The sequence below is a fragment of the Sorghum bicolor genome, chromosome 1 (genome assembly GCF_000003195.3).
Source record: "Sorghum bicolor cultivar BTx623 chromosome 1, Sorghum_bicolor_NCBIv3, whole genome shotgun sequence".
NCBI classification, from domain to species: domain Eukaryota; kingdom Viridiplantae; phylum Streptophyta; class Magnoliopsida; order Poales; family Poaceae; genus Sorghum; species Sorghum bicolor.
The window spans coordinates 64234665-64305720 of NC_012870.2; the positions used below are offsets into that span (position 1 = coordinate 64234665).

The window sequence follows — 71056 nt, forward strand, 5'->3', positions numbered from 1 at the left end:
ATGATCCCACACTCCTAATCATATGAGCTAAAATGTTACACATTCAATCATTGAGAGATATAAAGAAAAAGACATATACATAGATAGATTATCTTTCCATAAGGCTGAGCGATCTGATCTGACAAATGTTATAAGTGCTACACTCATGAACTTATCATCCATCAACTTTGTCTTGCTCACTATGCTTATGGTTAGAGAAGAACAAATACACTTTTGGTTCTGTTGGTGTTTTCCACCAACAGGGCCCATGCACTTGATCTCTGCCTTGTCTCTATGAGCAGGTACACTACGAGCACAAACACACTGAGCAAGATACTGCTAACACCTCACTTCGAACTGCTGGGCAAACGAAGAACATGGGTAACACCGTATTAAAAGGTGCAGACGTCAAGGTCCACACCTGAATCAAATGACGCACCTGAAGAATGAACACGGTGAGAAGTCTTGTCAAGAAGACTTAAAACATTGAACCCTCGCCGAAAGGTAAGATTGGTAGTTATCCATATTTATCCTTTCTGCATTCCCTTTTCCCTTTGATTATTTACTTGCCTTAAATAGATTATTAGTTAATCATGCTATCTTGAAAAGAAAATAAAAATGTTAAAAAAATACTAAGCCCCATGTGAGTATACGAGTGGCATAAAACCCATAAGTACCTTCACTGTGGTGGCATAAAAATAAAATAAATATTTCTTTTTTACTTTATAAAATAAAAATATAAAAAAGGGAGTAATATTTATTGAGGAAGCTCAACGTGATGAAGGCTAGATATTTATGCTAACACTTAATTAGTTCCACAAGCTTCGTTGTCTATTTGAGCTCCACAGAATTTAAGAATCAAGAAGACTAGCAGATGGAGGACATTCTAATCGCTGTCAGAACTGCTGACTTTCAAATACACCTCTGCCACCTGCTAGCTACATCAAGAGAAATTACGTCAAAATTCAGCTTGGGGGAGAGCACCCCTATTTATCTCGCTAAGTATTTCTACCTATCTTTATACTTATATTATATTAGAATATTAAAATACATAAACTATGAAAAAACAAATAAAGATTTTATGCTTATATATATATATATCTTTTCTTAGTTTGCTAAATAAATAAATAAATAAATAAATAAAGTTTGCTATGAATCTTAATAATAAAACTCTAGCATGGATATGATGAATAGTTGCTCTGCTAATTTGCAAATTTGAAGTTCTCTCTCAAGTTTAGACATAACTGTTATAATTTAAAGCTTGCTCTAGATCTAAACTTGTGGGATGAAAACTTGATCTGAAATCTAAGTTGTTAACGGATATGATATGGGAAGGTTGAGCTGCTGTTTATCTATTCCTAGAGATGCTAGAATTCTGGAGAATTTTATCTTTGAAAAATCTTTAAAATATTGCATGATGAGTTCCTGTATGATGAAAGTTTAAATTCCTACCACAGCCATATATACATACTTGCTAGACTTTGAGCCACACATTTATTTACTGCTTATGAGCATTGAGTGTGGTCAAGCTGTGTAGACCCTTAGGAGCTTGTCATGTGGTTAAATCAAGATTCACTTGCACGTTCACTCATATATGCTACTTCTACTCCGGAAGTACCATCCACATATATCCATCCATTTCCATCTCCAGTTTCACCCAAAATCATTCTACTCCTAATCCGGGAGAGAATAGCCAAAAACATTTTCCTATCCCTGTTATTCCCTGTGAAATAAATGCTCCAGTTATTTTGGTTACTACCACTTGCTACATTATTTCAGGAGATGAGTGCTCTGAAAAAAAAGAAAAGAGAAGAAAAGAAAAGAAAAAAAATAATAATAAACGAGGAAATAAAAAGGGGCAAGTGCCCGGAACCTCGATAGAAAGAAAAAGTGAGACGAGAGGTAAAAATGGACAAGTGTCCGACAGTAGAATTAGGGGTACAAGATACCCACCTGAGAGGAAAGAAAAAGAAGAGCATCTCATTCTCCTCATAAAGTTTCAAAAAACAAGGAAGGTATGTATCCCCTCATAAGAGCAAAAGTAGAATTAGACTTTCACCATTGTTATCACCATCATCACTATACACCATTCATTCGCCACACATGCACATCTTGATTTGGCTTATTGATTTGTTTCTTTGGATCCATGGTTTGACTATACAATAAATGTCTTATAAGTATGTATACTTTATCTCCCACCTATGAGCTCCAGATATTAAAGCCTTATTAGAGTAGGGTGAGAGAGAAGGCAATGTCACTATGCCTTATACCACAAATACCACATATTTTGAGAGAAGGCATATACCATCACTGCCTTGGTAAGGATCCAAAAATACCACAAAAGAGAGATATGAGAGAGTCATACAAAGGAATCTCTGAGTTTTATTTGAAAATCTGCAAAAACTCCAGAGCTATAGCTGATCAAGAATAAGAGACATGACACTTGACGGGACTGTTCTATCTTTTAACCACTCAAGATAGAAGTGACGGTTACAAGTCCCATGATGAAAGGTAAAGTAAGTAAGTTTTAGTTCTTGACAGTTTACTCTAACTCAGAGATGAGATCTTATTTAAAAGCATGTACCCTCAAAATTTTAAGATATTGCAACAACTTCTGATCCATTGCTGAGTCTATCCTTGCTCAGGGACGAACAAGAGGTAAGCTTGGGGGAGTTTGTTGACGGTCCTTAAGTATCAAATTTAATTATCAAATAAACAAAGAAAAGGATCCAAATACAACCAACATCTAAACTTAGGGTTTTATCTGACAGAATTCCACGAGTTTTGGTGTTTGTCTATTTCTACAGGGGGTTATCAGGAAATAAGAAAGAAAGGCCCACACGTCGGGTTTACATAGAGATATTAACGTGTCGTGCAATTTTCTACCATCTAGAAGACTCCAGAAGCCACGGGAACGAACGGGAGGCCGATTGGGCCCAGGACCTGGGCGCCCGCCCAAGTCCTTAGGGCGCCCGCCCTGCTACAGTGGCCAATCATGTTCAACCTCGCGGATTATGCTCCACCGACCTAAAGGATCAAGAATAACCGTTCAATCAATGTCGGTTTGATCCGACGGCCCAGGTTCACTTGAGGGGACTATAAAACCAGACCCACTGGCCCCTGGAGGAGGCAACACCCCTTGATCATTATTCATTATTCATAGACAGAGCAAAAGCTAGGGTTTAGAGATGAGAGCTCTCCTCTCTTCTCTAAACTAGAGTAGATCTAGATAGTAGCGAGATGGAGAGCGAAGGAGGATTAGAGGAGAGGTCGGCCTGTCGGTTCTTCCTCCGATTGTACTTCGCCATGATCAAGCTCTAATCAAGCTTGCTCATGGGATGACTCTGGTAATCTACTTCTAATTCATTATGCAATTACTAATCATGTATGTTCTGGTTCACAACTCTTTTGAGTACTTCTAATCTATAGGACCCTATAGGTTAGAGTTGTAGTATAGGTGTAAGCGTGGTGCTTAGACCTAGATTACTTGTGGATATCCCCTGACTAGCTGGATCGTGTGGTAGGCCGCGTAGGTGACAGTTACGTTGGTCCCCTGTAGTCCACCTCTCGTTAGCAGGACGGGTAGGGTTTATCGGCCTATGGATAAGCATCCTTTGTGGTGTACTCTTATCACGTGGTTCGTCCCAGACATAGACATACCCCTTTGAAGTAGAGAAACCATAGTTATCCTCTCTATTCTGCTACCATCGCCCATATACTAGAATTGCTCTATTCTCTATTCCCATATTATCACTCATTGTTATCTTACCTTTAATATTGTTCTTATTCGATTCTATCATCTTTCCTATTTACACCTATCTATCTATCTTGGTTAAGTTAGAGCGTAGTTGGTTCTCCCGTTTCCCTGTGGATACGATAAAACCTTTAACCGGGTAAAAGCTTAACGGTATCCGTGCGCTTGCGGATTATCTGTGTGCGTATAAATACCATAGTACACTCTAGTGCCATGCTGGGGATGACAACCTAGTATTCAAGTGGTGTTAGCAAGTGTCAACATTGTTCTTGTTTGAAATGGACAGTCATCTTCATCTTCATTATCTTGGTTGATTTGAGAATCAAGATCTTGACTGTCTCGATCACCACCTTGGTTGGGTCTTGAGCTTGTGGTGGATCTTGACTAGCTTGTTCCCTTGAGTCATGACCCCTTCTTGAAGTGGAAGTATCATCATGAGCATTGGTTGACCCATGATGCAAGTTTGGATCATGAGGAATTTGCATATTGTGCATCATCTTTTTATTCTTCAACGGGTTTCACTTCACCGGTAGCAAGCTTTTTGATCACTTGATGAGATGGTTCTTCTTCACCTAAAATTTCAGCATTGACTTGCTCCTTTTGAGAGCCGTCGCTTTCATCAAAAGTCACGTCTACCGCTATTTCAATTTGACCGGTGGTCTCATTGAAGACACGGTAGCCATGTTCGTTAGTACCATAACCAATTAAGAAACCTTCATCAATCTTTGGTGAAAACTTAGAGCTTTTGGATTTCTTATTGAGTATGAAACACTTGCATCCAAAAACTCTAAAGTAGTCCACCTTAGGCTTTGTACCGGTTAGAAGCTCGTAGGTGGTTTTCTTCCTCAACTTGTGGAGTTACAAGTGGTTGATAGCATGACATGACGTGTTGATGGCTTCCGCCCAATAGTCTTTTTCTGAAATCTTGTATTCATTCAACATTGCTATTATGGCTTCAATGAGTGTCCAGTTCTTCCTCTCCACAACACCATTTTGTTGTGGAGTGTATGGAACCGAGAACTCATGTTTGATGCCTTCTTCATCAAGGAAAGCTTCAATGTTGGTGTTTCTAAACTCTATCCCGTTGTCACTTCTCACTTTCTTGATCTTCACTTCAAACTTATTTTGAGCTCTTCTTGAAACCTTCTTGAAGATCCCTTGGGTTTCACCTTTATCTCTCAAAAGAAACACCCAAGTGAAGCGAGAAAAATCATCAACAATTACAAAACCATATTTGTTACCTCCAATACTTATATAAGCATTGGGTCCGAATAAGTCCATGTGAAGTAACTCAAGTGGTCTTTGATGTAGTCATGATGTTCTTAGTGGGATGCTTGTCTCCAACTTGCTTTCCCGCTTGACATGCACTGCAAATTCTATCTTTCTCAAAAGAAATATTTGTTAGTCCTAGGATGTATCCACCTCTTTGAAGATCGGCCAAGTTCCTCATCCCAACATGAGCTAGACAGCGATGCCATAACCAGCAATAGAGGAATCCGACCTTCTAGAGACTTCTACACCCTTATCCGTAAAGAGACAATTGTAATCCTTCTCACAAAGTTGTGAGATGGACAACAAATTGTATCCCAACGAATTCACAAGTAATACATTTGAAATTGAATTATCATTTGAGATAGCAATTTTACCCAAACCAAGGATATCTCCTTTACTATTGTCACCAAAAACAATCCTTTCACCTGCAACTTGATTTGATTTAAAGGATGTGAACATGTTCTTCTCTCCGGTCTTATGATTGGTGCATCCATTATCAAGCACCCATTTTGGTCCACCGGAGGAGTATTCCTACAACACAAGATTAAGCTTTTGTTTTAGGTCCCGAGATGGGACCTAGGGGTTAGAAATATAAGACTTGGGCACCCAAACACTCCTTAAGATTTGTCTCTTCTTAAGGGCACCCACATACTTCACAACAATCTTGCCATCCTTGTCCCAACAACACATGTAATCACAAATGTGATTGTGTGAAATAGGCACTTGTTGCTTGGGCACCTCCACTTGCTTCCTCTTGATGTTCTTGTTGTTTGTAAGAGGAATTGTAGGAGTAGCAATATTGTTCACCTTGTCAATAAGGTCAACAAGAGGCACACTCTTGTTGAACTTCACACAAGCCACCCCATTTATCATGTTTCTTCCATTGGCCTTACCATTATACCTATTGTAACCGAGGCCATCCTTGATTATGGGGTGCCTTGATGCCTTGAACACATTTGCTGGTTGCTTGTCCTTGCACTTGCAACCAATCTTGACAATTGTGTTTAATCTTTGGATCTCCTTGTCCTTCTTTGCTAGCTCAACAAGGTTAGTAACACAAGCATTTATATCAACATTTAAGCATCTTTCACAGCTTTTACTTGTTGAAGCTTTGGAATCCTTGAAAATGGTAGAGGTGCTAGTCCAAAGCTTGTCATAGTTTAGTTCAAGCTCATGATATTTTGTTGTCAAGCTTGTAAGGCTCTCTTGAGCCAAACTATGATCATTCTTTAGGCTAGCCAAAGAGTCATTAAGTGAAGAATGTCCCTTAGACAAATGATCATTAGCATCTTTGGCTAAAGACAATTCTACACTCAACTTATCAGCCCTCTCCTTTTCCTTGGAAAGACATGCTTCAAGTCCTTGGTTCTTCTCCCTTTCCTCTAGGAGCAATTCCCCTTGCGACTCAATGCATGACTCAAGCTTATCTTTAGCATATATTAGCTTTAGGATTTTAGTTGCAGCAGCTTTACCATATTTCTTAATGAGATTTGATGCATAGTTTTCATCATCTTCATCATCACTATCATATTTACTAGTGGTGTGAGTGGGAGAGTCAAATTGTACCTTATCTCCTCTTGCCATGAGACATGTAGGAGTGTCATGGTCATCGTCGGAGAGGTTGGCGAAGACTCTAGGTGATGAAGAAGTGTGGGTGAAGAGAGAGGTCGATGAAGCACTGTTGGTGAAGATGTTTGTTGAGGAAGATGCCTCTTGTATGGCGAGGGCAACCATACTCTTCTTCTTATTGTCATTGTCATCATCACTGTCACTGTCAGATTGCCATTCTTGACCTAGATGTGCTTCACCTCTCTTCTTATCCTTGTACTTCTTGTCACCTTGCTTGTTGTATCTTGACCTCTCCTCTTTGTTAGGACAATCGGCCACAAGATGGCCGATGTCACCACACTCATAGCAAAACCTCTTCTTGTATGGCTTGTTTCCTCCATATCTCCTCATACTATCTTTCTTCATTCTCAAGTAATTCTTGTAGTTTCCCACTAGCATAGCTTGCTCTTTATCAAGATCATCGTCATCATTATGCTTATGCTCACAACACTCTTTGTTGCAATGACTTGACTCACTTACATGTGATGTCGTGAGTGCAATGCTCTTTCTTTGATTGATTGTCTCCTTAGCTTCATCATCCAAGACTTCATGATGCATCAATTTTGCAAGCATCTCTTGAGGTGTGATCGTATGGTAATTGTCTTTCTCCATAATGACGGATGCAAGCATATTGTTCTTTTGTCTATACACCCTACATATCTTTCTTGCTGCAGAGTTGTCATCCCATGTTGTTGCTCCAAGTGCTCTAATTTGGTTGATCAAGGACATGAATCTATCAAACATGGCCTTTGTTGTTTCTCCCTCAATCATGCAAAAAATTTCAATCTTACTTTGTAAGAGTTCAATGTTTCCAACTCTTACACTTTTATCTCCTTCAAATGACACCTTCAAAGTGTCCCAAATTTGCTTTGCATTCACCATACCATTTACTTTGTTGTTGTCCTCCGGAGTGAGGCATTGCAAGATCAAGGTGGCTGCCATTGCATTTAGGTGAAAGTCTCTCTCATCTTTAAGTGTCCACTCATTTGGATCTTGCGGCGGATTTACTCCAATGTCCACCACTTCCCAACATCTTGCAGCTATGAGATGTAGCTTCATCCTATGAGCCCAATCGGTGTACCTTACACCATCAAATGTAGGTGGTTTTCCAGGATTGATCATCGGCAAGGTTGGATTCTTGCTTGAATCACCATAGTCAAAGCTAGCTTTGTTGTAGTTCCTTGATGTTTTGCTATTATCTTCATTTTCATCTTTGTTACCCAATTCATGATTCTTTTTGTCTAGGAGCTCTCTCATATTGTCAAGCTCTGCTTGCATCTTCTGCATTTGCTCTTGTTGCTGCAGCTGCAAGGATGCAGTGATCTGTGCTGTGATTTGATCAACAATTTGCTTTTGTGCTATTGGATCCATCTTGGCCAATGTTGCCCCTCACGCGGTGAAGCGTTTGTACGAGGAACCTGGCTCTGATACCAATTGAAAGGATCTAACTGGCCTAGAGGGGGGGGTGAATAGGCGTATCTTAAAAACCTGAAACTCAAAAACTCAACATGCGGAAGTTAAATGCCTGCCGGTACTACCGACAGTTTGGGCCGGTACTACTGGTGTAAGACGGCCAGTACTACCGACGCAACTGTTGGTACTACCGACGCCCTAAAAGAGCTACGAAATCCGAGTATATTGAGTTTTGATTTCAGATCTGAGAGTTACCCCACTCTCCTAGATGTAGTAGAGGGTGATGTTGAGGTTCCCCTTGGCTCGGTTCTTCTCCAAAACGTAGATCGGCCCTTGTTCACCTATGAAAGGGAGTAGAGAGGAAGAACACGAAGAACACAAGAACAAGGGTAGTCGATGCTACCTCCACAGCAAGACAAGATATTTTTCCCGAGGTTCGGCAATCCCCACAAAGGAGTTCCTACGTCCCCGTTGTTGAGGTGACCACGAAGGTCCGACCACTTAGGTCTCCTCCCTCAAGCAACCACACAGGTTAGCTCAAGATTTCCACTAAGAATCAAAGGGTTATACAAACACTTCGGGGTGCCCTCACAAATGAATCAACACGGGCAACCACGAAGAACGCCTGGCCGGCTAGGGTTCCAAGAACCCAAGAGTAACAAATGCAAACCAAACCGACAAGACGAAGAATCCAAGTGCTCAAGTCACAAATAGAAGCTCCCAACTCTCTAATCTCACTTCTCTAGCTCGAATCTCTCAAGGAGTGAAGTCTAGGAGCAAAGAGGGAGAGAGAGTGGGTGAGACAAAGCTTGGAGACTGATTTCTCAGATGTAGAGTTGAAGGAATGGGAGAGCTAACGGTCAGAAATGAGGGAAGAGCTATTTATACAAAGGTCCTGAACAACTGCCGGTACTACCGGGGCAACCACCGGTACCACCGGCTACCTCAGATCTAACGGTAAGAAGTCTCTATGATCTGCGAGAAATAAGCCTACCGGTACCACCGGGCTTTTGTCGGTACTACCGACCATTACCGGTACCACCGGTGGAAGGACGGTACCACCGGCAGTTCAAATCTCCGCAACCAAAGTCAGCGCAGATTTGGCCTGTCGGTACTACCGGCGTTTCACACCGGTACTACTGGTGCTGGCCGGTACCACCGGCCCGAGCTCGGTACTACCGGTAGTTCATTTTCTGGCAAAACTCAGGAGAAAGGCTGGCACTGCCGGTACCACCGGCCCTGAGGGTTGCTACTACCGGGTCACCCTGGCAGAGAAGAAATTTCCTAGTGCTTCGTGCGTGCAAGTGTGTCTCTCAAGCACAAAACCTAAGATGACCTGAGCACCCTTATCCTCATCTTACCAACTTGATTTGCATCCCTCTTGATAGTGCGGCGTTTCCTATAACTCAAACAAAGAATAAAAACTTTGTAGCCACTTGAGTCGAAACACCGTTCATCCATTAGAAATTTAGGGGTGCTATAATTCACCGAATGTTTTCGTTCAATTCCATCAATGGACTAACACCTGTAGATTATGCTCGATAAACATGTTAGTCCCTAATTTGGTTGTCATTAATTATCAAAACCCACATCGGGGGCGAATGCACTTACACTCCTTGCGTGCTTCGACGGAGTCACAAGCCACCAAGCCGTCTAGGAGGTGGCAACCTCCAAGAGTAACAAGCACCACCGGCTTGCAACACGAACACCTAGTGCCACTCGATGCAATCTCTCAATGCAACGCACTAGAATCACTCACTCGCTATTGATTCGCACTCTTGCAAGCACAAGTGAGTTAGAGGCCTTCCTAGCACTCCCCAAGCATGGACACTAAGTCCCAAGGGTGCTCAGCACTTGCCAAGGCCGGCCACAACTCCTATTTATAGCCCCAAGGGCTAAACTAGCTGTTACCCTTCACTGCGCAAAAGTCGACCACACCGGACGCGTCCGGTATTGACCAGACCAGCGTCCGGTGCTCCTGACCGTTAGAAAACTAGCCGTTGTCTCTGACACTGACAGGGCACCGAACTCTCACTTTTGAAATACCGGACGCGTCCGGTATGCACCGGACGCAAACTCAGAGAGCGTCGCAAAACTTGAGTCAACACCGGTCGCCACACCGGTCGCCACACCGGACGCACACACCAGACGGTCCGGTGTGCACCGGACTCACACCCAGAGAGCTCTGCAAGAGGAGTTTGCACCGGACGCCAACTCGGACGCGTCCTAGTTCACACCGGACGCGTCCGTTGTGCACCGGACGCAAACTCAGAGAGTTTCATTCAGAAACGAACTCACCGGACGAGGCACACCGGACTCTACGCGAAAACGGTTTCCGCGTCCGGTGCCTCAACTCGGACGCGTCCGACCTCATACCGGACGCGTCCGGCCTGAAAGCCTGCGCGAAAAGTTTCTCAACTTCTACCCTTGCTTCCATGTGCCAACACCAAAGTGTCTCCACACTTGTGCACGTGTGTTAGCATTTTCTCAAACATTTTTCCAAGGGAGTTAGCCTCTCAACTTGCCACGCCACTCGATCCTAACACGTATGCAAAGTTAGATCACTCAAGTGGCACTAGATGACCGATATGCAAACAAGTTTGCCCCTCTTGATAGTACGGCCATCTATCCTAAATCCGGTCATAAACTTCTCTACACACCTATGACCGGTAAAATGGAAATGCCCTAGGTTATACCTTTGCCTTGCGCTTTCCATTTCATCTTCTCCAATGTTGATGCAACACATGCACCAACCAATCACCGAATGATATAATCCACTTCATATCATCACATGACCGTATTGGTTCATCGATCTTGACCTCACTTGCTCTTCACCGTTGCCTCGGTCCATCGGCGCCAAGTCTTGCTCAAGCTTCACCGTCACACGCGGTCCCTCGCTTCAAAGCCTCCGACTTGCCCTTCACTCTTGCAACCGGTCCATCGAGCCAAGCCTCATCTTGATCTTCTCCACCTTGGTCACATGACTCCATGTCATGTCTCATATGCAATGAGCTCCTCCATCATCACATAATCACCTGTGGACTAATCTCCTGTGTATCTCACATAAACACTATTAGTCCACCTAAGTTGTCACTCAATTACCAAAACCAAACAAGGACCTTTCAATCTCCCCCTTTTTGGTAATTGATGACAACTCTACAAAGATATGGAAATTAAGCTTTTTCAAGCTAGCACTTCACACAAGTGTAAATTGCTAACTTGTTTTGGATTTTATGCTACTTATCCAATATTTAAGCTCTATGTCAAGATTTGGATAAGCACCATATAACCCTGCTAAGTGCTAAGGTGTATAGGATAAACCTTTGTAGTTCGATACCAAGTTCGATAGCATTTGAAGCATTCAATGTACACCATCCTTAGCACCATGAGTAGCTAGACAACAAGAACACTAGAAACCCCGTGAGATCAACATTATAAGCAAGGGTCTAGTCTTTACTTGAAGAACACAAGTCTAGCTACCAACCTATGCATGCTAGTTATCATATCATCAATCAAGTTCTATAACTAGCATACACCACAAAAGCATGCATATTGAATTTAAAACATATGCGATGCAAGCAAGCACATGAATATGCACATATCAAATGCAAACAATCAATGTTCATGAGCTTGCTCCCCCTACTTGTGTGCTTCTCTTTTGTCCAAGAATTTTGATCCATCATCTTCTCTTTAATGTTGCTCCCTTGTCCATGTCCATCTTTGATATTTCCCCTTTGAAACATATCTTTTGTTGTCCAACTTATCCCATGATCATATCTTTGTTCCAACTTCTCCCCCTTTGTCATCAATTTCCATAAAAGGTATGTGATACCAATTAAATCACTTCATACCAATTGAAAGAGTGTGAATCTCATTGTGACAAAGGATTGCATTGGGATAGATGGTTGAGGCTTGAATCTTGCATTTTTTGATGGACATCACCATATGTGTTGGAATGACATTACTTGAATTGCTCTTGAGATACCACATAGGATCTTTGACCTTGATACCATTTGGTGGGGCACTCCCCCTATGTCATAGCATGGGTCATTCACTTGTCAATCTTGTTGGTGAGGGAACTTTCTTTGCTTGATGATCACTTAAAGTTGAGGATCACTTGTGGAACCACCTTCTTGTATGATAGATACCATATGTATAAATGTGATATCACTTGAAATATCTTGTCCGATACCATATGGGATTCTTCTACCAATTAAGGTCTTCTAGTATGGAACCACTTGTTTGCTATCTTGAACATTTGCTATCATCATGAGTACCATTTGTTGGATACCAATTGAAGAAACATTTAAGTCTAGATATCCACTTGCATTGTTGTCTTGTTCTTGTACTCTAATCATCATGAGCTTATAAATGTTGACTTGAACTAAGTTGATTTGCTAAAGCTTCTAAGTCCGGTTTGAACCAATGACAAGCTTTTTCACACCTCACATTAAGGGTTATCTTGCCAATGTTGTACTTGTCACTTGTTAACAATCCAAAATAGATCAAGTACTTGGATTTACTAGATCATGAACAAACTCATATACATACCACTAGATCAACTAATCATTCAAGCAATAGTGGTAGGTTATGAATTTAAAACTTTTCATTTATCATGCTTGATCCTAATAAGCATGTACTATATGCACTAACCGCATACTAGTAAGGTATGAAATGATCATGCACATTACAATGATACCTTTGCTATCTTGGAGTAGAGGATAGTCAATAAGATTCCAATTTAGCTCCAAATAGCAATGTGAAGTCCAACTATAAGCTTGGTGAAGACCAATCATAGATACCAATTGATAGATCAAATCTTCACCCATATGAATTGAAAGCCACTTTATGATTAAGTGCACTATCTTGTTGTGGTTGACTTGCTTCTTCTTTTGATTATTGCTTGCATGAGAGAACTACTAAGAATATCACTTGAAATATCATGACTAGCTCTCTTTTGGGTTGTTGCTTGCTTTCTTGATCAATCCTTTTGATTGCTTCAACTAAGCATCTCAAATGTCCTTTAGATCACCACTTCCATTTTAGCCTTCCAAGCACCACACTTGGTTTACCCACTCCTCGGGCGGCACGCCCCTCACATAGGGAGAAGTGACCTCTCTCTAAAGAACCATTCTTGATACTTACTTGAATTACTTTGATTGATTGATTGAAGTGATGGACTTAATATGATGAGTAACCATGAATCCTTCTTTAAGTCCTTTTCTTTCTACATGTTTAAGTCCTTTTCTTTCTACTAAATGATCTCCAATAGTCACTAGAACTTAAACTTCATCTTCTTCTTGAGTTTGATCTTGATCTTCAATTTGAGTACTAAATGTGTACACCAAGTATATTCCACAATCAAATGACCTTGTACTCATTACTTGTCATGCTTCTAGATCAATTCAAAAACCAAACTTAGGTGCCTCAAACACTTATGATCATGTTTCCAACTTGAGGACCTTTCAATTGAAGTGACTTTAGATCAATCCAATAATTGTCACTTTTCTGGCAGATTCTGTACCCTTTAAAGAAATATCCATATCTCACAATGTACAGATCCAAATGCCACGAAATTTGGTGGAGATTTGACTCACTAAGTCATCTAGCATCTGTAAAAATTTAAGCTTCATCTGACTTCTAGATTGCTACCAGATTTCAATTCTTCCACCACTGCTACATGCTGAAAACTGCTGCACTATAGCTGATAAGATCCACTCCAAAACCGAAGTATCCCTTATCCGATTCTCATGAAATTTCTACAGCATATTCTATTATAAATGTGCAGCATGCACAGCAAATTTCAAGCCATTCCAAATAGATTTGATCACTTAAACTCAGACTTGATCTCAGCTAGCTCAGATTTTCAATATTTAGACAGATTTCAAGCAATTGAGCTATGCTTGTTCAATTTGAACCAAACTTGGAATCAACTTGATTGAATACTTTCATAAGACATATATCCATTCAATCCACTTACTAAAAGTCATCTCATGTACTTATCCAACTCAAATCAATCCAAACTTGATTACTAAGCATTTAATCCAATCAATCATCTTATAGCAAGCAACATTATTGCATATTTATCCAATTCAATCAACTCATATGCACCCAAACGAATGTGATCAACAAAGATATACCTTGGTTAGCTTATGATCATCCAATTTGCAAGCTTCATCTCATGTATTTGCAAACCATCAAATAATCTAGTAAATTACCACAACTTGAATGTGACACTTGTATGTTGTAGCACATTTGGACTTCACTATCTTGTCTTGGCATTGGGATGAGATAAGCACTAAGCTTCAATACTTGACTCAATCATATGATGAATAATATAAGATCAATTGAATCAAGTCTCCAATGCCGATGGTATCTACACACAATCATCCACTTTTTGATGGTACCCAAACTAGTTTGGGTCCTCTCAAGTTAGGTGCGACATACTTAGGCGATGCCTTAGTATGAATAGCGGGATGTTTTGCAATGGAAACCATAGAGGTACCATTACCATCCTTTCCAAGCATTTTACGGTTATCAATTGAAATAGGCTTAGAACTATTACCTAGGGGACATGAATGAGCCATGTGTCCCCTTTCTCGGCATAAGTAGCAACTTCTTTTTAATTGAGCCTTTTCTTCCTTGCTCATGTGTTGCTTCTCATTGCCTTGCCTCTTGAGAGTTGCTTGAGCCTTCTTCTCAAGCTTGGTAGGACACCTCGAGGCAAAGTGTCCATCATCCTTGCACTCAAAGCACTTGATGTGAGCATAAGCTTTCTTCTTGTCTTCATTCTTGCTCATCATCTTGGCATTTTGGATTTGCATTGGATGCCTTGCTCTTCCACCCCTTCTTGTCTTCTTCTTCTTCATAATCAAGTCATCACCATGGTGGTTGATCTTGACTTGAACTTGGGGCTTCTTTTCTTGCTCAACTTGTGGCTTTTGTTGAGGCTCTTCTTGTTGCTTCACCAATTGCTTGGTTGGGCACATTGAGGTGAGATGACCCCAAGTGCGACACTTGAAGCACTCAACATGCTTTAGCCTCTCTTCTTCTTTCATATTCTTGAGCTTCTCTTTGTTTGGGCAACCATTTGCAAGATGACCCACTTCATGGCACCGATAGCACATGAAATGAGAGAGCTTTTCTCTCTCTTGCTTTCTTTTGCCCTTTGTCATCTTCTTCTTGAAGCCAAGGCCACACTTGTCACCATAGATTCTTTGAGTCTTCAATATATGCTCAAAGGTGACTTTTGAATTATAGCACCTCTCTAGCTTGTTGCTCAATTTCTTCACTTCATTTTTGAGCTTATTGTTCTCCTTCAAAATGTTAGTCTCACAAGACATAGAAGTAGAACAAGTGTCTAATTGTGAAGAACATGGCATAGATAATAAGTCATCGCAAGAGGTGGATACATGCTTCTTGCCTACATCACAAGGGTTAGTAATAATATGTGATTGATCATTTGACCCAAGTGATGAGCACTCACTAGTTTTAATTTCTTCATTAGAAATCTTCTTAGTGAGAAAAGCATGATCTTTTACCAAGTTATCATGAGTAACACAAAGTTCCTCATGAACCAATTTTAGCTCCTCATGTGAACAAGTAGTAACATAAAGTAGATGCTTTTGTTGTTCACATGTGGTCTTTAGAAATGAGTTTTCATTTTTCAATTTATTTGTTTTCGCTAACTCATTTCTTAAAGCTTTTGAGAGTTTGCATACAAGCTCAAAATTTGGACTATCACAATCAATAATCACATCACCAATAGATACCTTAGTGTCACCATGTGACATGAAGCAATGTGGTGATGTAGTAGATGAGCTTGTGGAAGCATCACTCTCATAGCCATCATCTTCATCATCAAGTGTGCATGAGGTAGCATCATCATTTGCATCACTTGTGGCATCATCATCATCCTTATCAAGTGATCTTGTGGTAGCACCATCATCACCATCACTTGACCATGAGGTGGAGCAATCCTCCACAAACACCATGTTGTGGTCATGCTCAACAACCTCATGTATCTCCACCTTTGGTTCCTCCTTTTTGAACTTGCCATCATCCCATGTGGAGGAATCACCGAAGGTGTGTTTGATAGACTCCCACGTTTCATAAGCGGTTCCTTTGGAGTTTATCCTATCAAACAACTCAAAGCTCAAAGATTCTATTAGATAATCATAAGCTTCACAATCTAGTTCAAAGAGAACCTTTTGAGCTTTGGTGAGATTCTTATGGTCCAAGTTGTGTGTGAGACCATTAGTAACAATCCACCAAAACTTAGGTCCCTTTGCACGAAAATGATCAAGCATGTGATTTTTCCAAAGTGCAAAGTTTGTACCATCAAAAATGTGTGTCTCACAATCATCTATCCCACTAGACGCCATCCTCTAGGGTCGGTAAAGACCACAAATGAGAGACCTAGCTCGGATACCACTTGAAGGGTCGAGATGGCGGACTAGAGGGGGGGTGAATAGTCCTTTCTAAAACTTATCGCACCGGCTAACCGAAACAAATGCGGAATTAAAACTATCGGTCTAGCCAAGACTACACCCCTCTATCTAAGTTTTCTAGCACCTTGTAAAGATCCTAAACAAGCAAGCAAGGTGCCACCTTAGCAAGAGCTCACCTAAACAATTCTAGGAGCAAGGTCACACAAACCTATGCAACTAGTACTTTACAAACTGAATGTAAAGTACTAATGCCACCTCTCTATGCAACTAGTGCCACCTTGTTTGGTTTTGGTAATTGAGTGACAACTTAGGTGGACTAATAGTGTTTATGTGAGATACACAGGAGATTAGTTCACAGGTGATGATGTGATGATGGAGGAGCTCATTGCACATGAGACATGACATGGAGTCATATGACCAAGGTGGAGAAGATCAAGATGAGGCTTGGCTCGATGGACCGGTTGCAAGAGTGAAGGGCAAGTCGGAGGCTTTGAAGCGAGGGACCGCGTGTGACGGTGAAGCTTGAGCAAGACTTGGCGCCGATGGACCGAGGCAACGGTGAAGAGCAAGTGACGTCAAGATCGATGAACCAATACGGTCATGTGATGATATGAAGTGGATTATATCATTCGGTGATTGGTTGGTGCATGTGTTGCATCAACATTGGAGAAGATGAAATGGAAAGCGCAAGGCAAAGGTATAACCTAGGGCATTTCCATTTTACCGGTCATAGGTGTGTAGAGAAGTTTATGACCGGATTTAGGATAGATGGCCGTACTATCAAGAGGGGCAAACTTGTTTGCATATCGGTCATCTAGTGCCACTTGAGCGATCTAACTTTGCATACGTGTTAGGATCGAGTGGCGTGGCAAGTTGAGAGGCTAACTCCCTTGGAAAAATGTTTGAGAAAATGCTAACACACGTGCACAAGTGTGGAGACACTTTGGTGTTGGCACATGGAAGCAAGGGTAGAAGTTGAGAAACTTTTCGCGCAGGCTTTCAAGCCGGACGCGTCCGGTATGAGGTCGGACGCGTCCGAGTTGAGGCACCGGACGCGGAAACAGTTTTCGCGTAGAGTCTGGTGTGCTTCGTCCGGTGAGGTCGCTTTCTTGGTGAAACTCTCTGAGTTTGCGTCCGGTGCACACCGGACGCGTCCGGTGTGAACTAGGACACGTCCGAGTTAGCGTCCGGTGCAAACTCCTCTTGCAAAGCTCTCTCGGTGTGACACCGGACGCGTCCGGTATTTCAAAAGCTAGAGTCCGGTGCCCTGTCAGTGTCAGAGGCAACGACTAGTTTTCTAACGGTCAAGAGCACCGGACGCTGGTCTGGTCAATACCGGACGCGTCCGGTGTGAACTAGGACGCGTCCGGTGTGGTCGACTTTTGCGTAGTGAAGGGTAACGGCTAGTTTAGCCCTTGGGGCTATAAATAGAAGTGGTGGCCGGCCTTGGCTGGTGCTGAGCACCCTTGGGACTTAGTGTCCATGCTTGGGGAGTGCTAGGAAAGCCTCTAACTCACTTGTGCTTGCAAGAGTGCGAATCAATAGCGAGTGAGTGATTCTAGTGCGTTGCATTGAGAGATTGCATCGAGTGGCACTAGGTGTTCGTGTTGCAAGCCGGTGGTGCTTGTTACTCTCGGAGGTTGCCACCTCCTAGACGGCTTGGTGGCTTGTGACTCCGTCGAAGCACGCAAGGAGATTGTGCGGTGCTCCGGAGAAGAGATTGTGAGGGGTACGGGTACGGTGCTCACCCCGCGGAGATCGCGAAGAGCAACTTTAGTTGAGCGAGACGTGAAGAGCGACAAGTGGTCCGACCGGGTCAAGTGCTAGAGCTTGTGGTAAGCACTCCACGTGGGAGAGTGTGACTTGTGGGTCACCACTAGCAAGAGGACCGGCGGCAACCTTGGAGCTTGTCTCAACGGGGACGTAGCTTGGTGACAACCAAGTGAACCTCGGAAGAAAATCTTCGTGTCAACTTTGTTCTTCTCGTTGGTTTGCAAGTCCCTAACACAAGCTTGTTCTTACATTCATATACTTGTGCTTGTGTAGTTGCTCTTGTAATTAGTTAGCTTGTGTAGCTTGCTAGTTACCTTCTTGCTTGTGTGGCTAGAAGTAGTTCCCCTTGCGTGACTAATTTGGTTTGTGTAACCTTATTAGTCACATTGCTTAGTTTGTTTAGCTAAGTAAGTTGTGCTCTCTATTTTGGCATTAGTTGCCTTGTTTTTGAGCTTGCTAGTGAGCTTAGGCTTTGTGCGTTTTGCCTCACTAGTTTGTGTAGGAGCTCCCTCGGTTTGTAAAGTACTAGTTGCATAGGTTTGTGTGACCTTGCTTCTAGATTTGGTTAAGTGAGCTCTTGCTAAGGTAGCACCTTGTTCGCTTGTCTAGGATCTTTTACAAGGTGCTAGAGAATTTAGATAGAAGGGTGTAGTCTTGGCTAGACCGATAGTTTTAATTCCGCATTTGTTTCGGTTAGCCGGCGTGATAAGTTTTAGAAAGAACTATTCACCCCCCTCTAGTCCGCCATCTCGGCCCTTCACCCCCATAACCAAACAAGCCATAAAAGCGCATGTACGGCCTTGTTTAGTTTCCCAAAAACCAAAAACTTTTTATAATTCTCCGTCACATCTTGCAGCACATGCATGAAGCATTAAATATAGATAAAAACAAAAACTAATTCCATAATTTTTCTAAAAATTACGAGACAAAATTTTTAAGCTGAGTTACTCTATGATTAGACAATATTTGTCAAATAAAAATAAAAATGCTATAATGTGAAAATCCAAAAACTTTTTAGATCAAAACAAGACTCGGTTTCAAGAGAACAACTTATACATGAGGAAAAATGACACTGCTACTCTTATAAAAGGATTCAGTGAGTAAGACCTTGTTTAGGTCTTGTTTAGTTCCAAAATTTCTTGAGAAATAGGCACTATAGCACTTTTCGTTAGTATATGGTAAATATTGACCAATCATGGACTAATTAGGTTCAAAACATTTGTCTCGCAAATTACAGACAAACTGTGTAATTAGTTATTTTTTATATATATTTAATGCTTCACACATGCTACAAGATTCGTTGTGACGGGAAATGTTGTCCATTTTACAAAATAGGTGAGGAAGTAAACACTCGTTAGTTCCCACTTAAAAAAATCGTCATATCACATCAAATATTCAGACACATGTATGAAACATTAAATATAATTTAAAAATAACTAATTATACAGCTTGAATTTATTTTGCAAGATGAATGTTTTAAGTTTAGTTAGTCTATAATTAAATAGTAATTATTATAGTTACAAATGTGCTACAATATCTAAAAAATTTTCTTTTCTGAATTAAACAACACCTAAAATCATTAGCATAAGTAGTGCTGCACGATCGTTTTGGGGAGCTTCTAGAGTCTCCATGATCCTTTTTTCGTTTGTATTTATTCCTTGATAAATATTTATTTATTGCTACATGCACAAGATCTTTATATTATACATACTTTAATTTGGAATAAAATTTAAACTCTATGGGTGTGCTTGGTTCGTGTCCTCCACAAGCCTGGCTAGTAAAACTAAGCCAGGCTAGCCCAAGCCTGCTTGTAACAAGCCAGGATGGACTTGTTTAGTTGCATGTATCAACTAAGCCTGGCCAACAACTAGATGTGTTTGGTTGTCTGATTTGCACTGCATACAATTACCTCTTCTTTATTCTGGTGAGCTCACCTCCTCTTAGACATTTCATCGAACACCTGGTCTCCTTTGCTGCGACTGAGCTGGAGCTGAGCCTTGCTCGTCAGCGCGCACCTCGGCGAGGATGAGCCGCCCCCGCGGCGCTCCGTACGCGACCCGCCGCTCGCCCGCCATGGCAGACCACCACGTGACTTGCTCGCCACTAAGCTTCACGAGCGCTTGCTCCTCTGGGCCAACTCCATCGTAACTGAGCTTCGCGAGCGGCCGTACACCACCCGCTGCGCCACCAGTCACTGCCGCTGCCGCGCAGGGAAGACCTCGCCGAGCAGCGCCGTAGATCACCCACCCCCGCCTCCCCCAATTGCAGTCTACCCCGGCCGCCTAGCGAGAACCGTGGCGGCGGCTGGCGCAGGCGCGCCGCGCGCGGAGGCCACACCCCGCGTGGTGAAGGGGAGCGTGGCGAGGGGGCGAAGGTGGTAAGAGGAGACCCCCCCGCCGCGGCGGAGGAGCAGGTGCGGGCTGTGGTGGCGGACGGCGGCAACCGTAGCGGGTGGCGGCGCCATCGCCAAAGATTCCTTCGGCGGTTCGCGGTGAGGATAGGGGTAGTTGGAGCCGAGCACCAGGCCGCCTGGCCCCTGCACCACCCCCTGCAGCGGCACCACGATGCGCATCCCGCCGTCGACGCGCGGCCGCCGGTCGCGTGACGGCGACGTCGGCGCCGGCTTCCTCCTCCTCGTCTTCGTCGCCCGGGATGTCGCGGAGCCGTCGTCATCCCTCATGGCGCGGCGGCGTCGTGGTTAGGGGAGCTGGACGGGCACATCGCCACGGAAACATGGGAAGGAGAAGGAAGATGGCGGAGCTCGGCACCACGGGAGCACGCGGAAGGAGAAGGACAGTCACCGGTAGGTGCCGAGACGGTGACGGAACGACCAAGTGGAGCTGCCTCGGGCCTGGCTCCACTTGAACGGCCGAATCGGCTGTTCGACCCTAGCCAGGCCCTGAGCGTACGACTGGCTAGATTGGGCCTAGCCCCGGAGGCTGAACAAACAACCAAACAGACTAAATTTGGCCCCAACGAGCCATGGCCAGGGTTAGCCACCAACCAAACACACCCTATGTGCTTTCATTTTGGGACAAAGGGAGTATTTGCAAAAAAGTTTGTTTTGATAAGGTGATAGTCATGCCTCCTAGAACACTAGTCTTTTCTCTAAAAAGAATTAGTAACATATTATAAAAATAAATAAATAGTAATTAATGTTTTTTTATATTAATACAGAATAGGATGCATATTTTTAATATATATATATTAACTATTTTTAGTATATTGTTCCTAAAAGATAGAAAATAGTTTTATTAGGAAAAGTTCACCTCAATTGCTTTTATACTTTTTCATTGTATATTTGCATTGCCCCGTCGAAACCACTCAAGAGATAGAGAGCGCTTGGCATTGAACTTTACTCTTTTTTATTAAGAGGGTGTTTGAGACTGCTCTGCTCTACGTTTTATAGCCTCGCTTTACGTTTTTAGCTAAACGGTTTTAGTTTTATGCACTCAGTTCGAGAAAAATATGGAGTTATGAGAGCATCTAAAGAGGTACTTTACAAACTCCAGTTTTTTTGAGCTGCTCCATAGTGAAGTTTGTGCAGTAGAGTAGCTAGTAAGAACGACATGCTATATATAACAAGCGAAAGTTTAGAAATAATAAATTTATTATTTTAGCAGATTAGATAGCACACCTACTAGACTTTAATTTTTATTTTAAAAATATAAAATTATATAGATAATACTTGATCCAAATAGGGCCGAAGCTGTACCAAGGCCTTGTTTAGTTCTAAAAAATTTTGCAAAATTTTTTAGATTCCCCGTCACATCGAATCTTTAGACACATGCATAAAGTATTAAATATAGATAAAAATAAAAACTAATTACACAGTTTGGTCGAAATTGACGAGACGAATCTTTTAAGACTAGTTAGTCCATGATTAGAATACAAACGAAAAGCTACGGTGTCGATTTTGCAAAATATTTTGGAAGGCCCAAAATGGCCCAACGGTGCACCGGAGTCCCGGACCCCGGTCAACAGGCGAGACGGGTTGGGCGATGCGCCTTTCCGCGGTCGCCACCCCTCGTCCTCCGTCGCGGGCTGCCGGGCTCGTTCCGTGCCCGTTCTGCACTTCTGCTACCGCGACCCATTCTCCGAGGTTCGCTCCTCCCTCCTCCTTCACTCACTCTCCCAATGCGACCTGACTCCGAGATCTCTCCCCAGCCCTTCGCCTTCTCTGCTTCACCGCTTCGTGTGAGGACTCTATTCTGAAGTTCTGAATCCCCGCCCTCCTTTTTTTTCCCCTTTCACGCGCGGCTACCTGGATGTCAATCCAGGCTCAATGATAGCGCTAGCACTGAGATTGTTCAGTTTGGGGTACAAATAATTTAACATACTTAAAACCTGCTCAGGATTTGGTCAGGCTTGTTCAGTTGGCGAAATGAAAAATTTTCGGTCACTGTAGCATTTTCGTTTGTTTGTGACAAATATTGTCCAATTATATACTGGCTCAAAAGATTCATCTCGCGATTTACAGACAAACTGTGTAATTAGTTTTTGTTTTTTTTGACTATATTAATGCTTCATGTGCTGCAAGATTCAATGTTATGGAAAATTTTGAAAAGTTTTTAGTTTTTGGGTGAACTAAACAAGGCCTAATTTATTTTCTTGTGCTAGCGATAAACCAGAGTTAGTTGGGCTCCTTGTTGCGCTCAAAACAATCAGAGCAGAATTACATAATTCTCTGTGCTTGTGCAGGGAAGTTGAACTAAAGGCGAACAACAAATGTAGTATGTAAGGCCTCATGAACTGCCTATTATTCCATAGGCTGTGGAAGATACTGAGTGAATGACATTCGTAAACCCTGCTAGCTTAATGGATCAGTGTGGAGGGAGCTTTCCTTCGAGGAATGACGAGAATAGTGCCAATGCCCTGCGAGGCTGGTAGTATGGCACCATGTGCCCAGCTCCTCTGACCGTTGCGAAGACCAGCCCTTTATACCCAATGACGTAGCCAGCAACCTGCCGATTAATGGAAAAATAGGAGAAATGTTGTTATTTGTCCACAGCTATTGATAAATGGAACAATGCATTTATGATGTTTTCGTCATGCACACTCTTTTGCAGCAATTGCGTGCCAACTATAACCAGTTTATGTTAATTGCGTGCTTATAACCAATTTATCTTCAAACTTCCATTTTATGTTTTAAGAGTTCAGTAACCTGACTATCAAATTGCTTTGGGGACTAGGGATCATCACAAGATCAGCCAAGCAACATGATGAATCATTCTTTTGTTTTTGCTCTTTATAGGAAACACATACACAACTTGATCCAAAGGATTCCGTTGACATGAATGCTGATATTCAATCTTTTATCTGATAAATGCTGGGCTATGTACCTCATTGTCGATGCGCCATGGACGCCAAGATGCTTCTATAGGAAGCCCAAGATTGTCCAGCACATATTGTGTTGAAATGAACGAACACACTGCATCCATATCACCACTGGTACACAACGGCATAGTTTAATTCATGTTCTTATGATGTATCACACTGAGTTAGGTATTTTCACACACATAAATCTGAACATATGTACCTGTACAACCATATTCTGGTGCCACTTGAAATGAGTTTCTTTATTGATGGCAGCATTGTCTCCGGCGAATCTTTCCAATTCCAATTATCATATACATGCTGACTGCTTGAAGGAAACAGAAATTAATCATAAACATGTTGTACTGTTGACTTCCCCCCCGGTGCTAATTGCTAATCTAGCAAGAGGTTTACTTGAGGCTGAACAAATTCTCAACAATTAAAGTTTTATACATGAATGAGTATGCGACACGCGCTAGCGGCATATTCGCACTCGATAGAAACCATCAAGGATGAATCAGCATACATGCATTTCAGTGCATACTCAATCGTGTAGATATGCAGGGGTGCCTTTGGGTTAAATATCCAATGATTTCAAATAGTTGACTGCTGGTCGGTCAGAATATAGGTTTGAGAATACAAGGGTTTGTGTTGTAAGGGTTCTTGCGCCCTTTTCTTTCAATACAAAAACTACAAAGGTATGCAGCCCTCTGGCGTGTTTGAGAAAACAAAAGAATATAAGCTTGAGAATCATTTGACATTGTGCCCCTTTTAGTGTTGACTTACTAATACCTTTTTTAATACACCATTTTGTGTTAATGGAATAATTATCAGGAACTGTGGTTCACATACTCTTTGATGGTTGGCTAGAAGAGGCTGTTGATACCTTTTTAGAATCAATGCTATTGTGAAGTGAGTGATGGAAGATACATAAGTATTTTGTATATAAGAAATTGTTTGTCCATAAAACACCTACCTTTTCAGATTGCTTTAGGAAACCAACACCAGATTGCTAATAGGGTCACACAAGAGATATGGTCTGACAGTGCACATAAATTGGAGGGAAATATGATATTAAGATATTCAACTTACATACCTACAGTCCATCCATGGGTAGCCTAACCCTGTTGTGTTTGCATGGAGTGCCCTTTGGACCTCAGGACGATTTAGGTAAGAGGAGACATAGTGGTTTGTGCATGGATCACCAAACACTAACTGAAGTAGTAAACAAAAGTTTTAGTATACCAAAAATTCATATAGAAATGGAAGTTAAACCATCTGTCAATCTGTGATGTGAAATTTATGTCTGGTGTTATATACCGAGTCACTTGATTTGGAAGGGTTTGAGGCATCATGGCATATTGGTGCATAGATGTCATAGTCATCAACATTTCCTTTTTCCTGGATAGCTAAGTTCATGGCATTTAGACAGTCTTTAGTGTATGTGCCATTGAAGCTGCACTTATCCTTGATGGCTGTATAAGCTTTTCCAGAAATCATAGCATGCATCCAATAGTAGTCATATGATGCTCTTAGAGTCAAATTATCATCCAAGTCCGCATTTCCAATCTGTTGAACTTTACAGTGTTACCATTGATGAGAAAGTTACCAAATTGTAAGTTTCAAATCAATTAAGACTGAAAACTTACCGCAACACCTTTAAGCTTGACACTAGTTACATTGGTCGCTCTATTCTTAGAAAGAATCAGATTAGCAAGCTCTGGTATATAGTGACCTGCGTAACTCTCACCAGTTATGAAGAAATCACGGTCCCGATACTCAGGAAATTTCTCTAGCCAAGTAACAAGAAAGGTATATGCATCATCTGTTGTTCTTTGGTCACCAGTGTTATAATAATCGGACGTAGTGTTTGAATATGAGTATCCAACACCAGCTGGGATCTCAATGAACAACATGTTGGCCACTGCATTCATGAATGAACAATGGAATATCAATATGGGTGTTAATCCAACTAACTTTATTTACTCCCTTTGTTTGAAATTATAGTTTACTTTAGTTTTGTCCTAAGCTTTGATTTTGACAAAGTTGATAGAAAAAATGTATCGACATCTATAGTATTAAATTAGTTTCCTTAAATTCTCCATTAAATATGTCTCGGTAGTGCATTTATTTGAACTTGTAGATGTTAATATATTTTTTCTAAAAACTCGATCAAAGTTAGAACAAAGCTAAAGTGAACTATAATTTGGAGCGGAGGAAGTTACTATTAATCAAGTGAAGGTAAAGCGGATTTTACCTCTGTTCCATGCATGCTTTTTCTTGTACAATGTCTTGTTGTCACTATGGACAGAGAAAGGTCCAAGTTCAAGCATGGCCCCAGATCCAAAGGATGAACAGCCAGGCCCTGCAAATATAAGTGTTTCATCTTATTCTTTTCAAACTAGGTGTCTTGCTGTAGCATTGCAAACATGGATGATGTATGTTCGAGAATTATGTACGTGTTTTTTCCAGTTGTTTTTTGACCCTCATTATAGCAAGTAAATAGACCTAAAAAGAATTATAACAGCATGTTGAAGAAATAACTCTACAAGACATATGAGCTGCCCCTGTTAGCTAGAAATTGCGATGAACACAGCCAGCACATACCTCCATTCAGCCATAGGACAAGTGGTTTGTCTGAAGGATCTTGAGGAGCCTCAACAAAATAGTAGAACAAAGCCCTTCCAGCCTTTGCATCCACTGTCACATATCCTGCATATTGGTCAAACTCTGCTACCCCTGTTTGCCCTGGCATATATACAATCTTATCCTGCTCCCGTTGATTGTTTGTTGAGCCTCTATGCACTGAGGGACTGGTTGCATTCTTGGGAGCTGAATCTTGTTTTCCTTGAACATATTTCCTGGATATTTTCAATTGATTGAACTCAAGAGGCTGGTTGGCCTGGTTTCTAGTGTCTGTGTTTGCAACACTGAAGTAGAACAAGGACCAAAGTATCAGGAGGCCTCTTTTCATCTTGATAGGATGCGTGTGCATGGGTGTTTGGTGTCTTGGGCTAGGTTGCCATTGGTCAATCTTTATTTATAGAGGGGACATTCTGTTTGCAGTACAGTTGAAGAGTCCTCCAAGGAAACCATAATATGGTTGATTCTTTGACTTTTTCCGTGCAAGTTGGACTTAAAGGTCTTAATATTCCATTTCATTTGGCATCTATATTTGTAATGGCAATGACATTCATTTAAAATTCTTAGTTCCTTTTGGGGACTGCGACCTAACAAAGTCAGCAAAATTCCTAGAAAGGTACAATAGCTATCTCTGGCTCAATTATATCACTATATGGGAAGGAAAAGGAAAAGGTACGGAAATCAGATTGAGGGTGCCTCATCCATGGCAACATTGATTAAGTGTACTGTGTGTATCTTGATCTTTTGACTTTATTTTGCTACCTCCTCATCAGCTTCTTGTTTACTCAATTGTTTTCTGCCAAGATTCCCAGGCATCTTTACTTTGATGTGCTTTCCTTCTGTGGTCTGTAGTCCAAACAAAGGGGTCGCACTTGCATCCATTGCTTCTTCTGAGTTCTGACTGCCTTTTAACAGGAATGCTGTAAACTGTAAAAGCACATTTGAAGAAAAAAACATTTGATAATCTAGCAACCCCTGAGAGCTGGGTGAGGTTATTATCCTAGAGAAATTTGTTGTTTCCTAGTTTCTGTGTGGTTTGACTTGTTATTCTATTAAATTTAGGCTCTACTTTTGTTGATAAAAAAGCTGTGGAATTTAATTAGGATTCATGATTATTTTTGAACTCCTGGTATCAATTGGTTTAGGTGAAGCTAGTCAGAATGATGTTGCAACAAATTGCTAAGTCAAGTAAACATGTTGATACCCACTACTCAGAGGTGACTTGTTGATAGCATCTGGTCAGCGCCATTCACTGTATTGAAGCATCGGCAGTTGACATCTTGTCATTTCCGCTTCAATGAACTTTTAAATGTTGCTTCCTTCTCATACATATCTTGGAAAGAATTATTTGATCGACCTTCCAAGTGTGTGCACACATTCCATTTTGTTCTTGTGGTGTGGCTTTCAAGCAACCTGCCCTTTCATCTGAAACTTTCCTGAAGAAAAGAAAGATTCCAAACTTGAGCTGTGAGCATAGAACAACTATTTTCACCAAACTGGCATTGACTGTCGACAATAGCCCCTCTTCTTCAGGAAAAGGGAACCTGAAAAATAAAATCTTTTAGGAAAGGGATAGTCTCCTGGTGTCATTTTTCTTTCTGGTTGTGTCCAAATTCATAACATTGCTATGCTGTCAGTGAATAGAGCATCTCTTAGCTTAAATCGGTGTGGGCATCATAACATTGTGTTGGCGCATTTCAATCTTTCTTTGTTTTTTCTTTCCAGTTGGTGGTCATGCACTGAATGGACCCACTCTTTTTGGACTTAGAGTTGAAAAACGAGTTGATGGGACAGGAAGAATCAACTTTAGAAGGGAATCCCACTTTCTAGTAGTGCACATATGCAAAGTACCTTCCAAGACAACACATATTGTCAAAGAGAAGTGAGCAAGAGGAAGGAACATGTAAATAGAGCAAGGCTACCGAGGCAGGAAGGAAAATTCCCCCCCTGTTGGTATTCTGGTCCCTTATGAGTTCATATGCTTACAATTATGAAGAAAGAAAAACTCATATAGTCAAGTTTAACTCTGCAAAAAAAAAAGAAGAAGAAAAGAAAATCATCCTCCAGTGGCCATGCAAAAAGGATTCCCCAACACCAATAGGGGCAAAGTCAACTATTTCTTTTTTGGTCCGTTTGACTTTTGTAGGTTGCAGATTGGGAAGGAACCTGCCCATACTTTTCTTGAGCAAACCAAGACACCCTCTGCTGTTTGATTGCTTGATGGACGTCTTGGATAAAGAGTTAGATGTTGTTAGAGAATCATCTTGTGGTCCGCTGAAACATACAGCAGTGAGGGAGACCTTAGTGCACCAAGTATAAGAATTAAGAAGCTAGTCCCTCTTATTCAAAAGTATGTCATTTCTGAATTCCTGCAGGTCAAACTTTTTAACTGTGACCATCATGACTAAAGTACTTAGTGTTTAAATATCTATATTTGAAATGCCATATTTCAAAAGAAATTGTTAGTTGATCTTCACATTGTCGTGTGACTGCCCTAAACATCATTTCTTTTGAATCGAAGGGAATATTTAGCTTATGCCAGTAATGTTGTTTAATAATAATTGTACATTTTTAGCTACTTTGTTCTCCTTGATAAAGTCTGCATTTCATCCAACTAAAATTGATTGAAACCACTCGAGAAACATTCACAAAAGTACACCTTCCACTGTATCCTGGGAGCACAACTGCCACAAAAAATGCAACCATTTCGATACAAGTATTTCATCAGAATTGTTTAGGTTGGACATTTTGTAGAAATTGGATGATTCAGAATGTTGTGTTGGTTCTTTGTAATAATCTCAATGGAAGCAAGTATACTATGTTTCTATTATTTTTTCTGCAAACACTAGTCTATCTTTCATTGTTAGAAACAACAAAAGAGTAGAGGCTTGTAAAATTTCAATCACTCAGGTGGCAGCTTCCCATTCAGGAATGACGAGAACAAGGTGAGTGCTCTTTGGGGTTGGTAGGTAGGAACCATATGTCCAGCTCCTCGGACTGTTGCAAATATCAGACCTTTGTACTCAACAACATAGCCTCCAACCTGCCATCTCATAAAGAAACAACTTCAGAATCTTATATGGCAATAAATTGTTATACTATGTCGTTTAGTTTGTTCATACCTCACCATCATCAGAATACCATGCCCGCCATGATGAATTTATCTCCAGCCCCAGGATGTCTAATGAATACAGCGTTGAAGTTACTGGGCAAATGGCATCAATATCACCACTGAAAGATAAAATAGATCATTTCTTAGTAGGGTGGTTTCAGCAGACATAGAGATTAAATAAACATTTAGAGTGTTTGCATGAAGGAAATTGCTTTAGTCTTATTTTTTGGATTTCCATCAAAGTTTGAACTGATCCTAAGGATTTGGATCCAAATGACCCATATCCAAACAGGCACTTCATAATGCTTGTGGACTTAGCTATACAGCAACGTGCTAACTCCACATGAAGTTAATTGCTGAATAGACGGTAACATAGAGACTTGGACATCTTTCCAATTATATATACAAAGAACAGGAACAGGAACAGGAACAGAGCAGAGAAAAAACCCAGAAAAGGAAGGAAAACAAAACAAAAGGGAAGCTAAGAAGACAAACAATATGGAACCTAGCCATTCACTAATAACAGGGACATAATTCTTCTTTGATGATGCATAAATCCATGCTTAAACTTTAATGCTTGTGGACTTACCTATACAGCCATGTGCTAACTCCACTTGAAATTAATTGCTGAATAGATGGTAGCATAGAGACTTGGGCATCTTTCCAATTTTCAGGAGAAATGATATTACTGTTGCTCAGAAAGAATACAGAACTTGGTTAACTGACTTAAGGCTAAATTTTATTAAGAAATACTTGCAAGAACATCAGCTATGTTATTTCACCTGCAATCTGACCATGGTTGCTTCAATCTTGTGGTGTTAGCATGAAGTGCTCTCTGCACCTCTTGGCGGTTCAGATATGATCGCATATAGTAACTGGCACAGGGGTCATTGTTGCTTACCTGCAACACTATACTGTGAGTTAGGGAGAAGTTGAACTTGTTTAAAATCTCTGAGAACACTTATACCGAGGCATGCTGCTTTTGGGGATCAGAAGCATCCCAGCAGAACGATGCATAGATGTTGGATTCATCGATAAGGCCCTTCTCATTGTTAGCTGCTTCTATCGCGGTTCTACAGAGTCCTGTGTATGTTCCATTAAAGCCGCAATTTTCCTGGACTGCGGTGTGAGTTTCTTTGGAGATCATAGCATGGGTCCAGTAGTAATCGATGGTTGCTCTTGTGTTTGTGTCATCATCCAGGTATGCATTCCCAATCTGTTCCAACAAGTAAATGCTTAGAATGTAATATGGTATACACTGACTCAATATCCTTTGAAGCATTACAAGGTACTAAATTTTATTGTCCAAAACTTACAGCAACTCCTTTGAGATTGATCATAGTGGTGTTCATGATTTTATTATTTGACAGAATAGTGTTGGCGAGCTGTGGTATGTAGTGGCCGCCATAACTTTCACCAGTTAGAAAGAAGCTGTGGCCCTTGTACTCTGGGAACCTCTCAAGCCAATTGATGAGGAAAGTATATGCATCTTCTGCGGTGCTCCTGTCACCAGTGTTATTGTAATCTGATGTTCTGTTCGAGTATGAGAAGCCAACACCAGCAGGGCTCTCAAGGAAGAGCATGTTTGCCACTGCCATCGAGAAATGATCAGTAACACAGAGGTATTATAAGTGTAATTGTCATAAATAATTGCAATCAATATACCATTGTTCCATGCATATTTGTTTTTGGACAGTGTCTTGTTATCTCTGTTGACGAAGAATGGCCCAATTTCATGCATAGCTCCTCCCAGAGAAGAGCAACCAGGCCCTGAAATTTCACGGTAACTCTTTTTTAGTTGTAAAGAATATCTTGCGATAAAATTGTCAGCCATATGTTTTTTTCGGGGACATATTTGCTAAATAAGCTAATGGGAAGGATAACTTGTGATTACTTAAGACCAGCAGCCAAAGGAGCCCCAGTATGAAATATACATATTAATGAAGAAATTCTTAGCATTTAGTGTGGCAGATCTATTACAGATAAGATACTCTGTTATCCAATTAGGAAGAGTAATCCTCAACCTTCCACTTTAGGTAAGGAGCACAGAAATATGTCCTGGATATCTTAGTGTTTACATAAAAACATAAAGCAGAGGGAAAGGATGCTAGGGAGAGTGCCACCAGGACCAGATCAAGTTTAGATGGACAGATATTTGGTTGCCCTAGCTTTAGAAAGATTTCATCCACTTTGCACTCCTATTCGATGTGCGTCATCTTTTCTCCTCCTACCTGATGCCTCTGCCATTTCTCTGAGCCAACATTGGAGATCTTACAATATCACTTCCTCTCTCTGCTCTAATCTTGCATGTTTCCTGCTTACCTTCCTCCTTTCCTCTACTTCTGACTCCTCCCTCTCCTTCCTTGCGTCCCCATGCTGCTTCCCTACTCCACCCACTCCATCCTCTTGTCTCCATCTTGTGTCACCTTAGCATGTCACAATTGTCGTTGTCCCCTCCCATGCCACTGGAAGGGTAAATGTATGTAATCAAAAGAAAACTTTGACAAAACTTCACTGTTCTTCGGTATGCTTATTTATTCTTCAACAGAAGCAAGATGTTAAAAATATCATAGATTAGCCTACCTTATCATACTGAAATGTGGAAATGGTTTTCTCACTTACTGATTCGAGTTCATAATTTGATTAATTGGAAACTTTCTATAGTTGAGTAGTTGAGACATTGAGAACTAGTTCATACTAGGAACTGTCTAATTTTACCATGGACACAACCTGCCTTGATAACTTCCTTTTAATCAAGCTTCTCTTGTATCATTTCCTACAGATGAAAGGATTATAGTTCATCCACACTATTCTTCAACTATTTAAAGTACCTTTTTATCCTCTCCATTTAATTGTCATGCCACATTATCCTTATCAGTGATATCAGATGATGAAAAGCATGTTCCAATACATTAGTGCGCAATTCAGTTATCAGAAAACGGGAAAAAGAAAGAAGATGCTTATGATTGAACAATGACCTGAGTTTATGCAGGGATCGAAAAGCATGCATTGAAGAATACAAAATTTCAAGTTACTGAACACAAGAATGGCAATGAAGGTTTCGGGCTGTTGTTGATATTTTGGTACCAAATTAGTTATATGTACTAAATCAATTAAGGTTTTACTGGTTGGGAGTCAGGACTATCTTAAAATTAAAGTCTGTTGTGCGGCGTCAAGGATTAGTGTGCTCAACAAAGTATCTGCTTTGAACATCGTACTTAGGTCAGTTGGCCTAACAATCTGTAGAATTAATAGTCAACTCCTTTTCCATTTCAACATGTTAAGGTTGATACTAGGTATGATAGACTGTCAGCTTCTGTTGTCCTTCCTGCCCCTCTTTGGGCAAGCAACTAACGCAATCAACGATGAGTTCTTCCAATAAATGGCTGTGGATGTATTTGCTAGGCTACTAGCAGGAGAGAGAAAAAAACTACTATCTGGCGCTGATCTGTAGTAAGTTCCAACTGTTTTTCAATTTTGAACCTTGAAACCATGCTTGTATCAAATGGATGGTCAGGGCACCTATCTTCCCATCCCTTTTTGGTAGACTAACAAGATCAAATAAAACAGCAGGCAAGCAGAGTTTAGAAGCACACTTGTATGATGAAAAGGCAAAATAAACCACATACCACATAACAATTGATTAGTAGGCTTCCTTACCTCCATTGAGCCACAGGACCAATGGCTTGGTAGATGGATCTTCAGCAGCCTCTGCGAAGTAGTAAAAGAGGGCCTTCCCAGATGTTGCATCAACCGTGACATAGCCGGCATACTGATCAAAGGCGGCCTTCTCTGGCTGCCCAGGAAGCTCACTGATCTTATCAGCCTTCTTCAACCCATCTTGCAGACCCACATATATTGGATGATCCATGCTCCAACTCATGAGCATTTCATTGTCTAGACGATCTTGTTGCATCTCCATTCTGGACCTTGAAAACTCCTGCAATCGGCAAGCCTCATCAGCAAGTGATGTTTGTGCGAGCACAAGGCAGAACAATTGGATGACAAATGCAACTCTTCTGATCTTGGAGACCAAAGGAGAACAACGCCTATGGCAATAATTGGACATTGCTGATGCTGTTTTGTTTGGCCTACTCTGGATGGGTCTCAAGGTTCTTATATAGAGGGGACCATATATGATATTTGTCCCGATGGGTTCTTTGATTAGAAATAGATAGATACACTGGAATACTGGATCATGCCAAGGATATGACTAAATAACAACCATGAGGCAATAAATGATTCTTGAATGGACATAGGTACAAATATGTAGTGTCTTGATTGTTTAAATCTTGTGTTCCAAAATTTAATACCTTGCTGGATTTTTTTTTTTTTGGGAACAATACCTTGCTGGATTAGTTGGGTTCATCCAGTGGTAAAATTAAGGTGTATATGAATGTATATAAAAATATAACATATAAAACACCGGTTTGCTTGTGAGTGGTAACGTGAGTTATCAGGGAATTCTTTGGTACTCTGAACTTTATTCTGACATCTGTTGCATCCAAAAACAAGTGGGAACAAAGAGCTTGTGCACGGAGCACTCATTTCCTGTATTATTAGATCTGCATCATCGTTCTTAAGAGTATTTCCTAGCACTTAAACTTCTGTATTCATATATTTTGCAGCATCGGTCAGGCAAGAAATGACCCTAGCAGACTGAAATGACGGGAATCTGTATTGTCAATTAAAGAGCACTATTGGCCTTGCATCAGCATCAGGTATCTTGTTCTATATTGTCAATTAAAGAGCACATAAATCATAAGAGCGATTGGCCTTGCATCAGCATCAGGTATCTTGTTCTATTCTTTTCTCCCCCTCGTTCTGGCTCCACAGATTCAAAGAGACAACATCCATTCGTGCTGGTCATCCGAATATATGTTTTCCCCAGTTTCTTTGTCCGATGCGGTCTACATGATAATGCACTTGGTTCTGTACATGGTTCATGTTGTGATATTAGTAACTAGTACTTTTGGCCATCTTTTTGAACGCACAGTGACTGTTAGGTCTATTATTCTTTTGGTAAGGTGTAGTAGCTGAATGAAGCTCTGCCGGTTGAAAGCGTATAAATATTCTAGTTCTGCCAAGCAGTGCTATGACGCTATAATCTAAACAGTTTGTTAAAGGAAAAAAAACACATTTCATATTGGACTTTGGGTAGGTATTCGGATAACAGAAAATGAACTGGCATAGTTTTTGAAATTTGAGCAGCAAATTCAGCACCAGCTTGTTCCAGGCATCAATGGGATTGGGCAAGATTTTTTAATCGACCACTGTATCATCGATAGCAGGTTACGCCGTTACGGGCTATTGAACTGCTGGTAAGTTGTGCCAGTCTTACATCACAGATCTGTCGGCAGTTGAATTACCGATTGTTTCTATACCTGCTACAGCTTTGGAATGTAAAACAGAGCAAAAGAACAAAACACATGAACAGGAAATGAGTGAAGGTAGAAAAACAGAGGATTGAAAACACATGAATTTTATAGGAATTGATGTTTGGAACACAGGAATATAAGGACATGTTTATTCCTCCATTCTAGTGAACAAGGGCTTGCTCATCTCTTCGTTCACGTGTAGGAAAATTTTCCAGGAGCGTAGAGTGGATGTTTTATTTCCTTCATTTCATGAAGGAAAGCAAGCCTTTCCGTAGGAAAGGAAAAATTCATTCCTACATTTCAAATACCATGTGATGTAAGCAAAATATAGGAATTGGATTCCTTTGAAATTTATATGAAATTCCTCTAATCCAAACAAGCCCTTAGATTTTTATAGGAATTAAAATTAGTCAAACCAGTTGTTAGTGCTATGAATTCAAACAGAGCCCTACGCAGCGAGACCCTCTAGATTTATTTTTTCTGACATATAATTAGTATAAGATTGTCTGCCCAAATAGCGTAACGTAGGTAACTAGTTTTTATTATAATATTTGGGGTTTTTAGTTGTAAATATTCTTTTATAAATAGTATGTGCTCTCTTTATGGAAGAATACATGAAGAACTCGTTTTATTGATTGATGATAGCTACATGGAAGTACACACGAAGAACTCATTTTATTGATTGGTGATAGCTACATGGAAGAACACATGACGAACTCGTTTTATTGATTGATGATATCTACATGGAAGAACGCATGAAGAGAGAACAATCACAATAAAACGAATAAACAAAACTATGTATAAAAGAATATCTACAACTAAAAAATTCAAATGTTACAATAAAAACTAGCTACCTACTATTTGAGCAGACAATCTACCTACTACATATCAGAAAAACAAATCCATGTCAAATGGCATGCCCTCTGTTTTTTTTTAAAAAAAATAAATGGCATGCCCTCTGTTTGAGTTCATTTTGCAACACTAGTCTGATGGACAACTAATCTGATTAGCTATTATCCGGCAAAAAGAGTTTATATACCACACGACATAGGACAGTGGCGAAGGGAGTCACTATCCCTGCTGAAAATGAAAAAGGAGGCGCCCCGTCATATCCGAACTTATCAGGCCCTGTTTAGCTGAAAAAAAACAAAAAACAAAATGCCTATTATAGTATTTTTGTTTGTATTTGACAATTATTGTTTAACTTAGACTAACTAGGCTCAAAAAATTCGTCTCATAAATTATAGGCAAACTGTATAATTTGTTATTTTTATTTATATTTAATGCTTCATGTATGTGCCGTAATATTCGATGTGACGGGAAATTTTGAATTTTTTTTTGCAAAATTTTTGAGAAAAACAGCCCCTTAGGCCTTGTTTAGTTCCAAAAAATTTTGCAAAATAGGAATAGTACCACTTTCGTTTGTATTTGACAAATATTATCCAATCGTCTACTAAGTAGACTCAAAAGATTTGTCTCGTCAATTCCGACCAAACTGTGCAATTAGTTTATATTTTCGTCTATATTTAATACTTCATGTATGGGTCTAAAGACTTGATGTGACGGGGAATTTGAAAAATTTTGCAAATTTTTTTGAAAAGTAAACAAGGCCTAATTCCGAAGTCATGGACGAGGGCGGCGTCTGCGATACGGCAGCAATGGCCTGCCTATGTCAATAGTCAACGCCCACAGCTAGTCCATGTCGAAGGATCAATGAACTCATACATTTCACAATTCAGGCAAGCTAAACTACATTAGCTCAACATAAAGATAGCAAACCATGAACGAACGAGCATGATGATACAACCTAAATCTTTTACTGCGGTTTGTAAATAAGTCTGGTTCATATCAATCTGCTCTCTTTAAGAACTAGATAGTACACTTTTACAACAAACAGTAACAATGGTTTCCCCATCCATTACCCTGTACATCTTGCACTCACAGTCGTAGGGACATATAGCTACACAGTACAATTCATAGAGGACAAGCCTTCACTTTCCAGTGATCAGATGACATATAGCTACGGAGTACAATACATAGAGGACAAGCCTTCACTTTCCAGTGATTAGATCTAAGCTAGCTAGCTTCAAATTCTTCCAACAGGTGTGGTGGCTATGCTTCATGCAGTTGATCTTTCCGTTTCTTGGATTAGTAGCAAAGCAAACAAATGTCCATTCTAGAAGTTGTCAAATTTGATCTCAAATGAAGTCAATCAGTTAAGTGACTGCTTAAGATCCATCTAATGGATCGGAATAAGACAATAGATACAATATTTCTGATTCTTTACCCTACAACAATGTCCCCCAAACAACACTTCTGCAAATCCTCCAAACGCACAATTGGATCTGTACATGATTTTTATTATGAAATGATACCTGTGCTATACAACAGCAGCAGCAACAAGGAAGGCAGCAAACCTGGGGACAAGGCAAATCCGGCGACCCCATACATACCCTTAGGCGCAGGCGCAGGGGTTGTCGACGACGACGAGATCCTCGCCGTCGCTGCTGCGGAACGCGAGGTAGCCGAGCGCGAGGCCCACGACGACGGCGATGAACACGCCGCCGTTGAACGACATGACGGCGAGCATGAGCAGGTAGCCGAGGCCGGAGTTGACCCCGACCATGGCGGCCACGGCCACACGCGCCGGCCAGCGGCGCCCGGCGACGGCCACGAGGAGTGGCGCCCGCGGGTCGTCGCTGGCGGGTGGCGGGATGGAGGAGGCTGGCTTAGCCTTAGCGGCGGCGCCGCCTCCTCCTCCTCCTTCCGCGGCGAGCTTCACGCGGACTCGCAGGGCCTCGAGGTACTGGTAGAAGGCGGCGGCGAGGAGCAGGGCCGCGAGGGAGAGGAGGTAGTCGAACCACGTGGAGGTGCGCCAGCCGTCGAAGAGGATCGTGGCCGACTTGCCCCAGTAGAAGGTCATGTGCATCATGTTGGCTGGCCGGCGGCGAGGGCCGAGAAGGAAAAGATTGGGACTTGGGAACGGCGAAGGGATGAGAGGATGCAGGAGGATTGGGGAGGAGCGGCGATGGGAGGAAGGAAGGAGGAGGATTGCCGGCGAGGAGAGAGACCGGTGAGATTTTAATAGCGGGATAGGGTGGGTGCGGCATGAGGCACGCCTTTTTGGGTCCAATTTACATCTGAGCCACTGGAATCGGGTCGGTTTCCCGGTAGTTGCCGTGTCCGGTGAGGCACGACTGACGTTCTCCGCCCACGCGGCCAAGTCGCCGTCCCGGCCCGGACCTTCCCGCGGTTCCATTCCACGGCACGCGACTTTGAACATGGCGCAGCCCGAGGAGCCGCATCTCCGGCGTGGCCGCCGAGCTCGACGGAGCCTACGTGAGTCGCCAAGGACCCGCGCGGGACTACGAGCGTTCTCCTCGGGTTCCGCGTCTCCGGCGTCCGGGTCGTCGGCCCCGGCGGCGGCGCCGTGTGGCGGACGGAGCGCCCGGAGGTGAAGGCAGGCCCTGGACACCGCCGGCGTGCGTGCTCCGGCGTTACGCGTCATCCGTTGCCGACGAGTGGATGGACTGCGCGCGCGCTCGCCGCGGCGGTGTACGGCGGCAAGGGGGAGTCTTGTCACAGCTGCGCCAGCTCAAGGCGTGGTTCGAGGGTGATGGGATGATTGACGACAACTTCCTGGGCGGGCTCTGCTCGCTGATCAAGTTCATTTCTGACATTGTTGCAGAGAGGATCCTGGTATTTTTGAGTTGATAACCAAGGTAATGCTCACTCTGGATGTATGCTAATTGTTCTTGTTTGTTTGTTAGATTTGCTGCTTTATATGGAGGTATTGTCGTATTGATAGTAGATATCAGTTCAAGGATGTAAAGTAGAAGGGGAAATTTGCTCATGGCTTAAATGTTGTCTTGCGATGGGAGCAGGGGATAAAGTAGATGGAAGATTTGTTCATGTCATTGTGGTCCTCAAATCTGCTAGGATGTTTGATCATCTGAATAAACTATTATAATATTGTCAGCCTCAGCAAAAGCTAGGACAAAATAAAATAGTTGATTATGCATCTGCGATGTTAACGGTAGACTGGTAACTTGGGAATCTTCAGAATTGTATAAAAGTTATTAAATGATGATAGGAACATGCTTTTCAAAAGTGGAGGTATTTGTTCTGAATACATACATTTTTTTACTTGATTGTTGAGTGGTATGTGTAGCATGAAAATAATTCAAAGGAATCAAGGTATTGGAATTGGAATTGGAATGCATTGTTATTACAGCCTCCGAATTTGTTAAATGATTCTGAAATTATTGTTGTTAAATGATTCTGAAATTATTTGTATTCCTGATGATGGGGTCATGAATAGATTTTACCCTTTGAAGTTGGGATTTTATTTTATTTTATTTTATTTTATTTTATTTTATTTTATTTTATTTTATCTCTACAAACGCAAGTTCACTCCTGCGCAGGGAAGATGTACACGTCGCCCCTAAATCTCCCATTGGTCCACTTCTGCGCCATCTCACCTTCTCCTCCTCCGATTCGTCCACCTCAGCTTGATTCCCACCCTTGGACACGAACCGGCCACGTCGCCCGGATAGCCTCCTCCACGAAAATCGCCCGGATTGCCTCCTCCACGAAAAAAATCTCGGTCTCCCTCCCGTCGCTTCTCTCTTCGCTTCCTCCCTCCTCCCGACGCCGCCACCAGGGGCGACCACGACGGCGTTGGGCACGAGCGGAGCGCTGCGGCCGCCCTCCTCCTCCTTCTCTCTCCTCCTCCTCCTCCTCCCGCCCTCCCTTTCCCTCAAGCGACGGCGGCGGGGCGCCAGGCGACGGCGCAGCCTGCAGGTGAGGGTGGTGGCGACGGCACCGGTCGCGAGCGGTGCGCCGTGGCTGCCCTCCTCCTCCTCCCTCCCTCTCTCCCTGCCTCCCTCCTCCCGGGGCGGCGGCGCGGCGAGCAGCAGTGGCGCAGCATGCAGGCAGCGGCTGTGCGGCGGCGCGGGCGCGGGCGCGGCAGCGCTGGTGGGGTCCGAAGGCCCCCTCTTTCTCCCTCATCCTTCGTGCGGTCGCCTCGAATGCCTCCTTCCACCGAGGCACATGAGTTCCTTCTATCAGTGAAACCCTAGGTACGATGGCGGATGGGCCAAACTCTAACCTCTGGCGTGCACTATCTCCCCTTCTCTCTCTCTCCTTCCCTACACTCGCTCACCTCACTGATTCCACTTCCCTGTGATCGAACGTAACTTACCTCTATTCAGTTAATGAAAGTGGTCTGCTAATACAACTCACGTGTGCTTTATGCATGGTATTTACAGACTGCATATTTATTTATTTATTTATTTATTTATTGAATATATGTGTGTGCTCAGGAGCCACTGTTATTGATTTTCATGTCACTATGAGGAAGGGGTCATTAAATGCTGCTTGCTCGGTTTTGAAGCTATTGTTGCCCTCTCTTCCATGCATATGCCGTGGTAGCACCTTGCCAATGTAAGTTATCTTCATCTTGCATATAACCGTTTACTTTTGGTATTTATAGGATATATATTTCCCACTCAGATAACCTAAAGATGCGACGAGCTATAGTCTATCTCTAGGTCCATGTGATTTGAAACATGGCTTTTATTGTAGTGAGGTGTGCGAATTTACTTGCGACTGCTGAAACAAAAATTGAGGCAGTGCGTTAAACAACTTCAAAGTGTATATGGAGTGAAAATGATGGTCTATCTATTCTGGAATTTCTTTTGGGGTGCTGTGTAGGTCTCATGATAGATTTTTTACATGGTCACAATGGCCATTGCTAGATTATCAATTTAGGGTTACCATTATACAGGTGATCGTACACTATTTTAACATGTTTGATAGATCCTAATAAAGATTTTTTTTTCTACTCATTGGATCACTGCGCACCATATCTTATAGGAGTTGCTTAGCCAGTGCAGGCCATCTCCCTGTTGCTGGCTAAGCTGGTAAGACACTCAGTTGTATATGCTGGTCCTTAAGTAATTAACATATCAACATTCTAGATATATGCTGGTCTCTAAGAATAGCTCTTTGCATGCAGTGCCCTGCAGCTTATATGGTGGTTGGTTTGTCATACAATTATTCATGTCCATCTATCTTTGAAACATATGGTTCCTATCTAATGGCTGCACGGAAACGCAGACAATTTAGTATGGGGTAGGTACATTCATTTTTTTAGAATTGGAGGCCTTTTATTTTCTTGCATACCTCATGATTTTTGTTTACTATCCAAAAATGATGAACAGTTTCTTTTGTGAGCCAATTCACATTCTGCAGGCTTCTTTCCTTGTCTCAGGAATGCACTGATTCTGGTAAGTTCAGATAGGTGCAGTACATGCATCGGGAATTTGGTTTCAACATCTTTGGAACTTAGCTTTTCAAAATCTTTGCAGACCGTAATTTGGTTTTGTCATCTGCTATTTTTATTGTTTTTCCACCCTCTTTCAGCCTATGACGAAAATTTTGAACCCATTGCTAAACAATATGATCTGATATTTATTCGCATATGAGGTACTGGGCTTATATCATACAATTTTTGAGTGTAACTCCGCTGCCGTCATGCTTAAAAGTTCAGAGTTAATAAATAAATGATGATTCATATGTTTCTGAGGCTTAAAAAGCCTATTTTTAATGAAAAAATAATAACTTTTTTGGTAAGGCGACAAATGTCATCTGTCATTTTTTTATTCTCTCTTTCCTTATTCAGCCTATGATGAAAAATTTATACCCATTGCTAAAGGATATGATCTGATGTCCATTCGCTTGTGAGGTACTGGGCATGCCTTTCACTTATTTACTCTTACAAACCTAAGGTTACTCGTGCACAGGAGAGATGTACACGTCACCCCTAAATCTCCCATTGGTCCACCTCAGCGCAACCTCCTCCTCCTTCCTCCTTCCTCTCGGGGTGGCGGTGTGGTGGGTGGCAGCAGCGTTTACCTTCACAAGCCAGAAGCTCACCGCCACAGGCGAAGCTATACACGTCACCCCAAAATCTTCCATTGGTCCACCTCAGTGCTGCCTCACCTCCTCCCCCTCCCATTGGTCCACCTCAGCCAGCATGCCTTTAAGCTCCAAGTTGGTAGACAAATGATGAGTGGTATGTTTTTGAGGCTTCAAAAAAATCCTATCTTCAATGAAAATAAAAAGGATAGCTTTTTCATTACGGTACTAGAATTTTTTTCAATGTCGTCAGCTAATTGTATCATATGAGGGAAATTGATGAGGCCAACTTTGAAATACATGGCAGTTTGGAGATCACTCCAAACGGCTATACTTATTGTATTTAATGCACAATACTGCATTGATACTGCACCTATATGGACAGGTTCGTTGATTATGTGTTGTACACTTTCATTATTGTTTCCCTTCAAGTTCTGGAGCTTATTGTTGTGTATATGTTAGCAAATCTTGCTGGTTTCATGCCATCGAATGACATTTGCTCGATGAATTTGGGAAGGGAGGCCTTATCAAGAAACCATATTTTTTATTTCATCGGTGTATACTTTATTTTATTTTTTGTATCTACATCAACACTTGATCTCGGTAGTAGATTATTCTAATAAAGTAATAAAAGACCTGGTGAGTTAGCCATAGTATCATCTATCTCAATGTTTGGTCACAGTTGTTTATGTGTTGCTGAGTGATGCAAGCTGTCATCTACCTCTTCCATCAAATTGCCTGCAGATTGTACTGCAGGTACCTTTGTTTAGGAAATAGCTGAACCAAAGTATCTGCTTGTGTTCTAAAATATAAGAGCGGATGTTGATTAGCCTAATTTATTTAACAGTCCCTCTGAGGCCTTATGCTTATTTTCCAAAATATCACGCTATCTTGTACAATGGATCCTTCAAAGTTTAATATCCTATAGATTAGTTACTTTCATTTATTCATGCAGTATTGATTTGGATTCGTTGTTGCTTAAGTCATTGTTGATTTCTCCTATCTTTTGCGATAGTTATAAAGAGATCAAGGACAGCCAGTACTTCTATGGAGATGGCAACCTTTAAAGAAACTTAATATCAGTTTCGCCGTGTATATATGACATATAAAGGAAAGTTAAAAACATGTAGTATTAGCAGCCTGTATGTGCACAGCTATATTCATGCTGCCTATGTCCCTGTGCTCCTTCTACTTGCATAGATCTGTGCCTACGGATATGTTATTTTCATTAAATCCACTATTTCTATCTCAAATATTTTTTGTTTTCTTTTTTCCTTTTCCCTTCAGAAACACGCGAAACTTCGGTTCTCTGCATTTTTTCCTGCCTTAATTTGCTTTTACTCCCTATGACACTAACCCTTTTCTTCATACCACAACAGATTTGACATGTACCTTGCATACTCTCTAGGCTGCTAACCCTTTTCCTACTGCTATAGAATGGAGCAGCAAGATCGGTCCTGCATTTGCAACATGAACATGGTCATACTCAGTGCATAGAACAACTTGCGGTTCAACTTGATAGGTTCAACCTGTGTATATGACAATGCCTTCTGAACCCAGTGTATATCATGTGAAGCACCTATACTCAGCTATGTATACCTACATTTTGCACATGTGCCATGTATAGGAACTGCTATAGGTTCTTCCACAGTGAGCTAAAATCACATATGTTAACATCTTTTGTAACTAGAGTTTATCCAGTATTATATAATATACTACTTACTGTTTTGATCCCCAATCGGCACGCAGGGCGTGCCATTCCTACTAGTATGCTATACATTGAAGAACAAGCCTCTTTAGAGCAACTCCATCACATATATGACATTAGAGCATCTCCAAGAAATTCTCATATTTTATTCCCCAAAATATGGTATTTGTCAACTCTTAAATTAGTATGAGCAGGAAAAAAAGAAGTCATCTCCAAGAGTTTGCTATATTTTTATCTTAAAATTTTTTTCTCAGCATTTTTTTCCTACGACCCGGTCTTATATTTTATATTAGGAACTCTCAATTTATTTCTATACGTGTGTAAGCCCTTTCACTAAATCTTTCTCTCTTGTGTTTTTCTCACATGGAACCCTGTCTTTCTCCTTACTAGATGGGCCGGAAAACTCAAGATACGCGCTCCTAGGCCACGTGCATATATGCGCGCTCGAGAGAAATTTTTGCTGAGGTTGGAAAAGATGGGGAAGGAAGATGGCAAACTATTGGAGAGAGTTTTTTTTTTTTTTTTGCCAAAAAATTAAGGATGGAAAGGCCGGATGGCAAACTGTTAGAGATGCTCTTATGTAGTAAGTTTTTGTAGGAGAGTACCCTAAAACCATTTCAGCATATAGGCGAGCACTGCTGCAGCAAATTACCTTAAATTTGTCTCCTATATTTCTTTAGGAACAGGAGATATCTTAAAAAGTATAGGTGGGAGATGAGATAGGAGATCTGTTGCAGCACCTGTCTCCTAAAATCGTAGTTTTTAGGTGTGGGATATTTAGACGGGAGATCAGGGGTATATGCGTGGTTGATCACTAAGGCAGGAATGTAACGGTTCCAATCCAGCTATGTTAGGTATTTACTGCTTGAATCATTCATGCTTTTACTCAATAAGAAGGATAAAGGTCGACATGTGTAGAATAACTTGTTGACCTCAGTGGCTGTATGCCTACAGTCCTACAGATTTGGACTAAAGTAAATTGCACTTAAGTTCTAGTCAAATAACTCCCTACTTTTTTTATGCCACACTCTTCATGACCAATTCCATGCTGCATTGACACTTGGTCATAATCAGTATCTGGGGCTGACAGATCTGGTTCAGAATTTGGAAATGCAGCCTACATGTGACACTTGGTCATATATCTGGGGATCTTCTTCCTTTTCTGCTAACAAAGCTTACAGGCAGCTTATTGGGCATAGGCAAGTTCATAAAGCCTGTCAATGGCTGTGGAAATCATCCTGTCAAAATAAAAGGAAGTTCTTCTTTTGGTTAATACTTCAGGACAGGTTAAGCACAAGGGCTTTGCCGCGACGTAGGAACAAAACATGCACTTGACGAAGATCTTATTCACTTGCTCTTTCAATGTCCTTTCTCTTGGTCTAGCCTGCAACTGACAGTCTCCAGCAGTCTTGATCAATTGAAAGTTTTCGGGATCAGTTACAGTTGCTGTTTTTTATGAAGATCATCATCACAATGTGCTGGTCCATTTGGACAATGTGAAATGACGTTATTTTCAACAACATTCCTCACTCGTGCACAAATGCAAGGTTGTCTTTAGAAAGGAGTTTGCTCTGGTTATACTTAGAGCAAAGGCGATTTACCATCCAAGGAGTGATTTATGCTAGAAACCTTTGGGTAATTGCTTTGATTTTCTTCTTGACTTTTTTTTTGTCTCATGAGACTTTGTAGTTTGTACTTTGTATCAGTTTTTAATAAAATTCCAGTAGGAGGTAAAACGCCTCCTGTTCCATAAATTTTTTTTAAAAAAACTCGGTCAGTGAGTAGGTGGTTTTCAAAGGTGGTTTTGTCTTTTTCTTTTTTATTTTGGCTGAATTTTTTAAAAGTTATAGTAAAACATAGAAAAATCATAAAATGAAAAATCTAATTTTCTTAGACCCCACATGAGTAAATCTACATAGTGAGTAGATGATATGGTATGCTTTAGGATAAATTTTTTGCTGTAATTTTATGTCTATGTTTTTTTTGTAATTAATTTAAAGTTGTAGTTTCTATGGTCCAATGACTAATTATTATATGATGATTGACTGTAGTCCTTTATGGACTAAATTTTGATGCAGCCTTAGGATTAAGCTTTAATTAATTTAAAGTTGAGGGAGATGGTTTACTCGGTTTTTGAATTTAGGGAGAAAAATTAAACTTCGATAATAGTGAGGTAAAACAGATTTTTTTCCCTTCGTGAAATAGTATTAGGATCATGGATTCATGGCCCATTATCATCCCTGTACATCTGGACGGTGGACGCCACTGGCCCCGACTCATTTCATGCGGCCTTACATTTCGAGAGCTTGGGATTTCTTCCGTGTAAAATGGGTCTAGCAAGCCGAGGCCCATCTTGACTAACTATACAAAGGCTGGGCCCTATCTAATATGCATTTAGATTGCCTCATGCTCTATTTGTGAAATTATGAATAAGAGCATTTCTATTGCTGAATTAGGGTTTGATAATAATTATATAATTATGTCAAGTCACATAAAGGAGAGAAAAATAACAAAATATATAACGTCCTAAATTGACCATAAGTGGTGAAAATAAATAAAAAACTCACGAAACAAAGAAGAAGCGCAAAAGTGAGATATATCCGTTGGGCCCATGCATGGGGACTGTTTTTCTGAAATACAGTAGCATGTTTGTTTGATGTACCAGACTTGCATAGAGAAGGTACAGTTAGTATGAAGTAGTTCTTTTTAGCAGCACTACATCCGTGTTTGATGTTTCTTTAACTCCCTGTTTTGTTTTGTTTTGTTTTTCTGTTCCTATACTGAAAACTGCACTTGAACAAACTTACCATCAGGAAATCAAAGGAGAAAAAAGGATTGGGAAAAAGAGTCCCAAGTTATTGGTCTGGTTCAGTACAACCAGTTTCATCCTTAGCTTTGAGCTTTGAATAAAGCCAAAGGACGTTCCAGAAACCAGAGCATGAGACCATTACTGCCTACTTAACAGATTATATAACCATAAAGAACAAGCAACTAGTCGATGTCACAAACATGTGCTGCAAACTTGTTGTCGCCAAATCTTTGGTGTTTCATGCATATATAAATGTATATGTTCCATTGATATTTGCTACCTCTGACACTTGCTTTTTAAGTGAAATAAAGTATTAGAGCAATTGCAGAAACATTGAAAAGGGAAATGAGCGGAGGAAGTTAAGTCCCAAGTTATTGGTCTGGTTCAGTACAATCAGTTTCATCCTTAGGTTTTGAGCTTTGAATAAAGCCAAAGGATGTTCCAGAAACCAGAGCATGGGATCATTACTCCCTACTTAACAGATTATATATAAGGTCACAAACATGTGCTGCAAAAACTTGTTGTCGCCAGACCTTTGGTGTTTGATGCAAATATATATGTGTTCCATTGATATTTGCTACCTCTGACACTTGCTTTTGAAGTGAAATAAAGTATCGGAGCAAAGAAACATTGAAAAGGAAAATGGGCGGAGGAAGTTAGATACAACAGATCCTTTGGTTTATTTAAAGATGGGATTAAAGAGAGGCCACCAGTTTCTTAGGGAAAAACAAAATCATACTTTTTCAGTGAAGAAATAAAGTGGAGGTTGGTAGGTACCGATGATCCAGTGTACATACCAAAAATAACCCAAAAAAAAACACACTCCAGGTGACGTTTCTATTTGCAAAGAAAAAAAAAGAACAAGCATAATAGGCTGGCCGTATCTTTTTTATTACACGGTATAACTCAGACACACATACAAACTTTGTCCCCATGAGCATTTTCGAAGTCGTAACAGCTGTGCCTATCAAGAATTTAATTATTTCCTGACGGTAGTGGTATATATGTTGCTCCAAGGCATCTACAAGGAACCCCTCAAATCCTCTCTCATTACAAAACAGCAATTCAATGACAGCTCCCTCTATAGTCTATACACCTTCCCCATCTGTGCACCAATCCTAGGTGGCAGCACACTTTTCTTAAAAAAGAAAAATGACTTTCGCTCTCAAATACGGAATCAAATATTTAAACAAACTTCACGTCATATTTCATGTAATTATTAATCAATAATTCAATACCCTATTGTCTATGTTTTGATGTCTACAAAGTTGTGCCTTGCAAATAAAAAATTAAAGTTAAATTCGAACTATAGTGTTTAAACAAACTTTACATTAATTTTTTACATGCATGTTTGCTCCATCCAATTTGTTTGCCTCCATAACTGACAATAGTGCATATGAATATGTGTTGACATAGCTCTTTGCTGATTGGCATGTTCTAAGAAGTTTATATTGTATAAAGATTCCACTACGAGCAAAAGATTTATAGTACATACATTGTGTAATTATGTGTGTTATACATATCTGTAAAATAACTTGCAGTGTTATATATTTGTAAAATAACTCAATCTAGTAGATGATAGTTTAGAGAGAGTTGACTTTAGGGGTTATAAGGAAAAAGCTATATTGTTGTATCAGCAAGCAATCGTCTGTGTCTGACAGGGATATATAAAGGTTTATGAGATTATAGGCAGTAAAGCGAGTATTAATCTTGGCATTTCCGTAGTGTTTGCCTGTTTTTGCAGGTTATTAATTGCATCACTGCACCAAAGCTTGCTAGAGTGCTCATGTCCCTTTTCATTTTCCCTTTGTCCCACCGCCGGGGTGCACAGATATGAAAATTTTGCATTTTTTCTCTTTTTAGAAACTTTTTCTATAAGGCCTTCCTCATCGCTACACCGTGGCTAGTAGCCTCATTGACCATGTCGTTGCCGAGCGCAGCATGCATAGTAGTTTCGCAGAGGTGCATGGCATCCTACAGAAGAATCACGGCTTCATCTGAAAAAAAGTCTGGGGCTACTATCCCAGACGCGTTGTAGCCGACCCTCATAAGGGCCTCCCCATCTCTGCACGTTGTCTTGTAGCCCTGACGTCGTATACACGCTATGTACAGATCGCGCAAAACAACAGCCCCACAGTGTGTCAGTGCTTCCTGCAGAAGTATCGTAGGCTTCGGCTGACAATTTACAGAAGCTCCCAAATAACACGCGTTGAGGGTGAATTAAACCAAACTCTATACAACTTTATTTCTGTCTGTCAGGATAAAGAGAAAAAGGTGAAAGTGACGTTTATGATAAGAGAAGAGACTTGTGTTGAGAGATTGTTAGCTTCATTACCTCTTGGAATACGTGGCGTGTGATTTTTTTTTCTCGAGGCATATGATTGTAGTAGCTGCGTTGTGGCTGCCCTAAGCATCCATCTAACAAAAAACTAAGGTTTCAAAAGTAAAAGATACCGATATGACTTGACAAAAGTGAGAACTGCTGCCTGCAGTGTGAGATTAACAGCCTCAACCTCTCTATGCATACATGGTATGTTGCTTTTTAAGACCACTATTCATATATGCCTGCCTTGGGGAAGCTCTAAATAAACTCTCCCACATACCATTTTCTAAGAACGGACAAGAAGCTTGGTGTCACAGGAGACGGTGCACTTCGCATCATGTCAGTCCACACATAGAACCCCTGCCACGTCAGCTAGGACATTGGGCATAGGAGCTGGCGTGGCACTGGGTCCCATAGAGCTCGGGGTCACTCTAGTTAACACTGAGGTATACACCTCGGCATAGCCCAACAACTCAACGCCGAGGTCTAGGCACAACATACAAATTATAACATGTGTTGCATAGGTATTAAATAAACATTAACATGTACAGTATTTATAGATATCTCAAAGATGAGAACTGGTTCATCGCAAAAAAAAGAAAAAGAAAAGAAAAAGATGAGAAGTGATTGTTGGACTGTTACCGAATTCGAACGATGGCTGCAAGCAAGGGGTTACGCGATCGACAAGTGTTGTCAACTTTTTAACATTGGCTGTCAGTTGTCACCAACCAAAGCTAGACAACAGTACCACGTATCCATCACCTTTTCCAAATGTTTCTTTTGGACATGAATCGAACTGGACTGTCTGCGTATCACTGATGTGTCGCAACACTTGGGGTATCATATCCGTCTGGATCGCGTACACGCAGACGCAGCAAGGAAAGCAGGTCGAAGCAACACCCCAAAAAGAGGCATGCGCCGCCGGCCGTGGCCTAATTTCCTGCATGCAGTCGCGCTCGCTGCTCGTCCCTGACGCTTTTAGTCGCGCGGCCGGGCCGCCGGCCGGCCGACCGACCGACCGACCGGGCGCCCGCCTTTTTCGCCGGCGTGCGTGGCCACTACGCCGGCAAGGACGCCGGGTCACGCCACCGCGGCATAGCCGAGGACCACCTCGCTTTCTTCTCTGTAGCTATAGCAATCACGTGCTCGCGCGGCGGCGGCGGCCGGCGGCCACTGGCGCGTCGTCGTCGTCGTGCGTGCCTTCCTGCTAAAGAAACTTATAACTGCTGCCTTAACCCTCGCCGGCTGCTTTACGGGAAGCATGCATGCAGATGAGATCGAGGATGGCCGGCATGTGCGTGACGGCTAGGGATGTAGCTCCGATCGATGCTTGTGTTGTGTAGTCCGGGCGAGGTGACAAAGATTCTACTATAGGCCATTGTTTATTGGTCCCGATCGCGATGGATCGAACGAGATCCACCATGAATATAATGGACCATGGATATACATGATCCCTCGCTAAGCAACCGTGAAAAGAGACACACACAGAGAGAGAGAGAGAGAGAGAGAGATTCACTGTCATCGTCAGTGCACCATGCATGCATGATGGCCGGCGGCAAGGCAGGCCAATCATTTGTTTGTTGTTTGTTTCATCTGGTAGCTGGTATGCATGGATGGAGTCAGAGATGAATGATGGAACGCACCCACCCCTGCAAAAGCGGCCCTGCTTTTTTTTTGCCCGTGCGTGCGTGCGGTTGCATTGGCCTGCAAGTGCAAGTAATGCAGGCAATTAGCAAGTTCATTATATTGTTCCCTTGAGATCGATGTGGTAGTGTGCTACTACATTATTCTACTAGCTTTTGACTCATGATCTGGATCCACGCACGCAGTGTCTACCGTATACTACAGCTATCATATGCCTAGCTAGGTAGATGCAGTATGCATCTGTATTGTATCTTTACGTACCTGTGTCGTCGTCGGCTACATTATACACTAGACCGACTAGCTAGTAGTTTGTTGGACGTATGTACATGTACACATGCGATCGATCGAATTGCATCGTAGAGGCAACAAGCTAGCTAGATCCCGGCCCCCACAGGCCCACACCACACATACACATGGGTCTCGAGATGGCGGCACAGAAGAAAAGTCTCGTGGATCTTATTCTCCAATTAATGGGTCGGGTCTCAGATGCAAATCTGCTGGAGTATTAGTGTAGTAGTTTTGGGTATAGCCGGCCTACGGCTGTGGCTGCCCTGGTACTCCCTCCGTTCCAAATTATAAGTCATTCCAAAAATTTTGGAGAGTCAAAATATTTTTAAGTTTAACCAAAAATATAGAGAGAAATATAAAGATTTATGTCATAAAATAGATACACTATGAAAATATAACTAACAAAGAATCTAATAATACTTGATTGGTATAAAAAAATGTTATTATTTTGCTATATAAATTTAGTCAAACTTGAAAATTTTTGACTCTCCAAAATTTTTGGAATAACTAGTAATTTAGGACGGAGAGAGTAGTATGCATGCATGGGCATTGAGAACACAGTACGCTCCAGCCGTAGTATAGTATGTCCTACTGCTCCAGTCTTCCACGGGGCACTGCCCCTGCCCATGCTCGCTGTAGCTGCAGCAACAACGCAATGGCAACAAGCTTACGCACTCGAGCGTGACGTCATGCCTGCGGCGCCGTAGACTGATGCGGGCGTTTCAGTTGTAGGAGTACTCGCTGCATGCCTGCAGCAAAGGTACAACTACACGATGCAATAATGCATCCGGTCCCGGAATCCGGATCCGCCGGTAGAATTATTGACTGCATCGATTTCTGGTAAAATATTCGTAGTATGCATTATGATTGTTAATTAGTTACCGCAATGTGCAAGCATGGATGCCCAAAGCAAACTTGTGGTTGTGGGGGGCGATGCGCCGATGCCTCGCCAGCTTTCCGGCCGGTCAAAGGCAGATCGAGCAGCGATACTAGTAGCAGATGCTGGCAGCGCTGAGACTCAATAATCTGCTCCGAGTGCCTGAATCCTCGGCTGGGCTGAGGCTGACCATGATCACTGCCTTACTTTTCTCTGTCTGAGTTAGGCACGCCGCCGCCGCCGCCGCCGTGGCAGGGAAAAGCATGCATGAACGCTGCGCTATAGGCACAGCTGGCGGTGCCAACCAACCAAGCGCTTCGATCGTTTTCGTGTGTTCCTGCCCCTCTGCATGCACTCTCGAGTGTCTGGTCTCTGATGCCCCTGCCATGCATGCGAGTCCATGATGACACGCTCCATGCCGCTCCTTTTTTCCGCAGCAAAGCAGAGAGGCATCGGCGCCGGCCGGTCGACGATGGCGACGCCGCATGGGCTCCGACCTCCGAGAGACGTCTCCCGCAACGTGCCGTATTCATTGTTCATCCATCTGCTGGACTGCCGGGCTACTAGTACGACGCGCCCCGTCCCATCCCCATCCCCATCCCCATCCTCTCCTCTCCTCTCCTCCCCGTACCGTACGTGAATGCTCTCGTCTCGCGTGATGCTGCGCCTGTCTGCTGCCTGCTGAATTGCTGATGGAATGGAGGCCTCTCCGCCAAGACCAACAACAAGAGGCACGTGTTGTTTTCAGCACGTACGATGATGATCTCTATCAAGCCAGCGCGTCGCCGGCCGGCCGGGTGGTGGCGACAGAGGATGGGACCTGTGTGTTTCCCGGCCGGGACGATGATCGACGTCGGCGGCCTCGGTATATATGGTGGCGAGAGGACGCACGCACGCCGGCAGCATACATCGGAACGGTATGTAGGGCGGCAAACGTCGCCGGCCGGCACCGACGCGCGCGCGCGCGCTAGCTGCTGCTGCTGCACGTTCTCGTTAATGGCGACCGATGGCGACGACGGTGGCATGGCCTGTGTCGTCCTGTTGGAATTCGTCTTCCGGTGATGCTTTCCGGACACCGAGATCGACACTGACGCCGCCCGCGGGGTTCATCTCATCATGTGCACTGTCTCAGCGTCGGGACCTTCAAGAACGCAAATTGCCACTATATATTAATTATACCTTGGTTTTGGATTTGGTTAAGCTTAAGCTGCATGCTGAGGAAATTAAATTAAAGGTGTGGCGCTCAGGCCTCCTACGTGTACGTTCCTCTCCAAATCGAAAGGAAAAATTAAAAAGGCAAAATGCAGTCGCGCTCGCTCGCGTGTCATTTCGATCGGGTTGCGATCTTCTTTCTTGTGACACTGAGAAAGAACACGGAACTAGGCCTTGTTTAGTTCCGAAAAGTGAAAAGTTTTCGGTACCGTAGCACTTTCGTTTGTTTGTGACAAATATTATCTAATTATGGACTAACTAGGATCAAAAGATTCGTCTCGTGATTTACAGCTAAACTGTGTAATTAGTTTTTGTTTTCATCTATATTTAATGTTTCATGCAAGTGCTATAAAATTCGATGTGACGGGGAATCTTGAAAACTTTTTGGTTTTCAGCGTGAACTAAACAAGGCCCGGGTTGCGATCTTCTTTCTTGTGACACTGAGAAAGAACACGGAAAAACAACTTGATTTGCCACTGACCACGAAATGAAATAGGGACTTGTTTAGTTTCGAAAAGTGAAAAGTTTTCGGTACCGTAGCACTTTCGTTTGTTTGTGACAAATATTATCTAATTATGGACTAACTATGATCAAAAGATTCGTCTCATGATTTACAGCTAAACTGTGTAATTAGTTTTTATTTTCATCTATATTTAATGTTTCATGCAATCATGCATGTGACATAAGATTCGATGTGACGAAAAATCTTAAAAACTTTTTGGTTTTTATGGTGAACTAAACAAGGCCCTAGAGTACTACTAGCTGTGAATGCGAAACGGAAAGGACTCTGAAAAGGCTGAAACTGAACCCAGAGAAGCTCCTCCTTTTTCCGCATTGATGCTCGAAAGGAACTGACCACTTCCAGAAGGCGTACGAGAGCTGCAGTGACTACTACTCATCTGTCCTCTGACCACTTCCCGTGCTGCATCCATGGAAAAAATGGTACTCATCAGTCATCACTACTGTGACGAGTGCATGTTCCGTTCATGGCGTACTGTCAGTCACCACAGCGACAAGCCCAAAAAGGTCACCCAAAAGGCGAGTTTACTGTTCCTAATCAACGGAAACCGAAATCGCGCACGTTGTTGTTCTATGTTCCGTGAGCGAATGAACTGAGGAGAATGCGTATGCGTACGAGATAGTGGTGGTTTTTTCCAGTCCTTTTCAAAAAAAGAAAAAGAAAAAAAATGGTTGAAGCCGTTTTCGCCGGATAGTTCATCACTGCTGGTTTTGCTTGCAATTGGCAGAGACGCCGGAGCAACCAACCACTCGGACAATTTCAATATGTGCAGTGCAGTTTCTCTTTGCATTTGATCTGGAAGTGTGACCGAAAGATGCAAGCTTCTTCCGGTGAAATTCACCACCATTTTCTGGCGTGGAAGATTGGTTGGTTCAGTGCTAAAATCTGTCAGAAAGCTACGGGTCCCTGTGGGCAGCATACGATATGTTTGCTTGGGTCCCTGTGAGCCTTTGACAAACGCACGTTGCATTTATAAGCAGCACTGTGGCTGTGGTCATGGTGTTTCAGTTTCTTGCCGCTGTCTCCACCGACAAATGCTAAAAGTAGCGGCCATAATGAGCATATTTTTTTCTCTCTCTCTCTCGAAAAAAAAAAGATTAAGATCTGATGGACGAGAAGACCATGGAATCATCGTCGTCTCCGAATCGAATCTCTCAAGAATCAACACGAGCAGAGCAGGGGGGGAGCTGGCTGATCGAATTCTGAAAATGGGTTCCATTGATATTTCTCCAAGGTACAAGTACAGACAAAGCAACTAGTTACAGTGGTGCCTCGCGGTAAGGGCGCGAAAATACAAGCCTTTCAGCCGAGGCTTAGGGGACCCATGCAAATGGTACGTAATAAACAGCAGGCAGGATGAACAAGATATGAAGAAAAAAAATGAAGATACAAAAGGGTCTGGGCTTGGAATGAAAATTGCTACTAGTAGCTAGGTGCGTTCTTGTCCCAAAGCAAAGCTTGATGGAGATGCAGTTGCAACAAGAACTCCTCTGCCCTCCGGTGCAGGCGAGTTGAGTTAGCTCGATACAGATGGATCGAGTAGCTGGTCATGGTGCATGGGAAAGGAATCACATGCACACAGAATCATCAATCAGCTGTTGTTGGTGTCGGCGTCGGCGTTGACGACGACGAGCTTGCGGAGGAAGTCCTTGACCTCGGCGGGGTCGCGGAGCGTGAAGGACGCGGAGGTCTCCTTGGGGAACCTGGACACGAGGATCCCGGCGCCCTGCCCGCGCGCGCGCAGCACCCGGAACGCGTCCTCGTCGGTGCGGTCGTCGCCGACGTAGATGGGGAAGACGTCGTCTTTGTCGGCGTCGGCGAAGCCGAGGGCGGTGAGGAGGAACTCGAGCGCCTTGCCCTTGTCCCAGCGGATCATGGGGCGGACCTCGAGCACCTTGCGGCCCTGCGTGAGGCGCAGGCCCGGGTAGTCCCTGAGCACGGCGCGGACCAGCTCGAAGAGCGGCGCCCAGGCCGCCTCCTCCACGCACCGGAAGTGCACCGACAGGCAGAACTTGTTGTTCTCCACCTTGGCGCCCGGGATGGACGGCTCCACCCGCGACACCAGCGCCGCGTACACCTCCTCCATCACCGGCAGGAACTCGCTCGCCGGCTGGCACAGCACCGACGACGACGAATCCGCCGCCTGATGATGATGCAGGTTGCAGTCAGTTGGAAGGAAGGCACGGGAAGGAAATGGAAAGGGAAAAAATGATGGAGATGATGACATGGTGTGTAAATTCGGAAAGGTCGTCGTATCGTATGGTACCTTGCCGTGGTGGTTGGGGTCGGCGGTGGGCCCTCGGATGTCCATCCCGTGGCTGCCGGCGTAGTAGAGCTCCGCCAGCCGCACGAAGCTGAACACCTGCGCGAGAGCCGAGAGCACGTCAGCGTCGCCGTCGTCGCCGTCACTTTCGCACCTCACCGAGTAGCAGTAGGAGGAGAGTACCAAAAGAGAAGAAAGAGAAGGGAGGGGAGAAAAGGAGGGGCCAGGCCCAGAGCTCCCGCCACGCCAAGTGGAGGAGGAGGAGGAGCTTCTAGCTGGGTCGCCGGGATCCACAGCGAGCTACCGGTGGGCGGTGGCCGCTGGATTTTACTAGGCCTGCCTCTTCTTGTGTGGCGCTGAGAGGACGAAGGGATGAGGAGGAGAGGACAGAGTGCATGTCTATACCTTGTCCCGGCACCGCCCGCTGACGATCGCTGTCGGGAAGCGCGCCGCCACGCCGCGCACCGCCTCCCTCATCTGCGTGTTCACAACGTCGTCGGCGTCAGAGCCCACAGGGATCCTCATCATCTCTTTGTATTGTTTTGTTTTGTTTCTTGGCTTCTTGTTGGAACTTGGATAGGAAGCAGAGCATGCTCTGCATTTCTCATCCATTCCATGGAAGTCGAAAGAAAAAAGAATCAGAGAGAAGAAGAAGAGCCACGCACGCACCTCGTCGGTCATGACGGCGCGGTCGGGGTCCTCCACGATCGGAGACAGCGTGCCGTCGTAGTCCAGGAACACCGCCACCTGCTTCCCTTTAGCCGCCGCCGCCAGCGCGTCGAACCGGTCCAATGCCGACGGGTGTCGCTCCTGCATCATCAAAACGGGGTCAGGTTTCTTAGCTTTGTTTCGCCGCCGCCGACGCCGCCCAGCGGGCGGCCGGCGGTGTGTGTGTGTGGGTGGGTGTGCAGTGTACGTACCATCCAGTCGTCGTGCTCCGCGTCGGCGGCGCCAGGCAGGGGCGCCATGAGCCTGTGCCTGGGCGACGAGGCCTTCATGGAGTCGAGCCAGGAGCCCACGACGGCGGCGCCGAGGTCCACCTGCGCGGCAAGCTTCCTGAACGAGTCGCCGCCGCCCGCCGTCGGCGTCGTCGTCCTCGGCGGCGGGAACGAGAAATGCCGCGCCGCCGCGACGTCCTCGAGCACCACGCCGTGCTTCGTCATGCTCTCGCTGGTCACTAGTGGCCTTCCTGCCGGCGACCGACGATCTCTGCGAACAACTAACTGGACGGTGGTGGTCGCCGGTGGGCTGGGCTGGACGGACGGATGTGAACGATGCAGAGAGGGAGGAGATGGGTGCTGAGTTTTTTCCTCGGAGCTTTGGCTGTGTGGGGAGTCTGGGTGCCTGGTTGAGGGTATTTATAGGTAGGGGAAGACCGGAAGAGGGCAGGGGTGACCAACCTTTTTTTGGTGCCTGCTGCTTTTGCCCCTCTCTGTTTGTGTTTATTTTTTATAAACTGGAAAATCTGTGAGAATTTTCTTGCACTTGCACCTTGGGTTGTTGAGAAACATGCACCTCAGTCCTCAGGCTTTTGGCATTTGCCTTTCCTTCCTTTTTTTTTGTTTATTAAGTACATGGGTTGCTTCATTGTTTCTCTCTATCTAGGTATGTGTGTGCATATTTTATTTGCACAACTTGAGGGGCTACGTTTAGAGTGCGATGATTTTTTTTTTAAAAAAATATTACATTTTATCTACACGAATATTTTTTTTTAAAAAAATCCCCATTTTGAGAAGCCTTGAAATCAATTTAGAATATAAGAGTATCTTCATACTATATTTATTTAATGTTTAGATATTATAATATTGTAGATGTTGATATATCTTTTTTTTTCTAATAAACATAATAAACATAATTAAAAGCAGATAATTTTATAAAATTTTAATATTCCAGACAAAACTCCTGCTTCTTGGGCTCATCGACAATGTTGACTCTGTGTGCGAAAATGCAGGTGCAGAAAGTCTCTTCTATTTTCTAAAAAGTAAATAAAATAACTTATTTTTTTCGAAAGGCGGCAAAATATTTTTGCCGTGATTTTATTAGACGAGAGAAAAAAATGAATACAACAAATACTCTACTCAACTACACCCTGGCCACTCTAAAGGTCCAAAGGGTGCAAAGAAAGAAAAAAGATAAAGAAAGAAATAACTTGTATTCTGAAACCAGAAGAGTATATATATATATATATATATATATATATATATATATATATATATATATATATATTCATTAGGATCATCCATGTCTTTTGGTTTGTTGATGCACTTGATTAACTTTTTATGATGAAGCAGCTTCAAGAGAAAAACACGTACGAGTGGTCAGGCATTGTTAGTCAACGTTTGCAACTGAGGCAGGCAGGCAGGCAGAGTCTGGATCCAAAGTCTAGGCAGCTATTACTAAACTAATACTACTAAAAAAAACCTTGCGTTAACCAACGCAACAACCGCTTTAACTAACGGCGACATGGCGATTTCTTCCCGCGAGACGACCAAACACAGAGGGAAGAGACACGATGCGCACGCCGGCATGCGGCACGCGAGGGCCCCGCGGCCGTGGACGGTCCACGTCGGATCCGGTCACCGCCCTCCACGCGTCCACGCAGCGGCGCCAGCTCGGACGCCCCGCCCTGGGCCCAGCGCGCAGGCTTTGCGTCCACGTGTTCGTCAGTGGGTGGCGGGACCGCGTCGACATGGACGAGGCCCGGAGGCCCCCACAGAAACATCCGCATGCGCCCCATGCAATTTGCGCGCTTTGTTCCTGTCTGTCGTCGTGTCGTCTCACTTCCTACTCAGCTCAGCTCCTCTCGCTGTCAGTGCCTGTGCAACAGTGCAAGTGTAGTAGTACTATTTCTCTTTCCGTGACTCATCTCCACGCTCAAATGTTTAATTCCATGTGAGAATAACTGAAAAAAAAAAACTGCAACTTGGGTTCACTGTCAGTACAATTTTAATTCTTTCTTCGCAAGCATGCGATCCATGCACCCAAGTAAAAAACACGATGGTGGTTAATTTGGAAATGCACACGATGCGCTATTTATTTCTTGATTACTACTATCCTTATTACAAACTATAAGATTGTTTTCTAGATACATAGGTTTTCGCCTCCCAAAAAAAGGTTTTGCTATGCACTTAGAAGATACTCTACATATTTTTAGATGTATAGTAAAAATAATATATCTAGAAAATCAAAACTATTTTGTACGTAATTTGGAATGAAAGGATAGTAACAAGTGAGAGAAAACAGGATTATTTCGGACAAAATTGCATTTTCGTTCTAATTACTCATAGTCCATGACTTTTTAAACATACATGTACATGAGCATCAGCCACTATTGCGTTTCGAAAAAGAAATATTAGCTACCATTAATATTTTCGCTCTCTACTTTCTTCCGAAGGCAATTGTTATATCATACTGTTTATTAGGGGTATAGATGGTCATTCGCTCTTTTTTTTCTCTTCAGAATACACTTCTTTTGTCAGACTAGTAGTGTACCATGGACGAAGATTGGAGGACCGGGAAAGTATTTCTTAGGTAATCAAGATACGTGGTCTGCAATTTAAACAGAAGGAAACATAATAATATATATGGAAATATATCTTCCAAAACAAATCACTTCAAAGAAAAGGAACCATCCAAAAAAATTTGTGACAAAATTTTCTTTACTATCATTACATATTACCACAAAAATCTATTTTTAGAGACACTACATTTTCTAGAGAGGCGGTTCAAAAACAAACCATATAAAAAAAATTCTATGTACCTAAGAGCATCTCTAAGAGTACCCAATATTTTCTTTCCAAAAACATGGAGTTTTACAACTCTAAAAAAGTATTGGAAGGAATAAAGAAGATCATCTCCATGAGTTTCTATAATTACTCTTAAAATATAGAATATAATTTTACATCAGAAATTCTACACTGTTTCTAAATTATCCTAACCACTTTTATATATTCTATCTCTTTTGTACATTTGCATCAGTAACTCTTTCTTATTCTTTTCACGCCCTTCCACCTTTAGGTTGGCCGACAAACACGCACGGGAAGAGAAGATACGCGTGACTCGAAAGCGCGTAACTCTATGCGGAACAGAGTGACTTTTCCCAAGTTCTAAAAGATTGCGAGGATGTATTAAGAGTTGTTGGAGAAAAGTTTTTTCTCATCCAAGAATTAGGAAGGGATTTAGGGAACTCTTGGAGAGCTCCAAGGGCCACTTCCCTCCTCAAGAAATTGAATATTAGAGCTAGATCTTTTAACAATCTGACGGATCTATTTTTAGAGGCAGGTCTTTCTAGAGGATTGTCTCTTAAAGCCATCATTTTCATAGGATGTTTTTAAATTTAGAAAATCAGATTATAGAAGTAGACCACATAAGAGCAACTCCAAGAGAAGAACTATCCATGTTATGTATTCTATATTTGGCTATTTTGAGAGAGAAAAGATAGTCCAACAGCTATTGTATTTGGTTTGCTAAAATAACAAGTCATCTATCACGGAGTTCTCGTATGGTAAATATAGCTTGCATGTCCCGCTAGCCATATGATTTGCCGTATTAAAAAGTCTGTTGAAGATTTTTGTTTTTTTGCAGATTTTCTATTTTAGAGGTTAGCTAAATCTTGAATTTAGCCATCCATTTTTATCGACTCTTTTGGAGTTGCTCTAATACAAATACATATGAAAACCGATTTTCAGAGGCAATCGACTTAGGTGGTCGGTCCCCTTTGAAAATTATCTCTAGAGGCGAGAGCCAATATTTCGAATAGTGACGGTTGACACGCATACCTCTGTAGTGTATCAAGTTCCAAATATTTACCGTTTAAAATATAGACACGGTCAGATCTTGATTAGTATTTTACGTTCTTATGATATTTTCAAATAAAGATGTGCTAATATCTCATCCCCTAAGAATGCATGCAAACATAATTTATACTTGTAAGCATCATTGAAAGATTGAGCCATCTTGATGGCATATTTAACAAGTTTAAGGACCCTATATGATTTTTATTAAAGGTGCACGAACTTGGATGACAAGTTTAACATCTGCTCAAGATTTTTACTCGAGTGGTTTCATATATTACTGATTAGTGATTACTTACACCTTCAAGAATCCTAAAACGATGAATGATTTAAATTGTCCAGGAGTATATGAGACACGGATTTAGGAGTCCATATGTAGCATCTTATCAACTTTAGAATGGCAAAAGTAGTGTTATTTGGCAGAACTTTGGTGCGACACCCTCTCAATTTTTTTTGAATATATGTTTGTTGGCACTTTTGGTTTGTGAATAAGTTTCTACTTGTCAGCGCAAAAAGCGACTTAGTTTTTTCCCCCCAAGGTATGTGAGAGGAAACCGTGAGTTAATTGCATTCCACGGAATCATATAAGAGAAGCTGCATCCTAATTCCTAAAGACAGCCCTACCCTACTACCTAACGCCCATTGAAAGATACGCTTGTGCATCCTGTGGGCTGTTTCACCTTTCTTGGACATGGCACCACTCCAAATTAAAAGTTCCTTATTGTAACATTGCTTCTAGAACTGGAGTTTCGTTACTTTATGTAGAGGAAACATTACGAGATGCTAATTTAATTAAGGTTAGTGATTTATAAAATCTCCTTTAATTAGGAAACAGAAATTAAAACACATTCTAGCTAACCTTAACGTCTACACTAGACCAGTTGGTCAAGCCTTCGGGTGGTGTCCCCGGTGACGGGAATGAGCGGCTAGAGTTTGAATCCATGGTCAAGCGAATTTTTGGCCGACGGTAAGGATAAAAATCTCTTCGTTTGTCTTGCGTTCCCAAAGCACAGGTAAAATGGATTGGCTCTCTCACCAAGTAACGGTTAAGGCCTTGTTTAGTTCCTAAAATATTTTGCAAAATTTTTCAAATTCCCCGTCACATCAAATCTTTAGACGCATGTATGAAGTATTAAATATAGACGAAAATAAAAACTAATTGCACAGTTTGGTCGAAATTGACGAGACGAATCTTTTGAGTCTAGTTAGTACATGATTGGATAATATTTGTCAAATACAAACGAAAGTGGTACTATTTATATTTTGCAAAATTTTTGGGAACTAAACAAGGCCTAAGAGGGATTTTTTTTAGAAATAACACAATCATTGGCCAGTCTGGGGCCAACCTTTTCACTAACATGCATGATATTATTTAAATCCCCCATAGAGATAAAAGGTCAAATTCTGATATATTACAACAAAATTTCAAATTTGTCTCCAGATGTTCTCAGTTTGAAGGTGGTGGGTCGTCACCATACACACATACTAGACCATCTTAGACTGGGTGAGAAGTCCTCTACCTTAAGCTAAAATAGCTTGGGGTACCACAACAGCCTGAGTTTTTTTAGCTAATCTTAACCCATTCGTTCATGGATGGTGGAAACTAGCTAGCCACCAGAGGGGGGACATCCCGACATCATGGATGCCGAGGCACCGCTTGACATTTTTTAGCTAACCTTAACTCATTCGTTCATGGATGGTGGAAACTAACTAGCCGCCATATAGGGGGGGGGGGACATCCCGACATCATGGATGCCGAGGTGCGCCTTGACCCAACGCTGGTTGAGGCTGCCACTCCGAGAGACGTGATGGTCGTGGATGCCACGGGAACCATTAACCGCACTCAATCCCCTCAGACGACCTGTGTCGATAGACGCCTCAAGTGCTTCGCGAAGCAAGTCACAAAGACGAGGTAGCCACCTCTCCTGGAGCTACCGGGAGATGATATGATGAATGACGGACATGCACCGCTCACGCTTCCTAAGAGGAGTGTAAGCGAATAGAAGTGCAAAGCCTGTCACATATATCCCGACGTCCAAGCGAGGTGAGCACCTTGTCTTAAAGAGCCTAGGACTAACCAGCGGATGTCGTCTTTGTCCATGTCGGCCATGAAGGCATATGAAGAAATCCTCAACAGTGGCCTCGGTAATATGCGGGCGCTTCATGAATTGTTTCCACCGAACGACAATGTGGGTGCGCGCAAACGGTGCTGCCGTCGCTCGGCTGCCTGGGCATAGGCCTCCTAGTCGACATTGTAATTCGGGTTGATCAATGTTCAATGTAACACTATAGATTTCAGTAGGGTGGGTCTGAGCATCCTCCCTTAGCTAGAACACCATTAAGGTATGATGTATTGAACTTTTTTCTTTAATACAAAAATGTGTAAAAACTTTTGCGTGATCGAGAAAAACTATACGATAGTATTGTAATAATGAAAAGAAAGAGTTAAATGTCTGACTTTTCAGGCCTTGTTTAGTTAACCTAAAAAACCAAAAACTTTTCAAGATTCTTCGTTAAATTGAATCTTGCGGTACATGCATGGAGCATTAAATATAGATAAAAATAAACTAATTCCACAGTTTATCTGTAAATCGCGAGATAAAATTGAGCTTAGTTAATATATGATTGGATAATATTTACTAAATAAAAATGAAAGTAGTACAGTACCCGAAACTAAAAAAATAATTTTTTTTTTTCGAACTCAAGAAGGCCTCATTCTCTACGGTATGCCTGGTGTGCGTGCCCTGGGCCTCTGACGTCATGGTAGCTCCTAAAGGTGGATCTGTTTGCTTGCTTGTTGAGGGAGGGAAGATCCATTCCAGAGTCTCCAACACTGCAAACTTCACGGCCACGTACGTACATAGAAGTTTCAGAGGGCATCACGTATGAGTACGCATCTTCTTCTAGGAGTAGTAGCATGGCTGCCGCTTGCTCTCGGGGCCGCATATGCATGCAATATTCAAATGCACGCCCCTTGGAAGATTCCATAATTAATGGGGCCGAGGCTGGACCGTCAAAGTCACAGTTTCTAGGTCACTACCCGGCCCCCAGATCAGCATCATACATATAATGTAGTAGTAGTAGTAGTAGCACCTTCACGCTAACCTTCTATTAGTTCTTTCTGGTTAGTTTTATGCACGCATAATTGTACGCATATGCGTACAAGTCCGGTGTGTGTGCCTCAGCTTTAGACCTGTGCTTTGCCGCCAACTATTCAATTGCATGCATGTGACGCTAATGTGTTGATTCTGTCCACAGTATTATTCCACTGTTGGATGCTATCTTTTTTTTTTGTTTTGTTTTCCAGCAAGCTCTGCAGCTTGGGAGAAGAAGTCCAAGTCTCCTGTCCACCTGACTTTGACTCTGGAGCGAGCTGCGCAGAAAGGTTGCCGCATGAGGCATGGCTGATGAACTGTGCATGTCTACACCCCCGTGCAGTGCCCCGCACCTGGTGGACCGCTGTCTCGAAGCTGCCTCGCAACTTCCTGCTGCCAGCCCGTTCGCCGAATGTACCACTCAACGGTGTTTTCTTTTTTTTTTTATCAGCCAAACGAATAAATCGGGTTAGCTGTTATTTTAGACAAAAAATTTACATGCAACTTCCAGATGGCCTTACTTAGTTACTTACTGTTTTTGTCCGACCATGAGTCACCTAGAAATTTCACAGGACTAATTTTACTTTTTTTTAAAGTGCTGAAAACAAAAAATAAATTTTGCATTCTAAAGAGCTCTAAAAGTGTGAAAATTGACTTTTAAATTTCTTTAGAATGCAATATTTTTTTGGAGTGACTAAATCTTGCATTCTAAAGAGCTCTAAAAGTGTGAAATTTGACTTTTAGATTTCTTTAGAATGCAATCGTTTTTTGGAGTGACTGAGTCGCCAGCATTTGAAATTTGACTTACGATTGAAATTTGAAAAACGTTCTGAGTTGCCAGCATTGACCTCGACACGACGATACAGGGCTTAGGTCCGGTTGTTGTCTGAGGCCTTGTTTAGTTCCGAAAAATGAAAAGTTTTCGGTACTGTAGCACTTTCGTTTGTTTGTGACAAATATTATCCAATCATGGACTAACTAGAATTAAAAGATTCGTTTCGTGATTTACAGCTAAACTGTGTAATTAGTTTTTGTTTTTGTTTATATTTAATATTTCATACATGTGCCACAAGATTCGATGTGACGGGGAATCTGGTTTTCAGAGTGAACTAAACAAGGCCTGAGTTTGTCAGTGACATATGAAAAACAAAAATGGACTTATATATAAATCTAAAAATGAATAGTCCGATACAAGGAGCGACACAGATGGGTGTGGACTGGACACTCCTATTCTTTGCCTGTAAGATTCTGGACAGCAGCATGCCGCATGCGTATGCATCTCGATGGCCGGAACACGAAAGATATGTAGCGGAATACAAAAAGGTTAAACTGATGTGGTACATGTAATGTAGGAGTATATACTAGCACTATTAAGAATTCAAAGTTAGACCGGTAGAAGTAATCCATAAACCTACAGTCAAAGTCTCTAGCTAATGCTGCATTAGCTAGTAGCCTCAATCCATCCTCTCAATTCATCGTTTTAATACGAAAGGGCGAGTAGCCTATTGGTTATAAAAGCCTCAGTAGCACCTCAAGTTCTAGATCCAACTCTCTGTGGGAGTGAAGCTTTCAAGATTTAACAGCATTGTGCTTTCAGTGGTAGGCAACGATAGCAAGACGTTTGTGGTAATTTGGTAGATCTCAAGGATTTGCCAACCCAAAGGAGGAGAGAGAGAGGGTGAGTTAATCTGTCATCATATTAACAATTTAGTGAAAGAGAAGACTTTTTGTTCTAATAACCTTAATCATATCATAGTAACACGACAACTTATTTATTTAGATGGCCTTTTTATACACTTGGTGTTGAAGATCTCCGCTTACGGTCTAGTTATCAAATGTAGTAGGGATGTAGATATCACGCCACATTGTTTGACAAGATTGAAGATCCGAATAAATGATTTGATTTGTTTCAAATGTTGTTTAGGACCAAGGATTCTTTATTTCTATAGGATATAGAAAGTTAGTAGGCCACGCTGTACACGTTAGTGCGCGTGTGATGTGTGAAAGAGAGAGGTGAACTTTTGTCCAACTCCTCACGCCAGAGGACAGTAGCAGGAGTGGTAAAAATACACGAAACGGACCAGAATTACCATTACCGTTTCTTCTCACCTTCTGTCTGCTTTCGTTCTATGTTTCTTGCGACCGCAAGAGTCCATTCTTTCGTTCGTTCCACTAATATCTGCCGCTCTAGCTAGCTGACGCACAAAGTTTCACCACTCTTACCATTCACTCGTGATCTCAGCTGCCTTGTCCTTGCATATATTGTTACATTCGTGTACGTGGCTAGTTGTGGCTGTGCGTAGGATACATGATACCTAGACGTTAACACAACCGTTTTGTTTATTGTTAGTAATAGAAGTTACATACATCACGCTTTGCTTACTTCACTGATGCTCCAGCCTCTCTCCTATATACATATATATACTACTATTGCTTGAGTATCAAAGTCAGTATTTGACGGGTTAAATAAATACGATCGACTGTAAATAAATACTGTGTATGTAGCAGTCGCGGATTGTGATTTTTTTCTTAATTAGTATATATATGATATCTCCAAGCTCACTCTCAGTTAAATTGTCAGTAGCTGCAAGGAACATGCCGTTTCTGATGTGATGACAGAGACTGCGCTACACACACATTTCTCTCTCGGCCGGGGTCTCTACATACAAATTCCTCTCTCTTTATTTTATCTATCTATATATGCAAATGAGAAGCTAGCGATAACTGACTTTAGCTTAGCAGCCAAAAGGACCAAGAAAAAAAGAAACGGTACGGTGGCTCTATATGGTTAGAAAAAAAATGCATTTTGTTTCGCATACGTCGGACTTTTGGATATCACTTTGATATTATTGACGTACGTGTTTTCTAAGGTCTCATTTAGCATAGCTCAGCTTATTAGTGAAATTATTTTTTTTTAAAAAAATGATGAACAATTTTCTCGTTGGAGCTCAAGTGTCTTGGAACTATTTTGGCAACACAACTTCACCTCTCTCCATTTATCTGATCGAGCATAAAAAAATCTTCACCCCATATGATCTATTTTAAAAAAAAAGTATTTTTCAAAAAAAAAGCTCACAACAGCTCATCGTTCTATTGGTGAAGTTGTGCCAAATAAACCCTAAATATGCACCAGAAAACAGAAAAAAAAGGTTTCATATGAGGAGGTTTGTTTCAAATGAAAGGTTTTTTTTTTCTCACAAAATACTCCTTTAGCAATTATCATGAATAGGTTGATATAAAAAAGTATTATGAATAGGTCACATGCATTGAAATTCAATCAGCTACCAAAGCTCTGTGTGTTTTGGAGACCAATTTACTGAGTAAACAAATTAAGCACCGATCGAGGTATACACTACATTGGCCTCGGAATCGACAAATTAACAGACAGTGACTTATCAAGGTTAAATGGACGCTTGTCGGGAGCCTAGTAGCCCTTGTGGTTCCCTCCACACCGAAAAGTCTTCCTCGTTTTAATTAGCCCAGGATTGACTTCTTCGCAAGGTCCTAATTGTGTCTCGTGTCACTTAGTTGACACCTGAACCAACTTTTTGTGCACGGCAGCAGCCTGGTTGACGCATGTGTACTATGGTTTCATTTCATTCATCAGTGACTTGTGTGGCTACCTCACCGGCCATTCTCCTTTCATTTTTTTTAATAAAAAATAAACCACTTCGAAGTCAAGCATCCAGAATAGAGAAGCATACAGTAGGTTAGTGACTCAACAAAATATGTATAGTATTCGAGAAACCCAGCTGCACGTCTGCAGGTGAGAAAAGGGTTTTGCTATACCTGCGATCAAGTAGGACGACCAGATTTTCTGTCCAAAAAGTCACCAGCAGTGCTTAGAATTGGTAGAAGCTAACCATACGTATAAATACTATATATATATACATACATCTCGGTCCTGTGTATTATTCTTGTTTATCCTTCATTCACATCAGTCGCTTGTAGTGCCGCTGGCCTGGTAATTGATACCTATTCAAAACTTCTCTCTGAACAGATACATCACATAGATTAAGGTTTTTTTTCTTATTAAACAACTCACTCCGTACACAAATAAATGCACATCTCGTTTTTCTATAGGAGTCAAACTTTTTTAAGTTTGACCAAATCTGTATAAAAATATACTAATATTTACCATATATAATTTGTATTATTTTTTTGATGAAAATAATTTGTATTATTGGATTGAGTATGAAATATACTTTCATAATATTTTTTTTGACTGAGCTGGAGGGGCCTGAGCCCCTGCAGGAATTTATTGATAAAGCAACAAGAGCAAAAAAACAGTTACAGAATTACAGAGATGGAAGAAGAGGGGGCAGGTTAGGAGACAAAGAAAGAAAAGAAAAAAATATAAGAACATCTGAAATCAATTACAGATTTTGAATCCATAAATCAAAGGGCGCTGAGAGGCTTTGCTTGACCCTGAAGGATACAAGGCGTAGCTCCTTGAAGAAAAGTTCCTTACATTCTTGAATTGAGAACTGATTATTATTGAAGATCATCTCATTCCTGGCTTTCCAGATCGTCCAACATAGAAGAATTATCGCAATCATGAAGAATTGACTGTGTAGCTGGTCTTTGATGGCTTGTATGTTTCTGACCGTTCCTTCACCCTGCACTGTTTGAATTCCAATGGACCCCCAACATTGCTGCGCAAAGGCGCAGTGCCAGAACAAGTGATCAACAATTTCTTCTATTGCCTGTAAGCAAAATTCGCAGTTGAAGGATGCAATATTCATTTGTTTTCTCCTGAGAATGTTACGCGTACTGAGCCTGTCTTTTAACAAAAGCCAGGCAAAAACCTTGTGCTTCGGCTGGCAAGCTGATTTCCATATCCAGTTTAGAGCCGGCTCAGATTGTTGATGCCCTAGGAGCCTTTTATAAGCATTCCCAGGTTTGAAACTTGAGGCTCCTCCTTGGTAAGTCCAGACATCTTTGGTTCTATCATCCAGTTGTAAGACTTCCATTTTCTGTTGTATGCTCGCCATCTGTTCATAGGCCACTTGTGATACCGGTAGGTTAAACATTGCTGCGATGTCATTGAATCTGAAAGCTTTGCGTGCCGTAATATTCTTGTTTCTTGCAAAGGAGAACGCTTGAGGATACTGAGTTTGTAAGGGCTGTGACTCCCAAGAGTCCTTCCAAAAGTGACACGTGATTCCACTATTCATTTTGACCGATGTCATTTGCTTAAAATGTGGTAGTAATTTTAGGACATCTCTCCACCAAAAGGAGCCCTTCTTCACAGTATCTGGCAGTTTGTCATTCTTGTAATGCATTTCCCATACCAAGTTTACCCAAGGAATTTCTTTCATATTGTAGAATTTATCTAAATTCTTCATCAACAGGGCCTGGTTTTGTAGTTCCAAATTGATAATACCAAGTCCTCCCTCCTTTTTTGTCCTACAGACCATTTCCCACGCCGCCTTAGGCTTACTTTGTCCATTTATGTCATTGCTTCTCCAGAGGCAATTTTTCCGAAATTTGTCGATCTGTTTGATGACAGCTTTGGGAAGCTCCAGGGTGCACATATAGAATGTTGGGAGGGCTGAGAGCACCGCATTGGTTATTTGAAGCCTGCCTGCCAAGTTCAGCATAGAAGAGACTCCTCCCAGCCTCCTTTCGCATTTGTTTACGAGGGGTAGGAAGTCCACAATTTTTGGCTTAGTAGTCCCCACAGGCAGACCTAGGTAGGTGAAGGGTAGGACCCCTTTAAAGCAGCCGAAGGTTCTCGATAGCATGTCGAGCTTTTCACCACTTATATTGATAGGCAGCATCATGGATTTGTTGTAGTTAACCTTTAACCCTGTGGACTCAGAGAAGTTTTGCAGAATTGTCTTGAGGAAGAATAACTGTCTAGGATCCCCCTCCATGATGATTAACGTGTCATCGGCATACTGAATTATGGGAAAGTCCTTCTCAGTTTGTAAAGGAATAGGCAGATTGATTAAACCCATATCCTTGCCCTTGTTAATCAGAGATTGCAGAAAATCGGCAGCCAGGACAAAGAGCAATGGTGATAGAGGGTCTCCTTGCCTCACACCCCTTTTGCATTTGAATCTCTTTCCAGGTACCCCATTCAAGAGTACCGATGAGGTGCCTGTATTAAGAATGCCTGTAGTCCAGGAAATCCATCTTTCACCAAAGCCCAGGGCCGCCATGATAGTTGTTATAGCTTGGTGCTCTATTTTGTCAAAAGCCTTTTCAAAATCCAGTTTTAGGATGACTATCTCTTTTTTTGACTTATGGCATAGGTGAATGTATTCAAAGGCCCAGGCAAGGCAGTCTTGTATGGTCCTTGATCTTATGAACCCATACTGATTCTTGTGGATCAGGGAGGAAATTTTTAATTGAAGCCTGTTAGCCATCAGCTTAGTCAGAACTTTGATGGAGGTGTTGAGCAGCGAGATAGGCCTGAAATCATTGACAGATTTGGGATCCTCCACCTTTGGGACCAGGGTAATATAGGATGAATTAATGCTTTGCAGGCAACAGTTGTTAGAATGGAATTGATCACATAGTTGAAAAACATCCTCCTTGATCGTGTTCCAAGAGTCTTTGAAGAATTTATTATTGAACCCATCAGGACCAGGGGATTTATTATTGGGTAGACCTTTGATTAGAGCCTCAATTTCATCCTTAGAGAAAGGAGATTCTAAACTGCCCAGATCAGCGCTGGCTTCCAGAAGATCTCTTGGGTTTATAGTGAAGCCAGTGAATTCTGTAATTCCCAGCCTTTCCTTATATTCATGCCAGAGAAGCTGCTCTTTCTCAGAGTGATCAGCAAACATAACTCCTTGGGCCGAGGATAGGTGACTGATAAGTTTCCTCCTATTTCTTATAGTGGCATTGGCATGGAAAAACTTCGTTCCAGCATCACCCAGTTGAACCCATTTGATAGAGCCCCTTTGTTTCCAGTAGGTTCTCTGTTTATCTAAAAGCTCCAGCAGGTGTTTCTCTAGGATTTTATGAAAGTTCCATTCAGATAGGCTTAGATCCCTATATTCTGACATTACTTCTAGAAGCAGCAAGGTTACTCTGACATTAGAAATTACTGTTTTCAAACTTTGTAAAGACTTTTGCCACTCTCTTAGGTTTTTTCTCAGGCTTTTCAATTTGGCCGAGAAGAGTTTAGCTGCATCAATTTGTACCTGGGGGGAGCTCCAGCTCTGAGTCAAAATATTTTGAAAGTCTTGGTGTTTAAGCCAGTAGTTTTCAAACCTGAAAACTTTATTAATTGGGATTTTGGTGGAAATTTTGACCAGACATGGGCAGTGGTCAGAGGGCACCATGTCAAGGGCTGAAACAGAAGTTGTGGGGTAAGAAATAGCCCAACTACTAGAGGTGAAAACCCAGTCCAATTTCTGAAGGAGGGGTGAAGGCTGCATGTTTGACCAAGTGTATTTTCTACCTTGAAGCCCAATTTCATTAACACCCAGCTGGCTTAGGGCCTCATTGAATCTGAACATTTCTCCAATGTCACCTCCTGGCTTATTTCTGTCCTCTGGTTTTCTAATCAGATTGAAGTCTCCAAGTAATATCCAGTCAGTGTCCGGACTGATTTGAAACTGTTGGAGCCAATCTAGGAAAACTGCCTTTCCTTCAGGGGTGCATGGAGCATAGACACAAGTGAGGCGCCAAGAGGCATTGTTATGCTTGGAACAGAATTCCATGGTGAGAGAGAAATTATTGTGATCTGTCATGAGGCCCGAGAAAAGACTTTCCTTCCAAGCGATCAGTATCCCTCCAGAAGCACCCACCGAGGGTAAAAAGACATGACTAGTAAAGGTAGCAGGGCAAATTTTCCTGAGAAAAGTAGTATCAACAACTTCCTTTTTGGTTTCTTGGAGGCAGACAATATCACATAAAGAATCAGCGATCTTGTTTCTAATCGAGTCC

General features: G+C 42.1%; 4 protein-coding genes and 3 long non-coding RNA genes across 12 annotated transcripts; 3 read left to right on the forward strand and 4 right to left on the reverse strand.

Annotated features, from left to right (window-relative positions):
* On the forward strand, window positions 22216–23840 carry LOC110431597. Its single transcript, XR_002449006.1, has 2 exons — window positions 22216–22351; window positions 23504–23840. It is a non-coding gene; the product is annotated as an uncharacterized LOC110431597 (long non-coding RNA).
* Window positions 22838–27118, reverse strand: LOC8077124 (serine carboxypeptidase 24). 2 transcript variants are annotated; one of them, XM_002467725.2, is made up of 8 exons: window positions 26173–27118; window positions 25823–25930; window positions 25215–25489; window positions 24886–25134; window positions 24662–24780; window positions 23789–23890; window positions 23592–23697; window positions 22838–23213 (listed from the first exon to the last, which is right to left on the reverse strand). In XM_002467725.2, exons 1-8 carry the CDS (start codon window positions 26558–26560, stop codon window positions 23073–23075), a joined length of 1488 nt encoding a protein of 495 aa, XP_002467770.1. In that variant the 5' UTR covers window positions 26561–27118; the 3' UTR covers window positions 22838–23072. The 2 variants fall into 2 exon arrangements, with proteins under 2 accessions (XP_002467770.1, XP_021306393.1); XM_021450718.1 differs by having other exon boundaries at window positions 22925–23213; window positions 23789–23893.
* On the reverse strand, window positions 28117–33557 carry LOC8077125 (serine carboxypeptidase II-3). 4 transcript variants are annotated; one of them, XM_021450716.1, is made up of 9 exons: window positions 32981–33111; window positions 31643–31785; window positions 30986–31090; window positions 30637–30911; window positions 30288–30536; window positions 30103–30221; window positions 29910–30008; window positions 29331–29439; window positions 28117–29251 (listed from the first exon to the last, which is right to left on the reverse strand). In XM_021450716.1, the coding sequence occupies exons 2-9, from the start codon at window positions 31734–31736 to the stop codon at window positions 29111–29113; spliced, it is 1191 nt and encodes a 396-aa protein (XP_021306391.1). In that variant the 5' UTR covers window positions 31737–31785; window positions 32981–33111; the 3' UTR covers window positions 28117–29110. The 4 variants fall into 4 exon arrangements, with proteins under 4 accessions (XP_021306391.1, XP_021306389.1, XP_021306392.1 ...); XM_021450714.1 differs by lacking the exon at window positions 31643–31785 and having other exon boundaries at window positions 32981–33557; XM_021450717.1 differs by lacking the exon at window positions 32981–33111 and having other exon boundaries at window positions 31552–31778.
* Window positions 30753–34210, forward strand: LOC110431598. Of its 2 annotated transcripts, XR_002449008.1 has the most exons (3): window positions 30753–30942; window positions 31017–31103; window positions 33949–34210. It is a non-coding gene; the product is annotated as an uncharacterized LOC110431598 (long non-coding RNA). The 2 variants fall into 2 exon arrangements; XR_002449007.1 differs by lacking the exon at window positions 30753–30942 and having other exon boundaries at window positions 30958–31103.
* On the reverse strand, window positions 36497–37827 carry LOC8077126 (copper transporter 5.1). Its single transcript, XM_002467727.2, has one exon. The coding sequence runs from the start codon at window positions 37628–37630 to the stop codon at window positions 37154–37156; it is 477 nt and encodes a 158-aa protein (XP_002467772.1). The 5' UTR covers window positions 37631–37827; the 3' UTR covers window positions 36497–37153.
* On the forward strand, window positions 40150–45081 carry LOC110431758. The gene is made up of 2 exons (XR_002449197.1): window positions 40150–40622; window positions 40718–45081. It is a non-coding gene; the product is annotated as an uncharacterized LOC110431758 (long non-coding RNA).
* On the reverse strand, window positions 54193–56606 carry LOC8077127 (probable trehalose-phosphate phosphatase 9). Its single transcript, XM_002467728.2, has 5 exons — window positions 56184–56606; window positions 55933–56073; window positions 55669–55740; window positions 55267–55362; window positions 54193–55143 (listed from the first exon to the last, which is right to left on the reverse strand). The coding sequence occupies exons 1-5, from the start codon at window positions 56424–56426 to the stop codon at window positions 54592–54594; spliced, it is 1104 nt and encodes a 367-aa protein (XP_002467773.1). The 5' UTR covers window positions 56427–56606; the 3' UTR covers window positions 54193–54591.

Excerpts from the sequence above, each read along its gene's own strand:
- LOC8077124 (XM_021450718.1), bottom strand. The coding sequence starts at position 26,560 with ATGCACACGCATCCTATCAAGATGAAAAGAGGCCTCCTGATACTTTGG. Across the intron at positions 23,894-24,661 it reads TACCCATGGATGGACTGTAG|CAGTCAGCATGTATATGATA; the intron begins GTATGTAAGTTG and ends GTTTCCTTCAAG. Across the intron at positions 23,214-23,591 it reads CATGGCGCATCGACAATGAG|GTTGCTGGCTACGTCATTGG; the intron begins GTACATAGCCCA and ends ATTAATCGGCAG.
- LOC8077125 (XM_021450714.1), bottom strand. The coding sequence starts at position 33,389 with ATGTCCAATTATTGCCATAGGCGTTGTTCTCCTTTGGTCTCCAAGATC. Across the intron at positions 31,091-32,980 it reads GGTCCTGTGGCTCAATGGAG|GGCCTGGTTGCTCTTCTCTG; the intron begins GTAAGGAAGCCT and ends GTGAAATTTCAG. Across the intron at positions 30,912-30,985 it reads CAAATATGCATGGAACAATG|TGGCAAACATGCTCTTCCTT; the intron begins GTATATTGATTG and ends TCTCGATGGCAG.
- LOC8077126 (XM_002467727.2), bottom strand. The coding sequence starts at position 37,630 with ATGATGCACATGACCTTCTACTGGGGCAAGTCGGCCACGATCCTCTTC.
- LOC8077127 (XM_002467728.2), bottom strand. The coding sequence starts at position 56,426 with ATGACGAAGCACGGCGTGGTGCTCGAGGACGTCGCGGCGGCGCGGCAT. Across the intron at positions 56,074-56,183 it reads CGGAGCACGACGACTGGATG|GAGCGACACCCGTCGGCATT; the intron begins GTACGTACACTG and ends TTGATGATGCAG. Across the intron at positions 55,741-55,932 it reads GCGCCGTCATGACCGACGAG|ATGAGGGAGGCGGTGCGCGG; the intron begins GTGCGTGCGTGG and ends GTGAACACGCAG.